Genomic DNA, 72,089 nt, shown 5'->3' on the forward strand with positions numbered 1-72,089 from the left:
GAATTGATTTAGTGAACTCAACCATTACTAGTGCAAAGAGATATGAACATAATGTTGATCCTTAATGCAAATATATAATGATAGGAAACTCTAGCAAACTAGTTACGGCTACAGCTTACAACTCTTACAAACTCCGACGCTAGTGCAAAGAGATATGAACATAATGTTGATCCTCCACTTGTTCTCACATTAGTTACAGCTTACAACTCTGACAAACTCTTAATCAACGACTAAATTAATATACTTTTAGAGAAAATCCTTTGATGTAGGATCTTTTAGAATTCAGTACTATACTATATATTTTTGATGAGTTCTTGAAGGGTGTTAATGGTTATTTTTGCGAAAAATTTTACACGTCCGCAAGGCAACTAAGCCCAATCACTTAATGGGCCCCATCCATGTATCTTATCTATTTTATTTTGTTTTATTGCATGGCCCAAGCCCATGCAAATAGTTGGGGGAAATTGAGGAAGCATGGTTTGGAGGGTTTGGGTTGGTTTCTATCAGACCTTTTACATGAGCCTAATCCATACGTGCCATCAAGTGGGCTAGGGACGCTCGAGGCACCCAGGGCTCATGAAGGAGGTCTAATACCCAAAATTTTCACCCTAGAAAAGACTCCATTCTCTAGCTGTTTGTACCTCTAATTTTCGGCTAGCTCCATTTTCCACACAAAAGCATAGATGAATCTAAAAACTGAATAGCCTAGCCCACTTAGCCACCCACATGTAGTTTCCAAGAGCCTGCAATGACCAGAAGTAGCAACCATCTAGAGCAAACAACTTTGTTTCTAAAATTATGTAAAAAGCAACCAAACCATTTCTTAGAGCATTAGTATTGGTAGTACTAAAAAGCCAGCCATATTGCTTTTTAGCACCACTAATACTAAAAAGCATGCTGCAATGGCGGAGAGAAAGTAAAAAAAGTTGGCTGTTGAGCTACAGTGCACAGCCATCTTTTTAGCTAGCTGTGCACTGTAATTAAGAAGGTTAAAAAAAAAAACAATATTTTATTAGAAGTTATATTATTTTATTGTGTTGGTGGTGGTAGTTGTTATTTATTGTAGTAGATATATTATTTTATTGTGTTGAAAGTTAAAATAAAACTGCTAATGTTGGTTGTTTTGTAATGTAATGTGGTAAAATAGATAAAGTAGCCTTTTGTGGTGCCAAATTGCTAAATTTATGGCTCTACCAATGTGGATGCTCTTAAGCATAAAGCAAAATACTTCAAATCATGGAAATAGCACCTGAGAGGTTCAAAGCCTTTCTCCCAAAAAAAAAAAAAAAAAAAACCGGTTACAAGCATCTTCCAAAACTTAGTATAAATACTCACCAATAGCCCACAAAAGAGAAGACCACGTTTTTCCCTTAGACCTGAAATTTTGACACAAAAGCCCAATTAGCTAGTAAGCACTTTTACAATTCCGAAGCCTGGGGGTGGAAGTACTGGTACAAGGGAACCTACCATTTTTCCCTCATGACCTCTTTCAATTTTCTCTTTTCCCTGTTTATGGGTCGAAGTTTCAGACCTGCATATTTTTTTTTTTCACTTTCTTGTATTTTAGTTTATTTTGATTTCTCTTTCCATAAAGCACCATTGGCCTTTGTATTTTAGTTTATTTTAGTTTATTTTAGTTTATTCTGATATTTATTCTTAATTGTTTTTCCTTTCTTCATTAGTTTTGTTTGTTTATTTGTATCATTGTTATTACTTTGTCAACAATCATTGAAAATATCTTTCTAATTGTGCAGGAGTCTAACTCAAATGGTTTTAGACAATTAAATCTTGAACAAAAACGATTTGATATTGGAAGATTTTTGAAAAGTATTCAATGTAGGAGATTACTGAAGCTTGGATTGATTATTGTTGTGAAAGTTACAAGGATTATTATTGTATTTGAATGAAATGGAAGATTAATCATGTTTGAATTGATAATTGGAGAAGTGAAAGTTTTTTTTTTTTTTAAAGAAAATGACAATAGGCCAATTTAGAATTTTGTGGTAGAAAATGATAGAATACAAACATTTTTCCACCCTTAATTTTGTTATGTTTTCTCAACCTCAAATAAGATATTGTATTCTTTGACATTTTTAGAGATATACCTAATCTTACTTTATGTGCAAGCTAAGTCTCTTACTTGTATTAAAAATTTATTAACTATAGTTAGTGTATGGTTAATGTAGGATTTAGCCTACTATATACCCATGTTAAATTCATTGTAACACAGGATTTGTACTACGCTCTCATATAATAAAGATATAACACTTAGGGGTTTCATTCGTGGACATAAGCCGTTAGGTTGAACCATATAATCTTTGATCTCTTGTGTCCATATTTTATGCTTCCCTCTTCTGCATCTATTTAAGCATATTTAACATGGTTTATATTAAAGCTAATATTAACGGACATTATTGCTCATCTAATTGTATAGAACTAATACTAATGAAAAGTGTTTTCTCTTCGAATAATGCTTGTAAGCAATTTTTTTGTGAGCTTGTTTTGTGGTGGTAATTGGGTAGATTTTTTTTATCATACCCACTATATAACGGGTTAGTGAAGCAAGTGTAATATTTGTAGTGCCAAATCATTCACTAGCCTTATTCTTTATGTATGACTACTGCTATGGTGTTTTCATTGCTATGGCAGTGTTGTTATTATAATTATTTTTAAATTTTAAGAAGAATGAGAAATTTTTTCCATTGAATCCATCAAAACAGGATAAATTGCAAGAGCTTATTCATTTACAACACAAACTAACTTTAATCCCTAGAGTCCATATTCAATACAATCTTATGTGTCAATTTGAGTTAGCGTGTTGGATTCGTGTCGTGTAGAGGTAGGAATATTCGACTAAATGTCTCATCTCAAACCCGTCTTATTTAAAAATTGTGTTATGGTTCTTCAACCCTAACCCGATTTGCTAATGAAGCAAGTTGGTGCGACTCAACTCAATTGACACACTTAATAAACGGGTCGTGTTGGGTTGACACGAATGTGACATAACCCATTTCAACCCACGTAATATTAAATATAATATTCGTATAAAATTAAGTTCTTTTTATCTTGAAAGTAATGCATACACTTCAAGTCTTTAACCCACACTCAAAATAGCATAGTTCAACAAAAAATATAGTATCCATCTAAAAATAAGTTATTTACACTTCAAAAGAAGTGCATACACTTCAATCTAAATTCAAAATAACATAGTTCAACAAAAATGGACTAAGTATCAATATTGAAAGAATTAGTGCAAACAATGGATTAATCATGACTCACCAAATGCTAAATATCAATATTGAAAGAGTTAGTGCAAACAATGGACTAATCATGACTAGGGTTTATAAAGTTTCAATTTATAATTATATTAATTGTAAGTTTGTGTAATTACTTACTTTTCTTTTTAAGTTTAAAATTTAGGTTGGATATAACAGGTATTTGACAAATTTAAAATAAAATGAATATTTATTTGCTATGCAAGTTAAATGTGTTGTGTTATATGGGTCATTTCAGGTTGACACAAATAAATTTGCATGTCAAACATGTCTATTACGGGTCATGCGGGTTGACCAGCTTATGACATGTTTCTTATTGTGTCACATTCGGGTTGACTTATTTATAATCCAAACTAGCTAACACCCAACCCTAGCTTGCAAAAACCCACGTTGTGTTTGTGGGTTGGGTCAAACATTGACACTCCTAATTTTATACAATGAGTGAGTCACTTTCCGATTATGGCTAAGGATATGGCCAGGCATAACATACTACCTTGTTAAAAGCATTTTATGGGCAACATATTCCATTGACAAGCTTTTTCCTATTTGTTTGGATAAATGAGAAATTTTACTATCAAAACAAACAAAATTTACAATGAAATTCAAACACTAAAACAAAATCAACCCCTAAAACACAAATCATTTGTAAATACTAATCTACAGACTTCCGCAAATACCACCAACCTTCTTTCTAAGCCAAAATCATTACAATTCCAAATTAAAACAACTATTCCAAACCACACAACTACATCACATCAAAACAAATGTTCAAAGCTCACAACCATTTAAAAATAAAATTTACCCCAAAATTTTGTAAAATCAAAATTAACCCCTCTCTTGAAAATTTCACGAAGGTCCTCCAACCTTTTGAATATCATGATAAGACCCCACAACCTTAGTAAAATTATGAAAACAGCCGAAACACTTCAATGTTTTACTCCAACAATATTTTTCTACGCTGCCGGTTCGAAATTTTACACATGTATACATCATTTTGGTATTTGTGGAACTTTCTGCAATGGAGCTATAATTGTATTTAATATAAATTGATAAAATAATGACAAATATTATACCCTGTAATATACATATAATTGTATCATATGTACTTTTGTGGACAGTTGGTATTTATTATTCCTGAAACCTATTGCTCTCGGATATAAGTAATCTATTGTGCTCCTTTTGAAGATAGTTAACATTTTGATTAATGAAAAAAAAGGTGAAAATGTACTTTTGGTCTCTACATTTTGGGTCAATTCCTATTTTAGTCTCAAAATTGATTTCTTTACTGATGTAGCCCCTAAAAATAGAAAATTGTTTTTAAAATGGTCATTGCCGTCAACCCACTAACGGAAACCTCTTACGTGGCAGACAAAGTCCTATACTTGTTGACATGGTGTTGACGTGAACATTAAATATTATTAAAAATAATTATTTGGCATTTTTAAATGCCATGTCAGCATTTTAAATTTTTTTTTTAAACGAAGCCACGTCAGAAAATATATATAAAAAAAGAAATTAAATAAAAAAAATTATTACTTATCATTATTATTTTTCATAAGAACATTACTTGTTCTTCGTGTTCTTCCCAGATCAAACCCAGCAAACAAGAACTCAAACCCAGCAACCAAGAACTCAAACCTAGATTACAAAAACACAGACCCAAAAACACAAACGAAAAAAAAGAAGAACCAAAGATCAAACACAAACATAGACCCAAATCACAAATAGAGATCAAACACAAACGAAACCCATATCACAACCCAAGCCAAAATCATCAGCGGACCCAACCACCGATCTGTGTTCACAACACTCACATGCAAAACTCCAAAATTTTCCCATTGTTTTCATAGTATCAAGACCCCATGGCCTCCATGATCAAAACCTCGAAGAACAGCCTCTTGATTTGCTTGTCGTTGGTCAATATTGGGTGTAAGGTTTTGAGCGGAGATGAGATTTTGAGATTAGAGAGTTTGGGGTCAAATCGGCGGTGCATGGCGGAGAAGAATCCAATTGGTCTCCAAATCGTTCATAAACCCAATCTCCTCCGTCAACCCTAGCGAGTTCACCAAAACCACCGAAGTGGTGGCACTCTTCTTCACCGAAAAAGGCAACCTCAACTCCTGAGATAGATCGGCACGGTTGAGATTAACACGAACCGACACAAAGAGTGGGGTTGGTTCGTCTTGGATTGCTGGGGTTTGATCATGGGATGGGTTTTGAGGGTCTTCAATTTAAAGGGTAAGGGTTTGTCGGATTAGGGATCATGAGATTGTGGGTTCTCTTGATCTTGATTTTGAGTGGTCATGCTGTTTGGTTCTTGAGACCGAGAGAGGTGTTCTCGTTAGGAATGGAGGGGAGAGCTCGGGTTTAGTGTGTGTGAGAGAGTGAGAGATGAGAACATGATGAGAGATTTTTTTTTTTTTTTTTTTCTGAATGAGAACACGATGAGAGCTTGAGCTTCAATCTTTACAACTTAAAAAAAGTAAATTTTTTTTGTTTGTTTTTCATTTTTTAATTAAAATTAAAATTGAGAAATCTAGCTTTTTATTAATTAAAATGCTGACATGATATTTAAAAATGCCAAATAATTTTTTTAATAACATTTTAATGGCCACGTCAGCGCTATGTCAGCAAGCAGGGCACTCGTCTGCCACGTAAGAGGTTTCCGTTAGGGGTTCACGACAGGGACCATTTTAAAAATGATTTTCTTTTTTTAGAGACTACATTAGTAATGAAATCAATTTTGGGACCAAAATGGAAATTGACCCAAAATGTAAGGATCAAAAGTGCATTTTCGTCAAAAAAAAAAAAAAAAAAGAAGCTAATTAATAGTTGAATGTCAATTTAATGGCAGGAGTCATAATTCTTGAACTTATTCCCATTTTAAATGGTTGACGTAGAGGGTTTCATGTCCTATAACAAAATCTGATCGCCCAAATATAATGAAACCCCATCGTAAGCAACTTAAAGTCCCACTTACTAATTAATCCCAAAGTACTCAGCCCTTTGATAAGGAAATTTAAGGACAAAGTTGGCGATCCACTTTCCATGGGTCAAACATATACTGTACTGTGACGTTTACGTGCGAAGATTTGCTGAAGATCCATCTCTTGTCCTACTGTTGTACTTGTTTATAGTCTTACTACAAGTCAATCAACAATGTCTTAAGTCAACTATTAATAACAACAATAATTGAGTGAATATTACTATAGAAATCCATACCATCACGTGTTTAGATTTATTTGGCGAAGGTGATAACTAATTAATGAAGCAGGCTCAACTTGATCTGTCTCCAAATTGTACTGGTTTTTCAAACACTTAGATTCTAATTCTATGTGAGAAAATTACTAAAATTTCAACTATAACGGAGAGAGGGATTTGCTCGAGCTCTAGTGGTTGTATACTACATTATATATATATAGATATATATATATTTGAGTTAGATTAACAAAACTTTAGTTCTAAAACTTTTAATATCCATTTTGAATTCTTAAAAAATTAATCAGAGTTGAGCAAACATATTCTTCTCTTTTAATTTTCAAATGATTGTTCATTTCCTTATTGAGCAAGAATTTCCTGAGGAGGTCAAAAAATTAAAATTATTCACAATTGCCATCAGAACAGATAATAGCAGGGAGGCAGGACAACGATAGAACTTTGATTGTATCATTGCATAACTTGGAACTCACTCTGTGAAGTGATATCGACTGTTTAGAATAAATTCCCCAAATTCCTGATCTCCTATATATATTGTATTGGGATTTTTTGCCGCAGAAGTCTTGTCAAAATAATAAATTTTACACTAAAAAAGAGAGCATTTTATAAAATATTTTATAATTAGCCTTACAATACTCTCATATAATAAATATATTGCACTTATTGGCTTCTTCTGTGGATATATGCCGCCAGAATGAACCATGTAATCTTTGTATTCTTGTGTCTCTATTTTATGCTTCCCTCTTTTACATCTATTCAAACATATTTTATATGGTTTATATCAAAGCTAATATTAACAGACATTATTGCTCATCTAATTGTATAGAACTAGTTTCCCAAAAAAAAAAAAAAATGTATAGAACTAATACTAATGAAAAGTGCTTTTCCTTCAAATAATGCTTGTAAGCAATTTTTTTGTATGCTTTTTTGTGGTGGATAATTGGGCAGGGTAAATTAATTTCTTTTACATGTATTTTTTGAATCATACCCGTTGTATAATGGGTTAGTGAAGCGTGTGTAATATTTGTGGTGCCAAATCATTAGCTAGCCTTATTATTTATGTATGACTTTATTGCTATGGTGTTTTCATTGCTATGACAGTGTTATTATTATAATTATTTTTAAAATTTTGAGATGAATGAGCACTTTATGTCATTGAATCCATCAAAATTGGATAAATTGCAAGAGATTATTCGTTTACAACACAATCTAACTTTAATCGCTATGGCCCATGTTCAATACAATCCTATGTGTCAATTCGGGTTAGCGTGTCGGACTTGTGTCGTGTCATGGTATGAATATTCGATTAAATGGCTCAACTTGAACCCGACCTATTTAAAAATCGTGTCATGACTCTTCAATCGTAACCCGACTTGTTAATGAAGTGGGTTAATGCAACTTGACATTGATATGCTTAATAAACTGGTCGTTTTGGGTTGACATGAATGTGACACAACCCATTTTAACCTGCTTAATATTAAATATAACATTTATATAGAAATAAGTTTTTTACATCATGAAAGTAATGCATACACTTCAAATCTTCAACCCACATTTAAAATAACATAGTTCAACAAAGATATAACTTCCATCTAGAAATAAGTTTTTTACACTCCAAAAGAAGTGCATACACTTTAACCAAAATTCAAAATAACATAGTTCAACAAAAATATAACATCTACAAAACTAGGCAAATGCTAAATATCAATTTTGAAGGAGTTGGTGCAGACGATAGACTGATAATGACTAGGGTTTATACATTTTCAATTTAAAATTATATCACTTGGAAGTTTTTGTAATTACTCACTTTTCTTTTTGAGTTTAAAATATAGGTTGGATATAATAGGTATTTGACGAATTTAAAATAAAATGAATATTTAATTGTTATTAGAGTTAAACGGGTTGTGTTAAATAATGGGTCATTTCAAGTTGACATAAATAAATTAATATGTCAAACGTGTTTATTGCAGGTCATGCGGGTTGATTCACTTATAACATGTTTCTTATTGTGTCACATTCGAGTCAACCCATTTATGACCCAAACCTGATAAGACCTAACACTAACCCACAAAAACCCGTATCATATTCACGAGTTGGGTCAATCATTGACACCCCTAATTTTATACAATGAGAGAGTCACTTTTTGATTATGGCTAAGGATACGGCCAGGCATAACAAACTACCTTGTTAAAAGCATTTTATGAGCAATAGATTCCATTCACAAGCTTTTTCCTATTTGTTTGGATAAAAGAGAAATTTTACTATCAAAACAAACAAAATTTACAATAAAATCCAAACACTAAAACAAAATCAACCCCTGAAACACAAATCATTTGCAAATACTAACCTACAGGCTTCCACAAATACCACCAACCTTCTTTATAAGCCAAAATCATTACAATTCCAAATTAAGACAACTATTCCAAACCACACAACTACATCACATCAAAACAAATGTTCAAAGCTCACAACAATCCCACAAATGAATATTACAATTGCAATCTTCAATTCAAAAGACATTAATCTTTACTATTAGATGGTAGTTGATTCCACAATATTCGCACATGTGCATTAGTTAGCAACCATTTCTTCAATACTGTTAATGTAAAAATAAATTCAAAAAGAAAGACAATGGTTAAATAGTTATTTGAAAGAAAAAAAATAACACATAGGAATAAAATCTTGATGAAAAAGAAAAAATTGCTTTGCACCTTTGACAAATATTGGTCATGTCTTCGTTTTCATCATTCTTTTGAAACACATGTCTATGGACCATGTAAGCACCTATACTCGTCGGCCATAAAAGTCTAAGATTAACAAGGGGCAGAGTCAGGAATTTTTGTTTAGGGGACTAAGTTTCGACACCAATATATTTATCAAGACGATCCCCTCCACACACACGCTTTTTTATTATACACACACTTTTTTATTTAATAAGTTATATATATACACACACCTAACAAAAAAAAAACTTAGTATTTTCAATCAAAATTATGTTTGGTGGTGATCTTTCATAAAATAAAATTCATTGTTACCATTTTCATAGTGAAATTCTTAAAAAGTTTCATTTTTAATACAAATTATCAAATTTTATACTAAAGTAAGTAAAAAATCTTTCAATTGAACTAATCAAATTTTCAAAAATATCAATGATCCAAAACTTGAAGTAATAAGTTATGCTCCAAACATATTTGAAACTATTTTACTTAAACCCATTATGTGGCAACTAAAGAGATTGTGTAGTTTTAGTAACAAGATTTTTTTTTAATAAGTCAATGACTTGTTAATCGCCACACAACGGGTTGAAAAAGATAAATCCAAATATATTTGGTGCCAAACTTTATCAAATATTTAACATATATAAGAGCACATTTTACAATAAAAAATAAAATTGTGAAAAATAAAGTTATGTCTCTATAACTATTAGACAAAATATTTTTTTTAATAGCATCATTGGACTAATTCAAATATTTTTGGGGGGGAGGGCAACTCTTATTTTTGTAGACTAAATTTTTAAAACATTAAAATAATTATATATATATATATATTTGTGGACAAGGAAACTAATCTAGATTTTTGAGAGAGAAAGACCTCTTGAGAGAGACAAAGTTCACTAAAACATAATACGAAACAATGAGTATGAGCTTTTGGATTTCAAATTTATTTCAAGTTTTTTCATTTTGTCTGTTTATGAATTTATTTGTGTTTTCCTGTTAATTCTTTTTAACTAGAGTTAACTCCTTATCTAGAAAAATGTTATATCTTAAATGGTAAGTTGTTACTTAATATTATTGGTGTGCAAAAAAATAATTCTAATGATAAGTTCAGATTATAATCAGTAATAAACTAACAACTAAAATTTATTATAAATATTTTGTAAAAATATTATGAATGACACTGCTCTTAAATCTAACATAGCTTTGGTTTGGTTTTGTTATTTAAGAAGTTGAGTAAGAGTTGTTTTAAACGCCTACTATTACTGGTTTGGACTACCTTGGAGGAACAGCTCAGCTGTCCGTAGGTCATAGTAATTCCTTTGACACAAAAGACCATCCAACTTCTCCACACCTTGTCAAACGTCAAACCCATATAGAACATAGATAAGAAACATTTCTAAAACCCAAATACAAGCACTCCAAAATTAAATTCCCAAAAAAAAAAAAAAAAGCCATTACAGAACCTCTTAACACATAATTAATTTTTGTAAACTAAATTTTCAAAGCATTAAAATAATTATATATATATATATATATTTTTTTTTTTTTAAATTTCAAAATTTTGGGGGGCCCACCCATCAACATAGCTCCGCCCCTAAATGCAATAGACGTGAAGGTTAATTTTTTAAGGGTTAGACTCGAATTTCCTGGGGTAAAGTTCAGCTTAAATCAGATGATCGAAATCTGCATGCCAAATAAATAATGATCTAACACTTGTTAAAGTAAGATTTTAATTCAACTGATAAATTCCATGCCACTTCCAAATTAAGCTGAACTTAATCAGACACCAATACAGTTTTACTTGACTCCAAATCAATATTTCTAAATACCAAAGCAGTATGCAATTCGATTCCCTCCCCCAAATAAAGCACCAAAATCTCTTCCCTTGGAAAAACTCTATCTTATCTTGCACTTACACGAAAAATCCACAGCCAATTTACAATTATGGAGATGGAACACTAATTTCAGTAAATAAATTCAAACCCATTTTCGATTTTAGTCAAAACATCAAACCAATGAAACTAAATAACAAACAGATGGAATTTCCTAAACACATTCAATTCCCTACCCCAATTTTCTGGTTACTAACCCATGTAAAGCACGAGACAATATAAAGAGTTAAATATATATTGATACTATTGATCAAATATAAAAAGCTAAATATTAATGCTAATGACACCCTTTAAGTTTAATTGAAATTCATTTTAGTCTTCCAACTTTACTTTTGTTCAATTGAGCCTTTTACGTTTGAAATTTATTCAATTTCAGTTTTTAGTCAAATTCCATCAAAACGTTACTGTTAAGTATTCAGTTAATTGATGAAAAATTATTTTTTGAAAAAAAAAAAAAATATCACATAAAAACTTTATAAAATATTTTTCTTAATTTGAAATTTTTTTCATTTAAGAAAAATGCTATTTTTAATGAAAAATTTTCAACTAAATTGGATGGAATGCCTAAATTGAACAAATTTAAAACTTAAAAAATTTAATTGAACAAATTTAAAACGTCAAACTTAGATGACATAATTTACATTTTACTTTCAAACTTATAGCTTACCAAAATCACATGGGAGAGGTGGATAAAACAAAAATGGTGAAACCAACTCAAGGTGGTATGTCTTGGATACTTTTATAAACTTATAATTTAGGTGTAAATGCACTTTTGGTCCCTATATTTTGGCCTCATTTCTATTTTGGTTCCTACATTTCTATTTTACCACTTTTAGTCCTTAAACCAATTAACACGTGTTATTTTCGTCTTTTCCGTCAGTCAATAGATGAAAATATCTGAGGTGGCTGACGGAGGAATTAAAATATTATAAAAAATTCACTATGGCACTTGTCACCCATGCCACATGGGTTTCCCGCCCCTTTAGAAATTTATTAATCAATTTTAACAAAAAAAAGAAAAAAAGAAAAAAAAGAAAAAACAGAATTAAAAACAATAAAATACAAAAATTTAGATTTAATTCATTTTCAACAAGAACACATAAGAACACGATCACAGATTAAAACATCAATACAAGAATATAAAAGCAAAAACCCAGAACCAAACACAAACTCAAATTTAAACATTAACACAAAATCACAAACACAAAAAACACAATAATAAACATAAACTATTTACTCTCAAAATAAATGCCACGTAAGATCCAGAAAATCATACAAACCCAAAAAATCAAACAAACCCAGAAAATCATACAAACCCATGAAGAAAACACAGGAGCACAAACCTAAAAAAATCATACAAACCCAAAAATCAAACACAGAAAAATCATAAAAGAATATTGTACAAAACAAAATCAATCTATATATATACAGTAACCAAATTATCCAAAAGAAAAAATAGATTTAAATCCGAAAATTAAATCAGTACAATCATTAACAAAATACCCACAAAATTGAACAAACTCAACTCAATCCCTCAACCATACCAACACAAAACAAAACATCTCAGCCTCTCTCTAAACCCACCAATGGACCCAGTTGATCCAGACCCAAAAAACCCAGATTTACTCACCACCTGCGACCCAAAAAAACCGAACCAACACCACCGATCTGACCTAGCCACCAAGATTTCCACCTCGACCAATTTGGCGTAACCATCAAACCTAACCAACCTAACCCTCTCCCTCCACCTCCACTGATCTGGCATAGCCATCAAACCTAACCAACTCGATCTGGGTGTGTGTTATTACACATGTTACATGCTCATAAAGTCTCACAACACTGTGCACACAAACACATAAACCTAGCACTTACCCTCTATTTTGCACAAACTTGTTCACGTGCCACTACATGTAGGTCCACGCACCACCATGGTCACGATTCTTGGCAAATCCGTGAGGCCTTTAACTCCACATCTCATTTTTGTGGATCATGCGCCGTTCAAGATGCTCTTAGCTTGTTGATCGGAGAGTAGCTTCTAGGTTTGGGAGTAAAGAGATTCGGGTTTAGAGAGAGTGTTTGTTGGTTTTGGGCTTAGGTCGAGAGTTTTGTGAGCTCATAAAAGGAAGCCATCCTCGTGGTGGTGTTGGCTGAGTTCCGTGGTGGAACAGGGAGGCTGTGCCTCGTTTTGGATCAAAGAGACAGAAGCCAAGGTCTAGAGAGAGATGGACTCAGATCAGGTTTTGGGTCTCAAGTGTTTTAAGTGTGTGAGATTTAGTTTGAGTGGTAGAGAGATTAGAGGTGGAGGAAGCTCCAGCCATGGTGGCCATGGAGCTTCGGCACAGAGGAGAGGAAAGAAAATGAAAATCATATAGCATTTTGTGTTCATCTTATATTCAAATCTGGGTTTGTGTTTTTGTTGAAGATGAAACCAGATCTAGATTTATGTATTTTTAAAATTTTAATTCCATTGTTTTTTTTTATTTAGTTAAAATTGATAAATTATTTTAAAAAATTAGATGCCGACGTGGCATTTTTAATATTATTTTATTTGTCACATGGCATTTTTTAATATTATTTTAATGGACACATCAGCATTTACTGTGTCAATAGTGTACTCCGTTTGTCATGTAGGATATTTCCGTTAAGTGAGTGACAGTAAGGACCAAAATGGAACACCTTTTTTTTTTTTTTTTTTTTTTTTTTTTTTTTTTTAATGTTAGTTTATATATATATATATATATATAGAGAGAGAGAGAGAGAGAGAGAGAGAGAGAGGTTCAAGTTATACCTGGTCCTGATACATAACTTTAAAGAGTTACACATTTTCTAAACTATTGAATTGAAGTAGATCCAATAGTCAAAAAAAGATACTCATTAATACTGATATTCTGATTAGTATCTTATTAATTATCCCTTATTTATGACATTCTATACATATTTCTAAACCCAAAAAAAGGTGTACGTTTCTCTCTCTCTCTCTCTCCCCACCACACGTTTCTCTTTGCTCTCTCTTTCTCCTCCATCGCTCTTCGATCTCCATTGCCATAGGGTTCCACCTCCACAACCAAGTTGCCAACAGCAAAAAAGAAAAAATGAAAAAAAAAAAAGAAAAAAAAAGAACTCAACTCATATTCATTTCATTCCTTACATTTGTTTTTCCTGACAACTGCATGTTATCCTATGCTTATCCACTATTCGTGTGATTTTTATATGAAAATCATTAATTAATTTATTGAGAAAATGCAGTGGCTATATGCTATGAAATTATTTGCTCAATTAATTAACAAAGGATTGTACTATAAATCAGAAGTCATTGCCTTTTTTTTTTTTTTTTTTGATAAATAAGAAAAACTTTATTAAAAGAAAGTACTACTTCATTTGAAAAAGATGAAGTCGTCTGAAAAACATATGTACAGGAAAACAACAAAAATGAAATTATGTTCAAGAGAATAGAGAGTCTATGAACAAAGGCACAAAGTCATTAGAAGTGAATCCCCAAGCAAGATGTATGGTGTGGAGATCAATTGTATCTTGAATTATATGTCATTACAGCTAATAAGGATGCGTCTGTTAGATCTTTTGCTTGAAGGCTTCCCCTTGATAGGACTTAGAAGGGCATGGCCATTGAACATAAGATTTTCTCTTGATGTTACGTGATTGGGAACTAGAGTCAGTTGATTCTCTGTTTGATGATTATGTTCGAAATTTCCAAATCAATGAGGGCTCAATTGAATGAAGCAGACATCAACTAGTTATAGTCAGTTTGATGTTTGCTCATTCTTCATTTATTTGGAATTAAGCTTCATTATGCCTTTTGTGAACTTCGCTAGGACTGAGTATATTATAATATTATTAATATGTACATGATTTAGTTCCTTTCCTTTAGTGGGTTTCAGCTATCTCAATTGGTAAAGTCTCTGATGGTTAAGTCTCTGATGATTGTATAAGAGATCTGAGGTTTAATCCCCACTTACACCAAAAACTGATTGGTGTCTTGGTTTGATGATAAAGAGCTATCATTAGGAGTGGACGCCATAGATTACTCTCTAAAAAAAAAAAGAAGTTCCTTTCCTTCAAAAAAATAAAATAAATAAATAAATAAATAAATAAAATTACAAGCTAGAAATGAAGGCAAGCCGACCTTTCATAGATCCTTGAAGGATTAAGTACAGGAAAGCGTTTGGTTTGTTTCTTGGTTTTGTGGATGTTCTTAGAGTCATCTTTTGGTTTGGATTTTTTATGTGTTTTATTATGTAGATGCTGATTTTTGCTTTTGCCCTCTCCTCCTAAGAACTTGTCTTGTCGTCTCAAGAATGGGATAGAAAAATTTCAGTATGAAGATAGATGGGCGGGACACCTTTCAAGATCTTAGATCATCCTATTTTTGGACAAAAGAAGACCTAATAATTGTTATAAATTAATTTCTAATTTTAATAGAGAAATTTCTAAATGATGGCTATTAGTATTCCAGGGTGATAAACTGTTAGTGTTCCTAAGTCAGTTATTTGTAACTAGAAGTCTATAAGGCTTTTTCAAGTATAAATAAGTGCTATTGTGAAGCTATTTGGCTAAGGAGATTACTTTCAGATTTGTAGCGAAAAATTAAAGAACCTATTGTTATTTGCTGTGACAATATGTCAGCCATTGCAATGACTAAGAATCCTATTTTTCATGCAAGGACAAAGCACATTGAGCTTAAGCACCATTTTATTCGAGACTTGGTTAGTGAAGGAGAAATCCAAATGAAATTCATCAGTCCCTATGATCACCGAGCAGATGTTCTCACCAAAGCAGCTACGGTTGACAAAATGGAGCGGTTCAAGAAGCAATTAAAGATTACAAATTAAGAGGGGGTGTTAGAAATTAATTTGTAATTTTAATAAAGAAATTTCTAGATGATGGCTGTTAGTATTCCATGGTGATAAATTGTTGGTGTTATTAAGTTAGTTCTTTGTATCTAGTAGTCTAGAAGGCTCTTTCAAGTATAAATAAGTGCTATTGTACTGTTTTATGAAGATAAAGAAAACCTATCTAGCATTGTGCAGGAGCAGCAACTCTACATCATAAAAAAACACCTTATGATCCATTGCATGCACCTTATGAATAAAACTTCCGCATATGCCAACAATAATGTCCTGGTAATGGAAATTTATCAGGTCTTCTTTTTTGGTGTCAGCAATCTAGCCGTGGAGGTGGAAGAGTGATGGAGAAAGAGAGAGAAGAGAGAAACATATAGCTTTTTTGGGTTTAAAGATATGTATGTAATGTCATAAATAAGGGATAATAAATGAGATATTAATCAGAATATCAGCATTAATAAGTATCTTTTTTGACCGTTGTATTTACTTAAATCCAATAGTTTAGAAAAAGTGTAACTTAAACCTATTTCATATATATATATATATATATATATTAGCAAGTCTTCTCATTGCATGTGGCGTGGACACTGAGCAGTTCCTCTATTGAGTTGTGATGCAAAGCCTTATCTGAAGTCTTTTTACTTTCCTTTTTAAGAGAGTTCATAAATATATCTTGCTTACTCCAGACCATATATGAAGTATATTTATGGACAATGTTTGTGCTTTTGTTTCTCTTCTTCTAAGAAAAACTAAGAAAGCTATGGTCTTGCCAGTGTTAATTGTTGAATTAATGTAAAGCCAGAACAAGCGATAACCAAGTTTACAAAATCACCAGACTAAAAATTACGAAATAATTGATTGTTGATATAGCAAATACAAAACAGTAATTAAAAAAAAAAAAAAGAAAAAAAAAAAGAAAAAAAAAAAAAAAAACAGAAAATAGTAAGCAAATCATTGCCTAAAATCCAAGGTAGCAAGCCGCAGAGTAATTAGGCAGCCTTCTCTTTCTGTAAGGGATTCTGGATAGAAGGAATGTGGGTTGGCCAACAAGGAAAACAAAGTTGAAGACGTTGAAGCCACTGTAAAACGTGCAATTCCTCGGAAAATCACAGACAATTTCCACTGTTTTTCTCCTCATGTTGAGTGAGGAAACTCTAGGTGGAAGCATCACATACACAATATCCCTGTCATACAGATGATAGGCTAGCACTGACAGAATTCCATTGAGCCGAGAATAATCAGAAACTATTTCGTTGAAATTAACCTTGTGCTCTAAAGACCATTTGCCTTCTGTATCATAGTCCTTGAGCTCCCAAACAAGTAACTTACTATCATCTTCTTCTACAATTTGGCATATTCTCAAGGCACCATTACACACACCAAGACGCTGAATTCCATGCTTCAGTGCCAATTCCACGGGTTTGTCAATCACTCGACAGCATTTGCTGGTGTACGGATCAAACCCAACTAGGTGTCCATTCGAACTCCACCATAAAAGCAAACCATGACAGGGAACACCAGCGTAGGCGTAGTTAGCCAACCGAAATCCCCGTGGACACGACACTACCGACTCACTCCATTTGCCTGTGTCGGAGGAGAATATATCTACCTTGAATTCTGTTGATTCACCCTCAAATTTAGGAATGCGCATCACCCTATAACTGGATTGCTGCTCTTTCTTACAGCGGAAGATGAATCCAATCCGAGCACTTTTACTACGACGTAGGGGAGGAAGCGCCATCGATTGCCTTGTAATTGGATTTAGCACGTAGTACACAGTCATCGAACGAGACCCCACATCATCATCGGCCACGAACACATTTTTGTAGCATAAAAGCAAGTCATGACACGAGGCTTGAGCAATGTCATCCGAAACAAAGCTGTTAGTATTATAATATTGATGTATTAAAGAGGCTAGAGATTTGAATTTGGGTTCCTCTGATGTCACAAGGACCATCTTATTCTTATTACCATGAATATTGTTGTAGCTGAAGAGCAAGGTAGAGGGTCGTTCCAAAATTGTAGAGGCGTGGAACCTGCTGTTAACAAAGTAAGCGAAAGAAGGAGAAGAGATTAGAGAGCACCATCTCTGTGAGACACACTTGCACTGAATTATTGATTTCTGAGGCAGCAGCATCAAGATTTCACTCAACAAACAGTCGGGAAGATTATCAATTGACGGACGTTGAAGAAGAGAGCGAGAGCATGGCCACCACAGATCACGTTTACGATTCAGAGAGCATCGCACAACATCCATGACTAATCACTCAGAAAGAGAACCGTAGAGCAACAGTGTTTCTGTGTCTGCGTAGGAGTTCGCAACTTACTATATGTTGCAAAAGGTACCAAAAACACTCTCACAAACCCCAAAGTTCAAAAACCTGAAAATCTCTAGAACCCTATTCTAAAAACAAAAGTTGCGACTGTGTTTGATCACATGTTTATGAAGCCGCACAACATGTATATATATATTAGCATAAGTAGGTTGGGTTTGTACCTTGAGAATATTACAGAGTCCTAGTAGGACTAGGAGTCTTAACTCTTATGTTGGCAAAGTAAACCAACAAGGACTAGTAGGACTTTTTCATGTTCTAATCTCATTTTAATTTTTTTATTTGTTTTTATTTATGGGAATTTTTTTATTTGTTTGATTAAACATGAAAATAATTCTCTATTTATTTCAATGTAAAATGTTCATCGAAAAAAAAAAACTTCCAACCTCTATGAATTACTATCAAGTATAACCTAGGTTCAACTCCTACTGGCTACTGCAACGCATTCATCCATTGTAGATTCAACTCCAACTTCGTCCATGCTAGCTCTTCAATCCTACTACACCAAATGAAGGAAAATATTTTTAAACTCATTTTTATGGATGTAACCAAACTTAGAAAGAAAATATTGTGCTTTAAAATATTTTACAGTAAAAGTATTTGCTTCGGAAATTTTTATTTTTATATTAAAACAGACACAACATAAATAAATAAAAATTACAATTTTCTATTATACTCAAAATATTTTTTTTAACTGTTTTTTTTGCAAATAATTCCACACCTATACAATCCAATTTCTACAGTTATAAGTAGCTTATTACCTCTTAATGTTTTACCGGAAAACTGAAAAAATAAAAAATTAATTGTAAAAATACAATAATTATCAAATTATTTAGGAGTCCACCCCATTTTCGAAATTTTTTAAATAATTAGCACATATTGGATTGTGACTCTATTTAAATGAAAGCAACTATTGACTTATAAAAATTATCAATTTAAAAAATAATTTTAGTATAAATTGTATTAGGGATATAAGGGCCATGAGCCCAATTATTTTCACCCTTCATAAAATTACTAATCTTTTTTGGGAGGTGGGTCCTAATGTGGTATATTAAATTAACTAAGAGTAGAATGTATACACCCAGGCGTCAAATTTTAACTTCAATTTGGATTATACCCTATTGAAAGAGAAATTCTAAGAATTTATAATAAGCCCATGGATGGGATTGGAGAGAAAACGAACTGTGGTTCCAGAATAGATATATTAGTATATATTCCAGTGCAGTGTTTCACATCCATCCAAGATTAACTCACGTTTAGCTCTAAAAGTTGAGGCATTGGCCATAAGAGAAATAGGCATCTTTTTCAATCACTACAAAAAAAAGGTTTTGTGGCCACATTTGTAAAACGCAGCCTTAGGTCCTAAAAGCGTGGCCATAGGACGGTTTGGTCTATAGCCACGTTTTTTCAAGCCGCTTTTTCAAATGTAGCCTAAACCCCGTGACTATATGCCTGAGGGGGTCTATGACTGCACTTTCCAAATGCGGCTTAAGACCAAGACCTATGGCCGCGTTCAAAACGCGGCCTAAAGTGATATACTATGGCTATGTTTGAAATGCGGCTATAGGCTTGGACCTATGGCCGCGTTTAAAACGCAGCCATAGTCTATCACCTTAGGCCGCGTTTTGAACGCGGCCATAGGTCCTGGTCTTAGGCCGCGTTTGGAAAGTGTGGCCATAGGTCCTGGTCTTAGGCCGCGTTTGGAAAGTGTGGCCATAGACCCCTTGTTAACAGCTTTTTAGACATATTTTAGCCGTGTTTTAAATGAGGCTATAGGCCATAACTATAGCCGCATTTAAAAATGCGGCTATAGCCTTTTTTTTTTTTTTTTTTTTTTTTCCCTAAGCCAGATGGCTTAAGAAGGACTATAAAATACCGTGGGTTAAAACTAAAAGGTTAGAAGCATGCACTCTTCTGTGATGGCTTCAAGATGGAGTTAGGAGGATTAAGTACCTCTTTCTCTGCAATGGAGGAAACTCTAGAAGTAGACACCACAGGCTGGCTCGCCTGCAATGGCTGCCCAAAAACCTGAAACAAAAGCACATTGATTATCATAAATTAATCAAATTTAAGAAAAAAAAAATATAAAGAGAAGTTGGACCATGGTCCCCCAACTTTGGAAATTGATTTGGCAGCAGAGAGGACTCTTTTGTAAAAGTTTAGGTCTTAAAATTTTTATTCAAACGGGTATTGTGATTGCTGATAGAAGCAATATGATGCAGAAGCATATGGATAAACCTGCTCTCCTACACCAAGAACGATTTTTCAGCCAATCAAAAAGAAAAATATGCTCTCTATGTATGATAGGCCACAATTTGAATGACCCTTTGTGATTAAACCAATTAATTACTTAGCCAAGTTATTAATTAATCAATTTATCATGCAATTGCGTGGAAGCACAAACAAATTACCAAAAACTAAATATGCAGTGGAAATTAAATAACATGGTGATTTGTTTACGAATGGGAAAAAACATCGTGGCAAAAACCTCACCGGGTGATTTTCAGGTCACCACTCCCGAAACTCCACTATTATCAAATCAAGCAGTTACAAGTAAAGGAATCCCAAGTACCTTACCAACCTACAGTTGAACCTTTACCCCAATACCCAATTAGACTTGATCTATAGTGACAATTTCCACCTTTGATGCACGGCTCCCAAGTATGTGACTAACCAATGCGCGGATCCCAGTACGCGACTTCAAAACACCAACTTAAGGAAGAGAGGTTGGCTGCAAAGTTCTTCAGTTCATCTTACATGATGAAGATTATGAAGATGCTTGATCACAAAACCCTTTGGTGTAAATACACAGCAACTTCTTCAGAGAAGATGAACTAGGTCAAGAACTTCGTCTTTGATCACAATTTGCTTGAACAGAGATTGCTCAATGCTTTTGCAACTTGTGTCACACTTGACGGCTTTTAAAACAATCTTTTTATATGTTTAGGGTTTGGAGAAAAGAAGGCCCAAAAGCATATTCACGGATCCTAAGAAAATCAGATTAGAAAATCTGAAATTATAAATCTCGACAGATAGCAGGTGTCGAGGTAGCTATCGAGCAAGTGTCGAGTGTTAATGAATTTGCACTTCAGCTTGCTTTTTCTTGGACAGACTTGATGATTTCAACACTTGACCTTGAAACCTTGTTTCTTGAAGTATTAAAAATACGTAGAACTACCCAATTAAAAGTAGAGTGCGTTTTGTCAAAGGATTTAGCCAATTTACATAAATAAGTGACATATGTTCTTAGCAAGTAAAAACACATATGTCCTAACAATCTATCCCTTTGGCAATCCGTGACAAAACCACAATAAACAAATGAACATATGAGAGAAGTCATCAATCACTAAACTCATATTCACTTGTTGAATACAATAAAATCTATCCTAACACAAACTCTTGAAAAACTTTGCAAGAAGAGAGTTTATGGCAAGTAGACTTTGACAACCTGTACTTCTGAAACACTTTAAACAAAACTTATCAAGGCATCTTATGTGAAACAGAAATAATAGATTGCATACAAGTATAAAGAATATGTGTATAAAGATAGAAAAGAAACATCACATGAAGATAGAGGTGAAAGAAACATACATCCATATATAAAGAAAATAAGTACAATGTATGTAAAACTGGTCAAAAGACCTCATATACAAGATCAATGTATCTATAAAGAATAGAAAAGAAAAGATACATCAAAACCTCACTACATCCCTCAAGAATATCAACACTCCCCCTATCAAAAATGTCCTATACTAACTCTCCCCCTAAGATAACTATTCTCATAACCCAAAACTACTCCCCTTTTTGTCACAAGTGACAAAGAGTAAAGTGTCATGTAGACATCTCATAAGTAGAGCTAGCATCTCCATCATCATCATCCGAAGCGTCATCATCATCACCATCCTCAGAGTCTGAAGCCGCTGGAGAAGGTGGTGAAGGAGTATCCTCTAGAGCAAAACCACCCATGGTCGCCTGCCATCGTGCAATACGACCAACATGAAGATTCACCTGATACAACTCGGAGGAGAGTGTATCGAGGCGAGCATCCATGTGCTGTAGTTGTGCCATGATGTCTCCAAGAGATACATTGCCCGAAGAGGAAGAAGGAGCAGATGTAGGTGGAGCAGATCTGGATGGAGCTGAACGGGAGGGACGAGTGGAATCTGTCTGTCTCGACCTAAACCGAGCCTCACTACGTTTTACGGTAGTGGCATCTATGGCATAGATGTGTGTGAAGTGGTTGGACATAGGAAAGGGAATAGAAAAATGGCATAAAATCCTCGTGATAGCGGAAGGAAAAATGAGCTTATTACGGGACGCCGAATCAAGATGAACATCTATGATAGAAAAAATAAAATGAGAGAAAAAATCTATAGTAAGATGCTCTAAGAGAGATAACAAAAATCGAGCACGAGGCTCTGTGATAGAGTTGTAGTGAGAGAGAGGATGGAGTACAAATGTCATCACCATGTTTAGGAATTTAGGACCTTTAACAAAAGGCCTACATGATGTGTACTAATGCTCACCCCAATCAGCAGGGCGCTGAAAAACGCAGAAATGAGCTCATCTTTGGACACAGTCCTCAGACGCTCACAAGAAGGATAGTCAGAAAACTCTATCCTAGGAACCCTAAGCACATCCGCAACGAGCTGCGATGTGACAGGGATGCGCGTACCTTGAACGCGAGTGAAAAAGAGAGGTACTGAACGATCTATCCCATGCATGTTGGAGTAAAACTCCTGAATCAGCACGAGAGGACAAGTGACCAGGACGTCACACAGTGACTCCTATCCCCTACTGTGAATGACAGAGGGAAGGTCAATGTCGGCAAAGTCCACCAAAATGACTTGGCGTTCTGAATGAACACCTTGTCGAGAAAAGTTCTCCGAAAATGCCTTGTGGGCATCTCTATCATGGAACCAAAGGTTAAGAGGAGCAGAATCAGAAGAAGAGGAAGCTTCAGAATGCAGAGGGTTCCGAGCCGGAGTGGATTTACGTTTGGGTGCTATAGACACTACTAGCGTAAAAGAAGGAGAAAGAGATAGAGAGGGAGACAATCAGAAAAGTCCCAACACAGTTCAAATATAGCAAAATATTATGAACAAGAAGTACGTATGCATGGGAATGCATGATCATGTGACATGCAAATTGAAAAACATCATGGGCTCAGCCCAATCCAATCCTACCAGCACACAAACATAGGGCACACATCTAAATGCATGTAAATATCATTCTAATGCACATGGAATGCAATGTATGACATTTTGAAAACATTTAAGTGAAAACCCAACCCAAAATTTCAAGAAAAACTCATTAATTTCGAAAAACCCCAAAAAATTTCAAAAATCCCAAAAACTAGGTTTTAAAACATGAAATGCATGAGAAAGGAAGTGAAAAATGAACATACCAAGTGATTGAAACCAAGGGAAGGCTGAAAATCAAGAGGGTTTGAAGATTTGAGTTAGAAAAGGGTGTTTGGAAGATGAATAGCCACGGACAGATCGAGAGAGATTGAGGGAATGAAGTCTGAATCACGACAAATCCTTATATAGACACTTCAGTAAATCTCGACAGCTGAGGTCAAGAGGTATCGAGGAAGCTGTTGAGGAGGTGTTAAGGAAAATGGCTGTCGACAGCTGTAGGTATCGATAGGTGTCGAGGAACAAGAACCAATTTCAAAGAACAGAAGCTCGATCGATCGACCAAGTATCGAGGAGGTATCGAGGAGACAGGAACTTTCTCCATCAATCCATCAGGTGTCGAAAAGGTGTCGAGATTGCGATAAGAAAAAAGCTTGAGAAGCTCGACAGATAACCAGGTGTCGAGACAAGTTAAAAAAGCAGTTTTTCGAGAAGAGAAAAACATAGACATGAATACAATCCAACATACACCTCAACCATTAATCCAATCAACATATAAAGCTCTCAAAATCATCTCTCAACAAGGAATTAAGCACATGGATCCTCAAAACACACACTAAATAAGTCTAATCAATTTTATTTTTCAAAAACAAGTCAAGACAGTTTAGTGAGCATATATTAGCACATGTAAACACTTGTGATGGCCAAATCACGTTGTACTTACATATGTATCAAAAGTAGCAAAGAATATTGTGTATTGTGTGTGAAAAACATCGCAAGATTGCATATGTGTATACAAGTTATGACGATCTGAGATATGAGAAAATAACTTTAACTCACACACAATCATAACTGTTTGATGGGGACTATCACCTTCAAGGTACATCCTATAACTCCCATATCTCCTAGAATACACACTTGCAACCATATTTAAAGCATTTTTAATCTTTTTGCTTTTTATTTTCTTTACATATTTTCTTTTATTTTTAGCATATCATACATGGGCATAAAAAGAGAGAAAAGAAATACCCAAGATGTTAAGCATTTGACATCGCACTTTTGCTATGCCAAAGCATACGAATGTCTTTGACACTGCACTTTTGCTATGCCGAAGCATACAAGTGTCATTTATGATTGGCGAGCAACAGTGATGAGATGGTTATTTATGCCTTTCTCTTAGGATTTTCTAGTCCTACCTGTCAAAAAGAGTGATAAGAGTGTTAAGTTTAAGAGATAATTTAATCTTACTCATCACAAATAAGAGCCACAAAACTCACTTGCTTAGTTATGCATAGAGATGCTCATTTAAGTTACAAAAGATACAAAGTTTAGAAACTTTGTTTCAATGCCCATCCAAGGTACACAAGTACCAAAGTACACATAACACACACTGTTTTTTTGTATTTTTTTGATTTTTCAATTTTTTTTTAATTTTTATATTAAAAACAAAAGTTAACAAAACTGAAAGTAAACACACAAAAACATGTTAAACAAAACAAAGCATAAAACTAAACTGATTAAAAAAAAATGCAAAATACACAAGCAATGCAACAAACAAGAAAAGCAAGAAGGAAAAAGAAAGTGATGAAATCACTTAGAGTCCTTTTTCTTCCACACCTTGGAAGAACCTTTCCTTTGATTGAACCCTTGAACAGGCGGTGAGGGAGAAGAATTGAAACCGTTCAAGTTCGAAAGAAACATGAGGGCTTTCAGAAGATCTCCAAGAGGAGTAAGAGAGGATTGAAGTGGATTTTGGCTTCCAGATGCTATCATACTGTTGCTCTGTTGAGTGGCTAGCCACTTATAGCAATTTGGTCGAGTATGACTACCAGCTCCATAATGATGACAGAGATGCTGCTTTTTTTGTTTAGGCTTTTGAGAGTTAGCCTTCTTAGCCCTAGGGTTTTTAGAATCTTTCTTATGATAGATTTACCCTTGTCTAAATTCTCACTAGCTAATTTAGTTTTAACATCAGTATTTTCAATTTCAGTGTTATCAGTAGGAGAAACAAAAATAGTATTACTAGTAGAAGCAGTATTAGAGAAAGAAAGACCATACCCTAAGCCTGTTCGATCCGAAACAGTTTTCTGATTGCTCAGCATCTCATCAAGTTTTGTACTTGAAGTCCTCTCCAATTGAGCTATAACTTGAAACAGTTTAGCTTCAAGCTTCTTGGTCTTCTCAGCCAAAAAGTTGTTCTCAAACCTCAGTGCTCCAATAGTTTGATTCGCCTCATCAAACTTTGTGGACAACTTTTCACGATCAAGTTCCACATCACTGAGCGTCTTGGTGGCCAGCCTATACAATTTCTCATGCTTCTCAGAGAGCTTGTAAAGTTTCTCATAGGCTGAATGAATATCATCTTGATCATCCATTTTCTCAAATTTGGACTCCACCAGTTCTTCTTCTTCATTCACTTCTTCAACAATCCCTTCAGTAGGATTGACTGTGGCAGTGAAGGAATTTAAGATTCTGTCATCCTCATTGTCGGAATCATCTTCAGGCTCAGTGTCACTCAAGGTTGCAGCAAGTGCTTACTCTTCCCAATGCTCTTGAGATATGTTGGGCATTCATGCTTCATGTGACCGAATCCATGAGAACCGAATCACTTTGGTCCATCCGAAACAGTGTACTGACCGCCATCCTTAGTGTCCTTCTTCCCTTTGTCTTAGCTCTTAAACTGAGAAGAACTGGATTGTATGCGGTCCTTGTCAAAGTTCCTCCCGTTGGCATTCTTTATAAACTTCTTAAACTGCCCTATAATGTAGGACTTCATCTTGGAATCTTCATCATCAGAAGACTCATCTGTATCACTGCTCTTTGCCTTCAAGACCATGCTCTTGCCTTTACCCGTTTTGCTAATCCTAGATAGTCCTAGCTCGTAGGTCTGCAAGTTTCCAACCAGCTCAGTCAAAGGAATTTTGTCAATATCCTTTGATTCTTCTATTGCCGTAATCTTGGCATGGAATCTCTCAGGTAGAGATCTGAGCACCTTCCTTACAACCTTGAATTTAGGGATGGTTTCTCCAAGATTAAAGGCTGAGTTCACTATATCTTTTAGCTTGGCATAAAACTCATTAAACGACTCATCCTCCTCCATCTTAATTTCTTCAAAGCTTGTAGTGAGCCTCTGAAACTTTGAATCTTTGACAGCCTTTGTTCCTTCATAGGTTGTCTGGAGGATGGTCCAAGCCTCCTTAGTAGTTTCAATTGAGGATATCTTCTTGAACTCCTTATTGGTGACTGCGCTAAATAGGGCATTTAAAGCTCTGCTGTTGAAGTTAGCCGCCTTGATCTTTGCGTCATCCTAATCGGCCGGTTCTTCTTTTGGCTTGGTCCAACCAATCTCTACAGCTTGCCACACCTTCTCATCTAAAGACTGCAAGAAAGCTCTCATGCCTACTTTCCAGTATACATAGTTAGTGCCATGAAATAAAGGAGGTATAATTAATGACTGCCCTCTATTCATGACAAGCAGGGGTCAATGGATCAACACAGCAAAGATTAAACCTAATCAGAGTGTGCCCGCTCTGATACCACTTGATAGGCCACAATCTGAATGACCCATTGTGATTAAACCAATTAATTACTTAGCCAAGTTATTAATTAATCAATTTATCATGCAATTGCGTGGAAGCACAAACAAATCACCAAAAACTAAATATGCAGCGAAAATTAAATAACACGGTGATTTATTTATGAATGGGGAAAAACCTCGCGGCAAAAACCCCACCGGGTGATTTTCAGGTCACCACTCCCGAAACTCCACTATTATCAAATCAAGCAGTTACAAGTAAAGGAATCCCAAGTACCTTACCAACCTACAGTTGAACCCTTACCCTAATATCCAATTGGACTTGATCTGTAGTGACAATTTCCACCTTTGATGCACGGCTCCCAAGTACGTGACTAACCAATGCGCGGATCCCAGTACGCGGCTTCAAAACACCAACTTAAGGAAGAGAGGTTGGCTGCAAAGTTCTTCAATTCATCCTACACGATAAAGATCAGGAAGATGCTTGGTCACAAAACCCTTTGGTGCAAATACACAGCAACTTCTTCAGAGAAGATGAATTAGGTCAAGAACTTCGTCTTTGATCACAATTTGCTTGAACAGAGATTGCTCAATGCTTTTGCAACTTGTGTCACACTTGACGGCTCTAAAACAATCCTTTAATATGTTTAGGGTTTGGAGAAAAGAAGGCCCAAAAGCATATTCACGGATCCCAAGAAAATCAGATCAGAAAATCTGAAATTATAAATCTTGACAGATAGCAGGTGTCGAGGTAGCTATCGAGCAGGTGTCGAGCTTTAATGAATTTGCACTTCAGCTTGCTTTTTCTTGGACAGACTTGATGACTTCAACACTTGACCTTGAAACCTTGTTTCTTGAAGTATTAAAAACACGTAGAACTACCCAATTACAAGTAGAGTGCGTTTTGTCAAAGGATTTAGCCAATTTACATAAATAAGTGACATATGTTCTTAGCAAGTGAAAACACACATGTCCTAACAATGTAGATATATGTTCCTTAAGAATAAAATCCAGTGATATAAGGCGTATCTGATTCGTCGAGGAGAGTTTTTTCTTTTTATATATATTTTTTATAAGTAATAATGAATTTCATTAAAAGAACTCTGAAATGGTTTCCAAAAGAATTATAATCTAAGATTTACAAGATCCAAGCAAACTACTAAAGAATTTACAAGATATCCCACCATTCAAATAAAGAATGCAAAAATCATTTTGAATTATACCAAGTTACAAACTAAAAACTAAGTAGCTCCAAACAGAAAAAACTAAAATATGAGAAATATAAAACACGACTTTTACAAAAAGAAACAGAACCAACAGAACAACAATATATATATATATATATATATATATAAACAATGAACCATGAACCACGATTCTTACACATACAGTAACAAAAACAGAGTCAGCAAAAAAACTAGAAATGACTTTTTCCAAAACCAATTTTTTTTTTACAAAGACAACTTCCAATTTCAACAACAGAGTAGGTAGAACAATAAGTAGCTTCAAGTTTCATAACAACACAACCATGGCAGCAAAAACACAAACAATCATATGAACCACAGGGAAACAAATATACAAATATTAAGGACAAGAACGAAAATGAAAGGAGAGAGACAGAAGTGTGTGAGAGTATGGTATACAAAGAGGAATATGAAACCCTAAGCCTAATACAAGGAAAATGATGATAGTGGAGATGAAAAGCTTACCCCAAAAGCACGGCGAGTGCCAAAGCTCCACCAGTTGAAGCAACGAGCTCAGCCGTTCGATTCAACTTCTTCTCTTCAACCACCACTGTCGGTTGGTTCAGCGACCCATTTGTCTCTTCAATCACAAACCCATCTGGTGAAGAGGAAGACGAAGAAGTTTGGGCTTATGGGTTCGGCTTTGATGGTGGTTGTGGTGGCGATGGGTTTATGTGAAAGTTATAGAGGAAGAGGGTCAGCGCGATGGAGGTGGAGATGGAGGGCTTGTGGGTTCGACATCGAGGCTGTTCTTGATGGCGATGTAGAGGCCGAAGATGGAGGCAGCGGAGATGGTGAAGTGGTCAGGGAAGGAGCTCAGCGGCTATAGGTCAGCGATGGAAGATCTAGATCAGCTCAGACCTGATCTGATGGGAGGTAGAGGGTCAGCGCGCATTTGGTGAACAAAAGGGATGAAATGATTTTCGTGTTAGATTTTATACCAAGCATAAAACCGCGTTTTTAACCTACGGCTATAGGCAAAATCTGAAGCCACGTTTAAGAAACGCAGCCCCATCCCAAACTAAAGCCACGTTTTAAACACGCGGCTTCAGACTAAATTTAAAGCTGCGTTTTTAAAACGCAGCTTCAGACTAAATTTAAAGCCGCGTCTATAAAATGCGGCTTTAGGCAAGCTAGAGCCGCGTTTTTTAAATGCGGCCATAACTCCACATTAAAAAACGTGGCTATAGCTCAATAAAATGCGGCTTTAGACGTGTTCTATGGCTGCATGTTTAAAACGCGGCCTTTGGCCTTTNTGTTATCATGATTGATTTTCATCCTTGAGTTTGTCTACTAATCTATCTTGTGTTGAGCATTTCATACCCATTGAGATATGTCTTATAGACATGTGCTTAAATTTCAGGGTCTTTGTGACTCATACTATTTGTGAGTGTCTTTGGTTCACAATGTTTACTTAGTGCATATTAGTTTATGTGTTTGGTTGTGTACCCTAGGTTGTTCCTATTGTGTTTCTGTGCACACTGTCAAACTGTGTTATGCTTACATAGTTGGTGATAAAACTATATTGTGGGGTTGTTTTTTAACTGAATATAGACTGATTGTTTGGTATTATTCTCTGTTCTTTTCAGTGCTACTAACCTGTTACTAATTTTTGAGTTTCCATCTATTGTGCTCTATTTCTTTTTGTGGGCTTTGCTGTTGTGATTTTGCAGATGACTCCTGCAAAGAAGAAGCCTACTGCCAAAAAGGGTGACAAAAGGTTAAAGATGGACAATACAAAGTTCAAGTATCCTCAACATTTTGAGAGATGCACTCGGTTCTACTTGAAGGCACCCATCATCCAAGAAAGATTTGTGGATTTGGTTGATTTGAAGGACATTTTCATCCCCAGTTGTTTTCAAGACAGAGGTTGGGATAAGCTACTAAGTGATCTGCCTAAAGTATGTGAACCTCTGATTAGAAAATTCTATGCTAATGCTATTTTAAGAGAGGATGAGATCAACTATTGGATATGAGCACATGAATTCAACATAGATCTAGATGATATTAATCAGGTGCTGGGTTTTGAGGATTTGAACCATGATTTCACACACTAAAAGAACAGAATTCTTTCTATAGAAATTGTACAATCTCATATTGGTGGAGTTAGAGAGGGGAGATGCCTCAACACTACTGCTTTTCCAGCTGACATGAGATGTCTTATAGTGATCATGATATACAACTTGTACCCAGTGAAGAAGATGACAACCATCAATAATGCTAGAGGCATTTTCCTAATGGAGCTCAAGGAGAGAACTTACATTGATATAAGTGCTCGCATCTTTTTCATTATTGCTGATGAGACATGAACCACTTCAAGGGCAAAGCTGATTTTCCCTAGCCTACTTATGAGGCTTTTTAGAGCAAAGGGTGTGGAGATCCCTCAAGACATCAGTCTCATGCCTACTCTCTCAGCCATTAATACTATAACCATTACACGGATAAGGGTTCGTTTTTCGGGTGTTGAAGAGAAGGGTGCTCAAGAAGAAAGAGAACCAATGGAGACTGAGACTGAGGCTGAAGGACAACCCTCAAGCTCAAGCGGTCGTGGCAAGAGGAGTAGAGCTTCATCTTCATCTGTTGTACCTTTAGATGCATTTCAGATCATCCTTGAGCGGATTGATGGGCTCAGAGATGTTCAGAATGAGCAATCTGACAAGCTGGCTACTCTCCAAGATCAGATGAACTTACTTTCAGCACCCAAAGTTTGATAGTTTCACCACCCAGCAATAGCCCTTTAGCCATTCCAATCAAAAAGGGGGAGAATTTTGGAGGGTAACTTGGGTAGCTCTTTAAGGGGAGTGCCATTTTTAAGGGGAGCATACCAAAAACTTAATTTCAGTAGTGTTTACTTTACGTTATTTATATGTTTTGGTGTTATGTTTTGAAGTGGCGTTATGTTTTGGATTATTGTTATTATGGGTTTGCTAAATGAACTTGGTTTAAACTCTTGGATATGGTTTTAATACTTTGTTTAAAGTTGTTGGTACTTTGGTATATATAAGTTGTTATTTAGTATTTTGTCTTTGTACCCATGCTTTGTACCTTTGTACTTGTTGCTAAATGTTATGCATTTTCTTTAAGTACATCATTCTTATGCTCTTGTTGGATTTTATATCCTTGATGCAATTACTTTGAGTTTTTGTATCGGTTGAGTGTTGAACATACAAATGATACTTTGCATTGAGCTTATTAGCTTGTATGTCCGAATATTTATTCCTTGTGTGAATGAGCATTGTGGTCACTATTTGTAGTGATTGTTCATTTTTTGTCAAACCATGCTTTATTGCTTTAATATATAGTGCTTAATCGCATTGTGCTTGCTCCATATGCATTACAAGTTTTCTGCATACAATAATCATGTTGTGTTGTTGTGTTTCAGGAAATACTTGTACTTATGGATCAAGAGCTTCACAGATTCTAGAGTTAGGTACGAGTGAGTTATGTTCAACTATTCCCAACTCACATGTTAAGTCTAGAGTTTGTTTTAGGATTTTGTCACGAAATAACCAAAGGGGGAGATTGTAAGGTTGAATTTTATCAACCATTTTGTTGGCTTTATTCCGTGCCAATTTGCTTGTAATTTAGTATTTAGAAACCCTGTATTTAGGTGGTAATCATGTAAGGGTAATGTGTGAGAGAGTGTGAAGAAAAGCCCAAAAGTGTGCAACTCAGCAGAGCCTCGCGGCTGACTCACAGCTTGCAAGTCGCCAAAGGAGGCACACATGTGAAGCATGCAGAGGAGCTAAAAAGTCACACTGGCTGGAGGACTATAGGACAAAACTTCCAGTTTGGCAATTCTGTTAGCTCGCGACTTAAACTCGCGACTCAGTCAAGCCGCGAGGCCAAGTCACCAGACCACTCTGTTTGGGAAAAATTGACTTTTCGCATTCCAAACACACATTAGTATAAATACCCTTTATACCCACAAAATGTAGAGAGCTTCCAGCAGAGAGAATTTTGAGAGAGAAACCCTAGAGAAAAACAAGATTGATTCATCTACAATTTTCATCTTTTGATTCTCCAAAATTCCTCTACTCTCATCCTCTCCATTAATACATCCTTGAAAGGTACATTAGCCAAATCCTTTTCTCACCATACCCATATCTGTGATAAGGCTTTTTGGTGCTTGGGAAGTAGTTAGGAAGGGACCAATTGATATTGGTTAATGCTATGGGCTATAACGGAATCCAATAAGTTAAAGAAAACAAAGGTTGGAGCAAGAAGTTTGGAGGGCTTAGGTACATTTGGTAGATTAGGCTTAGAGAGTCTTCTGTTGTTCATATATCCCAACTTCATTCTTTAGTGGATTATTAACCGCTTGGAGAGCGGCGGAGAGGTTTTATACTGAGGACTTCGGTTTCCTCTTCGATAACACATCGTTGTGTTGTCTTTGTATTTACATCTCTCTTTCCTTAATCTTTGCCATTTAATTTCTGCTGTAGTTGTAGTTTTATTTGATTTAGATTGTCTTATCAATTCTGTTTTAGCTTATTCTCATTTTCCGCACTACATTGTTTGATAATAAACTTAAATTGATAATTTGTAATTTGGGAGTCTAAACGTTCAAAAATGTTTTACACACATTTTAAACATTCAAAGAGTATCTTGGCAATCAACAGAATTAATAACCCTTTTCTACCATTTGAATTTTGACATCATGAAAATATAGAATTTTGAAAGCATCTTCCAGCCAATTATATAAAGCAAAGAGACCAAAAGCAGAACAAAGAAAATAAGATGCTAATGTTTCCTAGACTTTGCAGAACATATGGAGAACAAATGACACTGCCCGATTTTGGAGGAGGGGTGAAATATTCCCATTCCGTTAACCTATTTGAAAGCTCAAATTAGCGTAAAAACACTAAAATTTGTTCAGATCCTAATTTTAAAATTACGGTTAGATTACTTTTACTCTAACTTAACAAAGTGCGGAACAAGAGTAAATATGCGCAATAAACTGGTAACATTACTCTAAGCCATATCCAACCACAATGAACAATAAATGACAAGCGTAAAGAGTAGGGAAGAGAAATGCAAACACATGATAAGACCAAGACATATTATTGAAGAGGAAATCGAAGAACTCGGTGAAAAACCTCTCTGCGACCCTCTAAGTCAAAATCAATTCACTAGTGAATAAAGTTGGAGTACACGAATAATAAAATACCCTCCAAACCTAGTCTACCCCATGTACTTGAGCCATCCAAGTTCCTCCAAGTCAAAATCAATCCACTAGTGAATAAAGTTGGAGTACACGAATAACAAAAGACCCTCCAAACCTAGTCTACCCCATGTACTTGAGTCATCCAAGTTCCTGCTACCAACGGACTTCTCGAAGTCATGTCTTCACTAGTTTTCCAAATCCCGCAATTCAACATGACTGCATCTGCCACTTAATGGCTCCTTCCAATGCTTCCTAAAGGCACCAAAACTTAACTCAACACTCAGATTAGGCATGATAAGTGTTTGGGTTAAAAATCTCTCAAGGATGTAAAGATGGAAAGGTAGGAGTAGAGGAAAACCAAGAGAGAATGTGTAGATAATTGTGGGTATAACAATCTCTAACTCTTAAGTGTTTTTGCTAGGATTTTTTCTCTGAAAAGCACTCCTTACATTTCGTGGATAATGAGAGTATATATAGTGTAGGTAAAGAATTTGGTAAAGCACTTTATCTTTTTGCCAAACAGAATGTTTCGCGGATACCTCGCGAAATGGTCTTTCTCGCAAAGTACTCGCGAATTTGACAATCTAGCATGACTCTTTAGCTTCTAGTCATATTCTTCACATGTGGCTTTTCGCAGGTTACTCTTCTCGCGAGCTAGTCACAAACTACACTAAATCTTCTTTGAAACTTGATTCTTCACCAATCTCTCACACTCATTCCTTACAATTAAAGCCACATAAATACAGGGAAATGATTGAAGAAATTACAATCAAATTTAGCGTGAAATTAAAGCCAACAAAGGCTAGTTAGAAATCACAACTTTACACTGTTAATGTTTCCTAGACTTTGCATTTTAAACTTGAGAAAGAGGATCAGATGGAAGAAACCAAGCTAGAAATTGCCCCCACCCCCCCTTAAAAAAAAATAATAATAATAAAGAGGCATAAACCGTAATATAATAGCCATAACCATGAGTTCTCTAAAAAGATGAAATCATTGATAATTAAGCTGCATAAGAACTTAATAAAAAGAATACCTGCATGAATGTGTTTCTAAATACAAAACTTCTCCCTTCTTCAATCATGCAGATGTATAAAGGGGCTTTTTCAGACCCTTGTCAGCAACAATGCTTATACTGTACTTAATCCTGAAGAAATTCACAATATATAGACTGTGAGTTGAGCGTTAAAGGCTTACAAAACAAACAACAAAAGAAGCTGCAGCAAGAACAATAGAAGCTAATAAATGAAGTCCTGTATCTACAAGCAGTCGTTATGAGTGCAAAAATAGAAATTAAGTTCAAGTCTTGAGCTTTGATCCTCTGTTATGAGACATTGCTATTTGTGACCAATTAAAAGATGATTGCATTAACAAAAAATCATAGCAAATAAGCTACAGTTAGTTACCTCAAAGCAGATAAACCATAATCACCAACAAAGTATATAAAGCAATGCACACTATATGAACGTCAACAAGCACCTATTGAGAAAAGTAAACATTTTTATTTATAGCTTAAAAATTATATGTTCTAATTCAACTCAGATCAAGACAATGACAGCTTGATTGAAGATCCACAATTATCATTTTGAAATGTGTCAGCCTACTATGAAGCCTCTTTCCCGACTGAATAAAGGATACAGAGTTCACGAAAGACCCAAAGAATTCATTAATAAATAAGTATCAATATGGAGGGTGGGATATGGTTTATAAACATATGAAGATGGTCATATAAATATAATTTGACCAGACAGTCACCCACATTTTCTTTTATGGAAATAGATTCCCTACCAAAAAAAAAAAAGGCTACTACTCCAAATATGCCACACACACAAACGCGCAAAAGCACAAGCACACAAACTAAATTTTAGAATAGATACTTTCAACTGGATATAAATGCATCTCAAAGTATTAACTTAATTTTAGTGTCATGCTCAAAAAGAGATATGAGAGAGACAGTGGCGACGCCACCTTTAGGCCAGGGTGTTCCCAGGAACACCCTGGCCTGAAATTTTTTTTTTTTATACATAATAATTAAATTTTTTTTATTTGTTTACCCTTAAAAAAAAAATTAGGAACACCCTAAACATACAAATACAACATAGTTTTTAACAATAAAAAATGATTTGTATTTTAACATTTAGGCTACTATCATCTAATTAAACACTCTTTTATTTAGAATAGATCTTTAAAGTACAATTAAATTACTTATTTTATACCGTTGTAAAAAAAATGATAAATAAAACAAAAAAGATTATAACATTGCTATTATTTTTGTATGTTAATTTTGATTATTTATAGTTTCTTTCCCTTTACCATCTAACATAAGATATGAAACTCATTTTTTAATTTTTAATAATTGTTTGGATATATTTGATGAGTTATTATTTATTTTATAATTTTAAATAATTAATTAAATTATTTATGACATCATCGGTTCGACATCGGTCTGACTCCAATTGGACCAAAAAACCAAAAATCACTACCTTTTTCAGTTCCGTCATCGTTTCGGTTTTTAAACCATATGCTTACAAATAATTAATGACATGCCATAAATAATTAATGCCATGCACACAGGCAGATATGCCATAAATAATTTTATTTTATAATTAATAAAACAACAATATAACAAATTATAGTTTATAAAAGACAAACAAATTAATGAAATAACTAAACAATAATAATTAATAATTTTATTAATATTTCAAAAACTATAGTTATTGTTTATTTTTTACTAGAATATTTGATAAAAAAATAACGTAGAAGACAATTGTAAACTTTATGTATTGCATGTTTTTTTTATTGTTTTGTTGTTGTTAATATACAAAATTTTCTTTTTATTAAATTGGTAATTTATACTTGTTAGGAACACCCTGAAAAAAAATTCTGGAGTCGCATTGGAGAGAGAGAGAGAGAGAGAGAGAGAGAGAGAGTATACCAGGGCTAATTGCAGAGGTTGTACTGTATCGTAACTTCTCATACAAATCTCTGTTGCCGCAATGCATTCTGAAGAATGAAAGCATGACAATAATCAGGAAATTCATATCCAATAATTTTCCTAATAATCAGGAAAATTCTTATCCAATATTTTGTATTTTGAATTGAACAAATTGCATCCCAAGAGTAGCACAATCAACTTGGGACCACACTTCATATCGCAGAGGTCACTAGTTCAAATTTCCCGTCCCTCTCTCCTTGAACCAAAACTTATCCCAACAAATGAACAAATTGCAATTATGCAAAGTTAAGATTTCTACTGTTTGGTGATGCTTCCATGCCTTATTGCTTCTCTTTTTACCATACAGACAGCACAGTATAACTCTAGAGAGTTCTAGAAATCATCTATATCTATATATATTTGAAGCTAAAACATAGCATTTATTGTTGTTACGATTCTATTAAGACATATCAGCAGCCACATCATCTACTTACTTACAATCTCTCTCTCTCTTTTAACTCTTTTTCTTTTATTAATTTTTTAGTGAAGGATCAAAATTTCCTTTCCTCATCCTTAATCATCACATGAGCATACACTTCCAGTTGCCTGTGTAATGGTCTGTGAAGGAAGGAAATATAGTTATTCTCAGCTTATTCTGCAATCTTGTGCTTAATTCTTAGCTATCAGAATCTGTTGCAATAATTTGGCAATGGCTATTAGAATACTGGTTGTGTCAGAAGCCCTTGCTCTCGGCCAGTCTCTACGAAGAGCTGCCTTTACTCTGACAAGAGCATTCAACTCTTCAAGCGCTCATTGTTGGAGTATGTTTAATACTTCTCTTTTACTCAACTATTAGTGACTATGTTCTCTGTGTGAATTTTTTTTTTTTTTTTTTTTTTTGAATGGTCAGATACATTTCAACATGCAGGTAAACACTCAAATTTAATATTTTTGAAGTACTTCAATATATAATCTAATTCATATTCTCAACAAGTGCAGCATTTTTCAATTATGCACTCCATTGGATAGAATTATTCTTGGTTTTCTTGGCCATTGTTTGAAACATGCCTGACTAATGGTTGTTTATTTCTATCTGGTCTTCACGTACTTATTTGTGAAGCAAGCTATAGACTTAAACCTTGGCAGCAGAATCAGCTAAAGACGTTGATTGAAAATTCCCATTAACATCCCAAGCTCTAGAGATGTACGTCCTTTTTCGATTGTATAGAAATTCTGGAGTCTCAAAATTCTAGCATCAAATATTATTTGATCAGTTTCTGATCTTCTGATAATAATTTTATCGTTGGCAACTTCTCTCAGCTTTCATTTCATATTGAGTAAGTCTAATAATATATCCTGAACTGTGTTGTACTATTATCTAATTTTTAGGCTGTGCTAAGCCTGGGATGGAGTTGGCTTATGTGGTAGGATGAGAGACAATTTAAAACTTGTAGTAACACGTTATTGGTAAAAATATATTGCCGTAGCCTAGACTAGTTAGTCAGAATAAGCTCAATTGAATCTGCTTTTATCCTAAACTACTATTCTGAGATGCCAAATCATATGCATTTAGTACATAATTTGCGTGACTTGTATTGATTCATGGCCAAACAAAAAATAAATGAACTATGAGGCAAACATACAAAGTATGGAGAGGAAGGTCAGACACACATTTGTATAAAATAAGTAGTCACATACGAATGCGACTTTAAGTTTATTCTTCTGTTCTCCAGACATAAGAACTAAAGACATCATTTTTTTTTTTTTTTAAGATTATGGAACACGTTTGGAGTTTGTAGGGCAAGTTCATGTTATGTCGGAGATATCTTGATCTCTTACATCAATATATCTCCTTTATAGAAGTTCCTACCAACTTACGAACAAATCTTGAATCATATTGTAGGAGAAAGGGAAGGGAAGTACACTGATAGTGTTTCTGCTGAGCTGTCACTCACCTGATTGACTATATAACTTACAACCCTCCGCCTTCCTGATCTTCTGTCATTTTCCAAGCCCTACCACCAATGGTTGAGACTGTCATACCAGTCAATATAGTACTCAACTATGTTTTAATTTAACAGTGTTGAGTGCGAATTTTTATGTGGGATTGATGTGGCAATCATGGATGCTTAATTATTTTCAATGACCAAGATTGACAGAATTCTAGGGCGGCTTATCTAGAGAATCTGGATTCCGCTTAATGAGGCCTATCTCCTTAAATTTCAGTCTTTCAGTCTCTCAATCTTCTTTTTCTTTCCTAATATTCAGATGGAACTGATAGAACTTGTTTTCGGCTTGATTTTATCATCATTAGAATTCTTATGTAATTATCTTCAGCTTACCATTACAAAGCCATTTTGCGGGAATTGAGCTACCAGTTGCATATCCAAGTTTCATTTGTGGCAATCTGGATGGTCGTGACAAACGTTTATAGTTTAAGCAATTGATATTTTAGTTAAACTCTGAAGCTATTACTAAATTTTCTATAGGCTGGTGATAACATCTTGTTAAAGGAGATGATGAAAACTAAACTATTGTGCGGAAGAACAAGAGGGCGAAGCTTGAAATTACTGATGTGACATGTTAAGTTGGATCATGATAAACTGATGAACCAATACTTTCCTCCAGATATACAGAGCTTTGCAAAGATAGCCATGAAACTAGGTGCTTCTCCTATGTTTTCTGTCATTATTACTCTGGCATGGATGAGCTGTAGTTCAATCATCATAAGCTAATTAATAAGTTTTTTTTTTAGATTAAGTTTTTTATTGGATATAATTAACATGACTTATCTTAAGAAAAAAATTTCTGATTCTGCCACTAACTTGTCCATGATCTATACTGTTTTTCTTGGGGTGCACAATCTGCAAATTTTTTAATCAAGTATTTTGGAGAACCAAAAGACATTGGGGAGAAGCAACTTTAAGTAGCTTTTGATCCAATTAAGGTTTTGACATTTGAGCTCAGAAGTGGGTGGGCATTATAAGAGCTTCTAGATAAAGCCAACTGTGGCTATAAGCACATTTTGCCAACATTAGCTGCCATTGCACAAGGTAAGATTGCTACTATCTGCTAGTGCTAGCTTTCAATTGTAAATATTTATAGGACTACAACTGAGTTGGTCCAATCACAGTCTCTTTATGAAAAGCAGAAAATCTCAACTCCAAAGTTTGAATCCAGACAACAATAAAATTATACAAAAAATAATTTAAACAAGAAAGAAAGAAGAAGAAAATAACATGTACAAACGAAAATTACAACCGCCACCATACATACAAACACAAAATGCCTGGCAAAAAGAAAATTACAACCATGTAAGACACTTGTGTGTCCCTAAAAAAAGAATATATCCTACCAATGATTGATTTTTTTTTTCTTTTAATTTTCCCAAACATCAATGATTGAATCAAACTAGAAATATTGCAAAGCCAACACTGCCCTCAAAAACAGAAAACAATTTTTTTACACAAATGTGGACAACCCGTTTTATCACCATCCAAAATCAGAATGACAATCAGAGGCCAACCTTCTCATACCTTTATCTTTTGGATGATGGACATGGCGAAAAAGTGACAAAACTTACGTATAGTTTCTTAGATAAAGTATATTGAAATTTTCAATTATATTCAAACATGTCTATATTGACCAATACATGTCTATATTCAAATGCGTCTATATTCAAACACATCTATATTGATCTACACTGTGTATTGAAAAAGTGACAAAACTTATATATAGTTTCTTAGATATAGTATATTGAAATTTTCAATTATATTCAAACACATCTATATTGATCAATACACAATGTAGATCAATATAGATGTGTTTGAATATATATGCGTTTGAATATAGACATGTATTGGTCAATATAGACGTGTTTGAATATAATTGAAAATTTTAAATCCCTCTAGAGTCTAGACCACCTGAGTAGCACCAGTTGATAGCTTGGGGTGCAATGTTTCATCCGAATAATTGCCATGCTTAGTAGCATCATACTTCTCTCCATCACCCCACAATGCATATGCTTCCTCACCATGAACAGCATCATCCCCTATAAGTAATAAATCATCGGGCATACGCAAAGGGATCACCAATTTTATCACAAGGCAGATGATAGTTGTGACAACAAGGTTCCATCCAATGATGAATAAGCCACCTACAATCTGTTTGCCGACTTGTATTCCTCCGTTTCCTCCATAGACTCCTCCCCTAGAGTTTGTAACAGGCAGAAAGAGGTTGCATAGTTCAGGCTCAGCAAAGAGACCAGTAAGAATTCCACCAAGTAATCCAGCCACAGCATGGGTGTGGAACACACCTAGTGTGTCATCAACCTTTTGGAGTAGTTTTGACTTCTTACAAAATTCCCATCACTATAGCTGCCCATCCTTGAACAAGACCTAAGATTAATTGAAGATAATTCAATTAAGTATAATTGCATGGTGTACCCCCTCATTGATAATTGAGTAATCATAAGTAAATTAATATGGTTAATTTGAACATCATGTATTTGAATTGGACCTATTTATTTGACATTTTATGCATAAGGTGCGACTAATTGCTTTTGCTAAAACTATGCAACGCATGTAAGATAATAATAAAAGCATCCTCATTTTTTGTTGGCTTTTTCCCCTAATAATGTAGCATTACATAGATGAATTAAATGAAAATCATGTAATGTGGTGTTAGTTGATTCACTTGACTAATAAAGTTTATTGTTGTCAATTGAATATTCCTGCTTCCATTGACTAAAGTGAGGTTTAACGTAAGGGATAAACTATCTCCATAATAATAATAATAATAACAATTAGAGAGAACTTAATTAAGCCAACTGATATCATGCCAATATTCCATAAGCTGGCAAGAATTCTAGATTCCATTTCCCAAAATTATTTTAAACTTGTATTTTACTCAAAAGAATCATGAAATATAATAACATTAAGGCTTAATTAATCCTATTTCATTTTGAATAGAAATAGTTTTTGAGTATAACGTGTACAAAGGGATTATGTAATAGAAATAGTTTTTAAAGTCTACATGTGTAAGAGGATTATGTAAAACACAAGCGTGAATAATTATAATTTAGAAATGAACAAAGTTTAACTACAAAATTAGTTGTAGCCTAAAACTACAACATTACTTAATAAAATAAATATTACTACATATTTTGAAAATCTAGCAGTTGCTTTGCATATTTTTTACGCTTTTGATATATATGTCAAATTTTGTGTCAATCAGATATTATTTACTATATGATCTATAAACTTATATTTTATGCATAATTTTAAATTACAAAAACTTGCAATTTAAATAATTTATTGATGACATAGCTATTGATCTTTAATTTTCTAGAAATTTTGCAAGCATTAAGAATATAAGAAAAAGATATAATCCAATGGTGAATTTGTCAATTTTTTCCTCCAATAAAAAAGATATTAAATAATGTTGTAGCGTAAGGCTACAACCAATTTTGTAATTAAACTTTATTCTTTAAAAATATAACAAAAAAATATGCAAAATTATATTTTATTAGTCCATGATTTGGTATGAAGTGGACTTTAGCCATGCTGGTTCTGAAAGATAGTACTTTTCTTTTGGACTTTAATAGTTTTTCTGTTAAAAATTGATGGATAGGTTTTGCATTCGCAGTGAACATGTATATACATATTAATTTTTGTTTTTCATGATTTTTCTTGCATCAAGCAAAGATACAATTAAAAATGAAAGAAAAGAAAGATAATTTACTCAAGTTAAGGCTCAAAAGGAACTAACATGCAGCTTGCATGTGCTAAGAAGGCACACTAGCTGAAAGAAAATCATATGAAGGAGAAATTGATACGTTAGGTGTGTGTGTGTGTATATATATATAATTAATAACTGTAAATAAATATAAAAAAGCATGAAGAAGCGTGCATAAGAACGAATTATAAACTTAGATAATAATTCAAGTCTAGTAAACTACGCAAGGCTTCCATGTTCAAGAGTCCAAATTAAATAAGTCTTCAACTTTTCAAGGATTTGCACGTGAAATTGAGGACCAAAGCAAAAAAAAAAAAAAAAAAAAAAGGAAAAAGAAAAAAAGAATGAACAAAGTTCTAAACTTTGACAGCTAAGAATTTTGAAACTCAACACCCCTTCTGATGTTTCATCCGAAAACCCAGTTTAAAATCCAACTCATTAAGGAAAAAAATCTAAACTTTGACAAAGATAGATATGTGGGGCCCAGAGGTTAACAAGAAAGGAAAAAGTTTAACCTGTACTTTTGCTGATGGTGGTGCTAACAAGAGCTCCAATGGCCCTTGAAGTGGCCTCTGACAAAGATTTGAGGTCAATGCCCATTTTTAAAGGCTTTATTCAAAGAATATCTCATACCTCTCTCTCTCTCTCTCTCTCTTTCTCTCTCTCGGTGTGTGTATGTATGTGCATCTGTTTACTTTCTTCTTTTCTGATCTATGAATCTGTCCTCTTTTCAGATCTATGATTCTTTCTTTCTCTCTATCTCTGTCTCTCTTGGTGTGTGTATGTATGTGTATCTGTTTCAGCTTTATTGATGTTAAGTGTGGAAGCTTCAAGTATGGTTGAAATGGGTCCCTATTTTGGTTTGAAATCCAGTAGATCTGGCTTTTATTTTTTTTTATTTCCTGTTTGGTTACTGAGAAAATGAAGGAAAAAGGGTCTTTTTTGGTTTGAAACCCAATAGAAAATGAGGCAACGCTGTGGGTGAAAAAAAAAAGAAAGAAGGAAAAAAAAAAAGAATGAATTTTTAATTTTAACACCGTTAGTTTGGTTTGTTAAATTGTACAGATGTCAAAATTTTAAGTAGGGTACCTAAAGTACTGTACCTAAGGAACTGTACCTAAGTTTTGCCCTAATAATAATAATTAGAGAGAACTTAATTAAGCCAACTGATATCATGCCAATATTCCATAAGCTGGCAAGAATTCTAGATTCCATTTCCCAAAATTATTTTAAACTTGTATTTTACTCAAAAGAATCATGAAATATAATAACATTAAGGCTTAATTAATCCTATTTCATTTTGAATAGAAATAGTTTTTGTGTATAACGTGTACAAAGGGATTATGTAATAGAAATAGTTTTTAAAGTCTACATGTGTAAGAGGATTATGTAAAACACAAGCGTGAATAATTATAATTTAGAAATGAACAAAGTTTAGCTACAAAATTGGTTGTAGCCTAAAACTACAACTTTACTTAATAAAATAAATATTACTACATATTTTGAAAATCTAGCAGTTGATTTGCATATTTTTTACGCTTTTGATACATATGTCAAATTTTGTATCAATCAGATATTATTTACTATATGATCTATAAACTTATATTTTATACATAACTTTAAACTACAAAAACTTGCAATTTAAATAATTTATTGATGACATAGCTATTGTTCTTTAATTTTCTAGAAATTTTGCAAGCATTAAGAATATAAGAAGAAGATATAATCCAATGGTGAATTTGTCAATTTTTACCTCCAATAAAAAAGATATTGAATAATGTTGTAGCGTAAGGCTACAACCAATTTTGTAGTTAAACTTTATTCTTTAAAAATATAACAAAAAAATATGCAAAATTATATTTTATTAGTCCATGATTTGGTATGAAGTGGACTTTAGCCATGCTGGTTCTGAAAGGTAGTACTTTTCTTTTGGACTTTAATAGTTTTTCTGTTAAAAATTGATGGATAGGTTTTGCATTCGCAGTGAACATGTATATACATATTAATTTTTGTTTTTCATGATTTTTCTTGCATCGAGCAAAGATACAATTAAAAATGAAAGAAAAGAAAGATAATTTACTCAAGTTAAGGCTCAAAAGGAACTAACATGCAGCTTGCATGTGCTAAGAAGGCACACTAGCTGAAAGAAAATCATATGAAGGAGAAATTGATACGTTAGGTGTGTGTGTGTGTGTATATATAATTAATAACTGTAAATAAATATAAAAAAGCATGAAGAAGCGTGCATAAGAACGAATTATAAACTTAGATAATAATTCAAGTCTAGTAAACTACGCAAGGCTTCCATGTTCAAGAGTCCAAATTAAATAAGTCTTCAACTTTTCAAGGATTTGCACGTGAAATTGAGGACCAAAGAAAAAAAAAATCATCTGAGACAGGTACCAATTAATTGACTGGCCCTTACAAAGCTAGATAGACAGATAATAAATAAAAAAATTGACTTCAAACTAGTTTTGAGTTATTATCTTCCTATTAATTATGTGATAATTGAAGATATTATTCTCGAATGTTTTTAGTTAGTTACATAATTTTTTTAATGAATCATGTGATGTTAAATACATATGAATAATCTTATAAATCATCATTACGTAAACAATTAGAAACTAATTGAGATAGTTGATAATATCACCTGCACCAGGTGTGATGCAAACAAGGCCAGTGATCATGCCCTGGACGGCTCCAATGACTGAGGGTTTATTGAAGAAAATGACATCCAGCGATGTCCACATCAGGAGGCTAGTAGCAGCACAAATGTTGGTGTTTAGAACAGCCATGGAAGAATCTATATTGGCTGCATATGGATCTCCACCATTGAATCCTGCCCATCCCATCCACAGTAACCCTGCTCCTGCCAATGTCAACAATACATTGTTTGGAGGAAATCTCTCTCTGTCTCTTTTCAATCTTGGTCCCACCTGCATCATCATTGAAAAAATCAGTCTAAGGTAGTAATTAATTTCATACCAAAATTTACAACTGTTGAGAGTGGTAGTTTGTAATTGATTTGTAATAAAAATAACGTTTGTGATGATTCACGCATGTGAAACTAATATGTTATAAATCACAATCGGGTACATAAATAAATTGTGAGAAAAGTTTGTTCATAAGGTTGTTGTCATTAAATTAAAATTATCACCCACTCACTAGTCACCATGCATCTTGATCCCTTCACGCCTTCAAATTCTTAATATTTATTTACGTGTATGTCTTATTATATATTACAAGTCAAACACATGACGATCATGGGGGGATGGATATTCAAAACCAAATGGAATATAAAAGAGCAACTTTCATCAATTAATATAATACAAGATTCATTGAACATAATTAATCATATACTAATAATGTTCTATTTTACTAAGTACTAAGTCAAGGGTGAACTAAAACATTTAATCGCAAAGCAACCGGAATTATTAATATTGAACAAGTAAACAGCAAAAAGATTGTAATAGTCCCGCAACACTTGCTTTTTCAACCAAGAAAATTGCAAACTCTCTCTCTCTCTCTCTCTCTCTCTCTCTCTCTCTCTCTCTCTTAGCTTATTGAGGTTTCTAAAAAATTGCAAAAAATATACTCTTGTAAGAATTGAATTAGTCAAGCTCATACCGAAAAAACAAGTCTAGCTTATGAAGTAGCAATTAAGCTACCAAAGAAAGTACAGCACATCAATGTTCATAACAATTTTATAATTATAAATTCATCTTTCTTTCTCAAAAAAAAAAAAAAAAATTCATCTTTTGAATGATTTTTAAATTTAAGAAGTGGATGGATAAGAAAACGCTACAAGACGACAAAGGCCTTCTTAAGTAATAATTGATTCGTATACAAATAATATATTGGTATGCATTAATAATGTCTCAAATAAAGTGGCAAAACGTTGACCTTCTTTTTTTTCACCTTAAGTGTATGAAAAATGAGTACAGAATAAGACCCGTTCGATAGCAGTAATGACTGGTTTTAATTTTCAAAATAAGATAAAAACTATGGTTGAATTTTTTTTTTTTAAAAAAAGAGAGTTTCAACGTATGGTATTTCCACTTGATAATAGCTTTTCTGTTATCAGACCAAGACATCAGTCAATTTTTTGTGTAAACAGAGATTGAATCTCAAATTTCTTATATAACCATCAGAAACTTTACCAATTGAGTAAACTGAAATCTACTTTAATATGTATTTTGTTTAAGTACTCATAATGCAAACAAATATGTTTGATACTATGTTTTTAAAAAGAGTAAATAGTGAAATAATTAGAGACTCCGATTAACTCAATTAGTAAACTTCTTTATCTTTAAATAAGAATTTAAGTTTGAATTTAGTTTATACTAAAAATTAATTAATATTTTGATATAATAATAACAGTTATTAATTAATATCTTGTTAGAGAGAGAGAGAGAGAGAGAGAGAGAGAGAGCTGACCCAGTAAGCAGCTGTGAATCCACCAATCCCAGAAGAAAGATGAATGACATAACCACCAGAATAGTCCATGACACCCCAATGGAACAAGAACCCACCACCCCACAAACTGAATGCTCCAACAGTGTAAGAGAAAGTAAGCCAAAGTGGCACAAACATCATCCATGCCTTAATATTCATCCTCCCCAACAAAGATCCAGCTAAAAGTATCAAAGTGATTGCAGCAAACACACACTGAAACCACACCATCGTTGCCATGGGGTAGTATGGCTGAGCCATAGCCGTCTCTAACCCACCAGTACTATTAAACTGCGTAGTTTCAGGTAGTGCAGCCCATTTCAAAAGGAACTTTTGGCCTAAAGCTGGTCCAGCTTTGCCCCAGAAGGGAAGGAGCTTATCACCAAAGGACATCTTGTATGCCCATGTAACCCAACAAATTACCACAGCTGCAAAAGCATATAAAGCCATGAAAGCTGAGTTTACAGCCCATTTTTTCTTGACAATACTACCATAGAGTATAACAAGCCCTGGCACACTTTGTAGACCAACCAGAGTGGCTGATATCATTTGCCATGCGTTGTCTCCTTTGTTCAACCAATCTGGCACTGCTAGAGATGTGCCGGATTGGTAAGCTATTGGTATTGGTGGAGTACCCATGTCTAGCTGTGGCTCTTTAGCTACAACCAAAGCAAGCAAAGCCAACCAATCTCTCTCTCTCTCTCTCTCTGTTTGAATGTTGTGTGTAAAGGAGTTGCAAAGAAAGACTATAGAGAGAGAGAGACAGAGGCAGAGAGAGGAGTTATAAAGAAAGAAGACTAGCGTGAGCTTTTAAAAGTCAAGGCTATGGCATAGAGTACTACAGACTATAGATTTTGACATTTACCCTTTCAACAATGGACTTAGCACTGGTACTTTGATGGTGACACGTTGCAATGAGGCACGGATCAATCTTTGCCTTTGATTAATTAACTAATTATATATTAAATAAATGTTAATAATAAGTTTAATAATAATATAATGTTTGTTTGTAATTCAATTAATACTTTTTAGTTTTTCTAATGATTATGTCAAAGTTCAAATCTCCTATCTTTCATTATTGTAACTATTGAATTATTAAAAATAATAATAATAACATTGTGATTTATATATTCCTCCCTCTCCTAACAATTGAATTATTGAAAAAAAAAATTATGTCAATGGATGCGATAAATCTAATTGTGATAAACTAATGTTGTGATAACATTACTCAAATGTTAAAATTATACTTATTGACATTTATTTAAAAAGTTCTATAAAAAATTATTTATTTAAAAGTATTTTTTAGAACTATTTAAAAGTTAATGATGTTAAGTAAAATCTAAACAACTCGTTTAATAATCAACAATTGGGGCCATTGGGTCTGAACCATGATGATCCCTTTTTGCGTACTTTTATGATTGTAATTTGCAAATGGTTCATTTTAATAGTTATTAACATATTATTGTAGACCATGAAATAAAGGAAGGAGCATATTATATATGGTGTAGAAGATTGAAATTAAAGACGGTTTTTGTCGTATTGGCTAGCTTGACTCATTTAAACACTAAACTAAAGGGACAAGTGTAAGTAAGAAAGAGACACCAATATCTCGTGAGTTCATATTTGGAGTTGAATCCCAACTCATATGCAAAGAACTGAATATTCTCACTTTCGAATCCTTCAACTATTCACGGTGGACACAACGTGTAGGCCATGACTTGCATTTACTTTATTTCCTTTTTTCTAATAAATATAAAGTATACTCGCATTCAATTTTTCTCCTTAGATTCTTTCCAAGGTTTTCTTAATTAAATGATCAAGTTGTTTGGAATGATATGAATTTTGCAGAAAAGTTACAAATTAGTCATCACATCTTTCATGATTATTGTTACAATAAAGGTGGAATCAATAGATCCATACATTAATACTTGGCATTATCAAGTATTATCACATCAATTTGTTGCATCCATTAACACATTTAGCAAGGGTCTTGTTAAAAGATGCTCTTAAAGTCATTGTTAATAAATTATAATAGAAAAGTTATGACACTACTTTTATAGAAGATATAAAAATATGTGAACAATATTCATTATTTTATTATTCTTTAATAAAATGTTTTTAAAAATAGTTCTTATGCCAATGTCCTAAAGGCATTGATTAACATTTCCATATATATATATATATATATCATGTGCCCAGTTATAGATATTCATTTGTCACATGGGGTCAATGCATTACTTTAAAGCAATTATTAATAAATATAATAAAAAAGTTATGACACTACTTTTATGAAAGATATAAAAAGACGTGAACAATATTTATTATTTTATTATTCTTCTAATAAAATGCTTTTAAAAATAGTTCTTATGCCAATTTCCTAAAGGCATTGATTAACATTTTCCTATATATATATATTTCATGTGCTCAGTTATAGATATTCATTGTACATGGGGTCAATGCATTACTTTAAACTTTAAAGCATAATAAATTAATACACTATAATAATAAAAATTATGACACTACTTTTATAGGAAATATAAAAAGATGTCAACAATATTCATTATTTTATCATTCTTCTAATAAAATGTTTTTAAAAATAGTTCTTATGCCAATGTCCTAAAGGCATTGATTAACATTTCCACATATATATATATATCTCATGTGCTCAGTTATAGATATTCATCTGTCACGTGGGGTCAATGCATTACTTTAAACTTTAAAGCATGTTTTGGCAGTTCTAGAAAATTTGTTTTATACAGGTCATATCATATAAAATATCATAGCACAATTTAGCAAAAAAATATATATCATTAGTACAAATTAACCAATAACTTTTTTGTGATATAAAAAAATAATATTGGTCATTCACAAACCATGACCTTTATCTCTTTCCACATGTATATATATAAAATGTAAAATAAAGAAAAGAATCACTTTTGTAATTTTATTTATTTCTTATTTAATGAAATAAATTAATTGACATTTTCTTTGATGGAGGTTCTAAGCGTCCATAAGGGTGTGTGCATTCAACCTAATAACCTGATAGATATGATCCAATCCAACCAATCCATTGTTAAAGCTAGTTTTCATGAATGATAGGTTAATTGTAATTTTAAATAATTTTTTATTTACTATTTTAAATTTCAATTAAGTTTTGCATTGATAAAATTTTCAATCCAAGTAACATGACCTAACATTCCTAACATATGTTATTAATAGTTTAAACATGTAGGACACGAAAAGATCCAGACCAAGAATGACCCAGACTATAGCTCAATAAGCTCACTATAATATACTTGTTAGAGAATGAGTAAGATATTGATCGCTTAACAAGTTAACGTTAATCACAATGAGAAAAGAGCCAATGAGATGACTTAGACCACAAATGATGAAGACAAAAGGATCCTAGATCAGGCCTGAGGAATGTCTGTTTTATATATATATATATATATAGTTCTTTCGTCTTTGAACAAATATTTTAGTTTTTCTTACAAAGCTCTTTTTTCTCATCCTTCTCTCTTTTTCTCAGATCCCTTTTATAAGAATCTTCATTTTTCTTTTATATTTACACATAGATTATCTTATTCCTACACTTGGAGGGTAAGATCGCATTCCAGGACTTCTTCTCATTTAGAACGTATTAGTAAGCTTTTACATTGCAAACTGAGCTTGCCCCATTGTTCATGGTCATTTTCTTATTAATGTGGCCAGAAAATAATTGCTTGCATTTAATGCAGAGGGATAGTTTCTACACCCTTCTCTTTTCATCCCCCTCGTAACCCGTGCCGAGTCTACTTTCTTCCCTTTATGATATTTTAACTTCAAGCGCTTCTCATGATTACTCTCATCCTTAAGGTAGCTGGTGCTCGTCTGTGGTTAACCAATGCTCATCCCTAAGATCGGAGATGCATCCTCAGTAATAACCTTGGCGTCCATTTAAATGGATTAAGGCACACAAAACATATACGTATTTTAAATTTATTAGTTTGCTTTATTTTTGAATTTGACAATTTGTTTAAATTTTTTTAGTTTGATTTATCATGGTATTTTGAGACTTAGCTTTGAAGAAATAGCCAAAACTAAGATTGGCAAAAGCTAAAGTTGTATTATGGGCATTAAGATTGGCCAGAGAGATTGGAATTTGAACCTATATGTGTTGAGAGCGACTTTAAAGTTTTTATTGATGCTCTTGTATCCCTTGTCAAGATATCCCCTGGAGAATAAAGTGCATCTATTATGATATATCTCATTTGCGATCACAATTCCTAAAATGTTCTGATTCTTGGGTTCTTAAAGAACAATGTATATGACTCTTTTGATTTGACATGTGATGTGACCCCTCCTTTTTTGTATCTATGTCAAGGAGGATATATCGGCCCTCTTTGTAATTTTTTATTTCGTTAATAAAATCTTTCCATTCCATAAAAAATATAAGCATTTAAATGGGAAACCTCAAAAGGTTGTCTTTCAAGCTTCTATTAAGGGAATTAACTAAACCCCTTTTTATTACTAAATATCATAAAATGCCAATTAAGCTCTTGGCTTACTAGAAGCAATTTGGAGTATATTATCTTTGTATTTTTTTCCCTCTACATCATTAATGTGACCGGGACCAAAGACCCTTATAGCTGCCACTAAGAGCACTTATTGGTGAGAATCCTTTGGGCTTGTCGGCTTGACCTCCCACATGTGTCTCACGCTGTTTCCGCAAAAAGAGAAGGATTGGTTAGTTTTTATATTCATTAACACATGCAACTAAGATAAGTTTTTCTCCTCATTTATTAGTTATTACTAAATGTCTTTACTAAATAGCTTTATATGATATTGCTAAATACATTTATTTGGCTTGGATTTTTGCTAAATTGATATTTACTTGGGCGTTGATGAATGTAATCATTTAATGTCAATAAATATATTTGCTTGGCCCAAAGATTTCTTTACCTCTATTTATTACTCTCTCCGTCCTTTTTTTTTTTTTTTGGTCTGTTTTAAGGGAATATCATTTATTGTCTTATCTATCTTTTAAAAATGTATAAGTTTCCAAAACTATCCTTAAAAAAATTTATCAAAAAATTGAATTAGTAAATTAATAGGGGTATAATAGGAACATTAATAAATTAATGACTTTTATTTTTAGAAACAGGACAATATTTTGAGACATCTTAAAATGGAATAGATGACAAAAAAATAAGACGGAGGTAGTATTATTATTTTCTTCTTAAAAAAAAGCCTAATTATTTTCATCAAAGAATACCTATTTTTCTCATTATTTTGCAATTTCACTTACTCATTACATTATTTTATTATCTAAGAGAAAATACGACAGTAGAGGCCAACAAATGAACCAGCAGCATGAGTTGCAAACTCGACTACCCTAAAGATTTTGGTTCTAACTGTTAGCTTATCAAATTGCAACACTGTCATGGGAAAAAACCCCAACATGATGTCATTACAAAAGTAAGTAACTAAGGCAGTTTTGTTGCCTTAAGAATTCGATTAAAGAAAACTCTGGAGACAACTATTTCCCACTCAAATCACAACATGCTTAGTGTTAACTTGTTATTGGTTCACCCAAATCTATTTTTTCACAAATACCAAAGGTGGTCCCACATGCAAGTGATGATATTCAACCATAAGTTGACATCTAAGTATGTTGCTAATTTGAGTGTGAAAATAGTCATATTTGTAGACAATAATAACATCTTTAAAATATCATTTATATTTAAATATTCCTATGGAACTCACCACTCTGATACAATTTTGAAAGAGATGGTAAGGAGTGGATCGATGTTGCTGAAACCTTTGAGTTTTGATCTTGAACTTGTGCAGCGTGCATCAATCAATTAAATGGTATTTCTCGGATCATCGCGTCAANGAAGTACTACAGACTATAGATTTTGACATTTACCCTTTCAACAATGGACTTAGCACTGGTACTTTGATGGTGACACGTTGCAATGAGGCACGGATCAATCTTTGCCTTTGATTAATTAACTAATTATATATTAAATAAATGTTAATAATAAGTTTAATAATAATATAATGTTTGTTTGTAATTCAATTAATACTTTTTAGTTTTTCTAATGATTATGTCAAAGTTCAAATCTCCTATCTTTCATTATTGTAACTATTGAATTATTAAAAATAATAATAATAACATTGTGATTTATATATTCCTCCCTCTCCTAACAATTGAATTATTGAAAAAAAAAATTATGTCAATGGATGCGATAAATCTAATTGTGATAAACTAATGTTGTGATAACATTACTCAAATGTTAAAATTATACTTATTGACATTTATTTAAAAAGTTCTATAAAAAATTATTTATTTAAAAGTATTTTTTAGAACTATTTAAAAGTTAATGATGTTAAGTAAAATCTAAACAACTCGTTTAATAATCAACAATTGGGGCATTGGGTCTGAACCATGATGATCCCTTTTTGCGTACTTTTATGATTGTAATTTGCAAATGGTTCATTTTAATAGTTATTAACATATTATTGTAGACCATGAAATAAAGGAAGGAGCATATTATATATGGTGTAGAAGATTGAAATTAAAGACGGTTTTTGTCGTATTGGCTAGCTTGACTCATTTAAACACTAAACTAAAGGGACAAGTGTAAGTAAGAAAGAGACACCAATATCTCGTGAGTTCATATTTGGAGTTGAATCCCAACTCATATGCAAAGAACTGAATATTCTCACTTTCGAATCCTTCAACTATTCACGGTGGACACAACGTGTAGGCCATGACTTGCATTTACTTTATTTCCTTTTTTCTAATAAATATAAAGTATACTCGCATTCAATTTTTCTCCTTAGATTCTTTCCAAGGTTTTCTTAATTAAATGATCAAGTTGTTTGGAATGATATGAATTTTGCAGAAAAGTTACAAATTAGTCATCACATCTTTCATGATTATTGTTACAATAAAGGTGGAATCAATAGATCCATACATTAATACTTGGCATTATCAAGTATTATCACATCAATTTGTTGCATCCATTAACACATTTAGCAAGGGTCTTGTTAAAAGATGCTCTTAAAGTCATTGTTAATAAATTATAATAGAAAAGTTATGACACTACTTTTATAGAAGATATAAAAATGTGAACAATATTCATTATTTTATTATTCTTTTAATAAAATGTTTTTAAAAATAGTTCTTATGCCAATGTCCTAAAGGCATTGATTAACATTTCCATATATATATATATATATATCTCATGTGCCCAGTTATAGATATTCATTTGTCACATGGGGTCAATGCATTACTTTAAAGCAATTTTAATAAATTATAATAAAAAAGTTATGACACTACTTTTATGAAAGATATAAAAAGACGTGAACAATATTTATTATTTTATTATTCTTCTAATAAAATGCTTTTAAAAATAGTTCTTATGCCAATTTCTAAAGGCATTGATTAACATTTTCCTATATATATATATATTCATGTGCTCAGTTATAGATATTCATTGTACATGGGGTCAATGCATTACTTTAAACTTTAAAGCATAATAAATTAATACACTATAATAATAAAAATTATGACATTATTTTAGGAAATATAAAAAGATGTCAACAATATTCATTATTTTATCATTCTTCTAATAAAATGTTTTTAAAAATAGTTCTTATGCCAATGTCCTAAAGGCATTGATTAACATTTCCACATATATATATATATCTCATGTGCTCAGTTATAGATATTCATCTGTCACGTGGGGTCAATGCATTACTTTAAACTTTAAAGCATGTTTTGGCAGTTCTAGAAAATTTGTTTTATACAGGTCATATCATATAAAATATCATAGCACAATTTAGCAAAAAAATATATATCATTAGTACAAATTAACCAATAACTTTTTTGTGATATAAAAAATAATATTGGTCATTCACAAACCATGACCTTTATCTCTTTCCACATGTATATATATAAAATGTAAAATATAGAAAAGAATCACTTTTGTAATTTTATTTATTTCTTATTTAATGAAATAAATTAATTGACATTTTCTTTGATGGAGGTTCTAAGCGTCCATAAGGGTGTGTGCATTCAACCTAATAACCTGATAGATATGATCCAATCCAACCAATCCATTGTTTAAAGCTAGTTTTCATGAATGATAGGTTAATTGTAATTTTAAATAATTTTTTATTTACTATTTTAAATTTCAATTAAGTTTTGCATTGATAAAATTTTCAATCCAAGTAACATGACCTAACATTCCTAACATATGTTATTAATAGTTTAAACATGTAGGACACGAAAAGATCCAGACCAAGAATGACCCAGACTATAGCTCAATAAGCTCACTATAATATACTTGTTAGAGAATGAGTAAGATATTGATCGCTTAACAAGTTAACGTTAATCACAATGAGAAAAGACGCCAATGAGATGACTTAGACCACAAATGATGAAGACAAAAGGATCCTAGATCAGGCCTGAGGAATGTCTTTTTATATATATATATATATATAGTTCTTTCGTCTTTGAACAAATATTAGTTTTTCTTACAAAGCTCTTTTTTCTCATCCTTCTCTCTTTTTCTCAGATCCCTTTTATAAGAATCTTCATTTTTCTTTTATATTTACACATAGATTATCTTATTCCTACACTTGGAGGGTAAGATCGCATTCCAGGACTTCTTCTCATTTAGAACGTATTAGTAAGCTTTTACATTGCAAACTGAGCTTGCCCCATTGTTCATGGTCATTTTCTTATTAATGTGGCCAGAAAAATAATTGCTTGCATTTAATGCAGAGGGATAGTTTCTACACCCTTCTCTTTTCATCCCCCTCGTAACCCGTGCCGAGTCTACTTTCTTCCCTTTATGATATTTTAACTTCAAGCGCTTCTCATGATTACTCTCATCCTTAAGGTCAGCTGGTGCTCGTCTGTGGTTAACCAATGCTCATCCCTAAGATCGGAGATGCATCCTCAGTAATAACCTTGGCGTCCATTTAAATGGTATTAAGGCACACAAAACATATACGTATTTTAAATTTATTAGTTTGCTTTATTTTTGAATTTGACAATTTGTTTAAATTTTTTTAGTTTGATTTATCATGGTATTTTGAGACTTAGCTTTGAAGAAATAGCCAAAACTAAGATTGGCAAAAGCTAAAGTTGTATTATGGGCATTAAGATTGGCCAGAGAGATTGGAATTTGAACCTATATGTGTTGAGAGCGACTTTAAAGTTTTTATTGATGCTCTTGTATCCCTTGTCAAGATATCCCCTGGAGAATAAAGTGCATCTATTATGATATATCACTTTGCGATCACAATTCCTAAAATGTTCTGATTCTTGGGTTCTTAAAGAACAATGTATATGACTCTTTTGATTTGACATGTGATGTGACCCCTCCTTTTTGTATCTATGTCAAGGAGGATATATCGGCCCTCTTTGTAATTTTTTATTTCGTTAATAAAATCTTTCCATTCCATAAAAAATATAAGCATTTAAATGGGAAACCTCAAAAGGTTGTCTTTCAAGCTTCTATTAAGGGAATTAACTAAACCCCTTTTTATTACTAAATATCATAAAATGCCAATTAAGCTCTTGGCTTACTAGAAGCAATTTGGAGTATATTATCTTTGTATTTTTTTCCCTCTACATCATTAATGTGACCGGGACCAAAGACCCTTATAGCTGCCACTAAGAGCACTTATTGGTGAGAATCCTTTGGGCTTGTCGGCTTGACCTCCCACATGTGTCTCACGCTGTTTCCGCAAAAAGAGAAGGATTGGTTAGTTTTTATATTCATTAACACATGCAACTAAGATAAGTTTTTCTCCTCATTTATTAGTTATTACTAAATGTCTTTACTAAATAGCTTTATATGATATTGCTAAATACATTTATTTGGCTTGGATTTTTGCTAAATTGATATTTACTTGGGCGTTGATGAATGTAATCATTTAATGTCAATAAATATATTTGCTTGGCCCAAAGATTTCTTTACCTCTATTTATTACTCTCTCCGTCCTTTTTTTTTTTTTTTGGTCCTGTTTTAAGGGAATATCATTTATTGTCTTATCTATCTTTTAAAAATGTATAAGTTTCCAAAACTATCCTTAAAAAAATTTATCAAAAAATTGAATTAGTAAATTAATAGGGGTATAATAGGAACATTAATAAATTAATGACTTTTATTTTTAGAAACAGGACAATATTTTGAGACATCTTAAAATGGAATAGATGACAAAAAAATAAGACGGAGGTAGTATTATTATTTTCTTCTTAAAAAAAAGCCTAATTATTTTCATCAAAGAATACCTATTTTTCTCATTATTTTGCAATTTCACTTACTCATTACATTATTTTATTATCTAAGAGAAAATACGACAGTAGAGGCCAACAAATGAACCAGCAGCATGAGTTGCAAACTCGACTACCCTAAAGATTTTGGTTCTAACTGTTAGCTTATCAAATTGCAACACGTGTCATGGGAAAAAACGACCCCAACATGATGTCATTACAAAAGTAAGTAACTAAGGCAGTTTTGTTGCCTTAAGAATTCGATTAAAGAAAACTCTAGAGACAACTATTTCCCACTCAAATCACAACATGCTTAGTGTTAACTTGTTATTGGTTCACCCAAATCTATTTTTTCACAAATACCAAAGGTGGTCCCACATGCAAGTGATGATATTCAACCATAAGTTGACATCTAAGTATGTTGCTAATTTGAGTGTGAAAATAGTCATATTTGTAGACAATAATAACATCTTTAAAATATCATTTATATTTAAATATTCCTATGGAACTCACCACTCTGATACAATTTTGAAAGAGATGGTAAGGAGTGGATCGATGTTGCTGAAACCTTTGAGTTTTGATCTTGAACTTGTGCAGCGTGCATCAATCAATTAAATGGTATTTCTCGGATCATCGCGTCAAGTTATCCATATATAATCTGTGCTTTGTTTGTTCCAGTGCTGGCTACAAAATGAATATTTGACCCTCATGTATGAACTTAACATGAGCTTTTCATTCTTGTTATAATCACTTTCATGTTTATTTCCTCACTCTCATGGTTGAGCATTCGCATAACAGTGGAGTGGTTAGAGCAATCCATGGATTTCTATCCTCTCTCTCTCTCTCTCTCTCTCTCTCTCTCTCTCAATATGTGTGTGTGAGAGAGAGAGAGTACCTGGCTGAATATAGGAAGGGTGAATTTTGACTCAATAAAAATAATAATAAATAACTAAAAAGTTGCTAATCAAAAGCACTAAACTGAGTTTGGCTCAACAAAAACCATGCTCAATAAAGCACTAATCAACATTTTAGAATTCTATATTAACCTACAATTCTACAGCAATCATCAATGAGCAAATCTTCATGGAAAAATAAAAAATGTAATAATTTTGAAATAAATTAAATATTATTTTTTTAAATGCAATTAAACAATTATAATTTACAAGGACCATAATACAAGGGTTAGCTCATGCCAATAGCCTGCATACCAAGGACCGGACTTTGTTGTACAAAGAAATGGTGTAGCTAAGCACTAGGGGAAGAGAAAGTTGAGAGTGAGACAGGTAAAGGAGAAGAAATCACTTTCTAGGAAGCTATTGTTACAGGAATTTCACAAGATGGTGCTCCAAAGACTGGATTTTGACATGCCGAAAAGGTGATGAAAAGGGTAAACTAACTCTGCCAAAAATGACTGCATCTCTTAACTTTTGGCCTGCACAAGCATATATATGGAATCTCAAGCAAAATGGCGGAGATGTGTCGCCCAGATTCAAAATTTATGTCCAAAGAATACTCTGTTACTTGAAAAAATCTTGCTTGAGAATTGGTATGAAACACAGGGATGATCCTTCATACCGAACCAAAGAGATGAGATGTGACGATAGAAAGTGCTAGTATTGCATGCATATTTTGTTACTTGAAATAATCTTGCCGCAAAATTGTGATGAAACTGGGGGGTGATCCATCTTCTTCCTTCTGCTTCCAGGGTTCTCCATTGCCTTGGATGAACCACGAAACTTTAGGAGATATTGGTGCATACAAATCTGCATGTTTAAAACTATCAGACAAAGACAGATCTTGGGGAAAATTTTCTTAAAAAGAATTTTCACAAAATTTTCATGAAGGAATGACGTGGAGATTTCTTATTAAGATGTGTTGCATATGATCCCAACCCAATATATTTGGTGTATGAAACATGCTGCCACGTTAGTCTGTAAGATGTTTTATTTGTTTGGTTCTGCTCTTTTGGAAAGACACATACAAGTGCACAGAAATTGAAGTATGATGATATTAAATAAAGGAAAATTCTTAAGTACGCCCAGAGGATAGTAAAATTGTAATCCCTTCTCTCATATACATATATGGTGGACCCCACCATAAATGTAAGAAGAGCGAATACCATTCTCCATGTTCCAAGAGTACCTAAGAATTACTCTTAAATAAAAAAAATTGAGACATAAATAAAGTTTCTTTTGATCTTAATATAAAAATATAGTTAAAATAAGCCTGTAATCTTGTGACTTATTCCTTTATGACACTGGGAAAACCACATCCTTTACATGGTAAAAGGTGCTGCAAAGCATTCCCTCTTTCAATGGCCCCTAGATTTCTTTCCACTGAGAAATATATTTGTTACATGATAGTCCTTAGCCAAAATCCTAATAATACCTAATTAATCAAATTTGCTAAATAGAGTTGTCACAATATTTCTTACCAAAATAGAAAATAGTTGTCACAGGATTTTTTTTAGTTTTGGCTCTCCTTAGTATACTCCTTGTGTACTAGGGTTCACCCCTTTAAAGTGTTTTTCTTTTTCTTTTTTTGAATTTTGAATTTTGAATTTTATTACTTAAGAAAATATAAAACAATTATGGGCAGAAAATAATAGATGGAAGTGAATGCAACCAGCATGGTTCTCTCTTGAGAGAGAGAGAGAGAGAGAGAGAGAGAGAGAGAATCTTTCTCAAAGTAGACAGTCTTTATGAAACGAAGGAAGAAAGTGATTTATCAACCAACATCCAAATCCCTAATCACGTGTTCAAATCTTTTCCTTGTGCCTATGACACTTTAAGGGCTTGTTTAAAGGTACAACCTTTGCAACTTCACGGTATAAACACAGATTGTCAAATTCCTAAGAGGTGGTAACTTCTTAACTCCAAGAGTCTCTAGTCAGCCTAATATTTAAACACACAAGTTATTACAGGGTCCAGAGGCTTCAAATCTCATATATCTATTGTTGATTTGTTTCCAAAACTCCTTCAGAATTTTTACCCTCTCACAATCATCTAATTACTATTGTTCTTAGATAATAACCAAATACCTTTTAGACAAGTGAAACTTCTAAACATCATACAAGGTTTACTAACTGAAATGCATATACACATACCTGAAGCGGTAGGGGGATCTGGCTCTCTTGTACTATGCAATACAGCTGTCCCCGATAACACAGTTATGAACCCACAAAGCTCTGATGCTATGCTGCTTACACTTTGACCAGAATAGTCCTATAAATATACAAAAAATATATTGAATTTTAAATTTTAGAAAATTGTAGATATATTGTATTCTGTGTGGGTGTGTGTGTGTGTGAAAATCTGCATGAGATACCTTAAACATTATTGCACTGGCAAGTATTGTAAAAGATGTAAACATGGCGTAATAAATAGGAGAAACAACTGTAGTGTTGAAAGTATCCAATGCCTGCAACAAAACTAAAAAATAAGTAACCAGATAAAAAACAACATGACTTTAAATCAAATAGGCAAATTGATTGCAGAGTCTCAACACACACAGATACAAAAACACATAAAAAATGAAAAATCAAAAGAAGAACAAACTGAAAAAAAATACCAGAAATTTAACTAATCTTCACAGGCATGTCTGCACTCTAATTCTGGCAATGGAATCTAAACCAGCAATTTCCTCTGCATATTAATATAACCATCCTTGTAGCTAGGTTTTATCCTTGCAGTTCTCTATTATAATATAGTGAAATGAACTCCTACCAAAGCCTTTAACCAGCAAAGTCAACAGATATCTTCTCAACAGTGTTTCACTACGTATGTAAGAATTGATAACTTTGTCTAATGAAAACCAATTACAGGTGTAAATGAGTCCTCTTTTGCATAAAACAACATGAACTATTATAATGAGAAAATGAATAAATTACATGGTAGAACTAAAATTTGATTTGCTAGGACCAGGGGTAATGACCTCTTTCTAATTATTATTATTATTATTATTTTTAATTTTATATATAACTTTGCATTTTTGGACACCTAGGTTTGTGTTAGACTGCCTACACCAATCTCTTAGTTTATTCTAGATTTACTTCAATTGGAAAGGCAAACTCTATTTGAGGAGAGGGGGGAGAAGAAAGGAAGTGGGCAGAGCAAAAGAAAAAATAAAAAGAATGATAAGAAGTAAAGAACATAAAAATAAAGCTGAAAAGAATTGATTCCAGAAAGCTGAAGAAGAAAAGGGTAGAAACAAAGGGACCTAAGTAGCCATCTGCTAAGGAGCTAAGAACCCAACACCCCGAAAAAAGCCAAGAAAAAAATTTCCCCACATTAAAGCAACCCTTGTTAGCTAAAGGTTCATACTGCCAGCTCAGCCGAAACCACCAGGCAAGATTCTAACTTTATGGTCTAAGATCTCTAATATATATCTCCAAGGCCCCCTAGTGCACGCACTAATGAAAAAAGAAATCCAATGTTCAAATCTCCTATCAAGTTGGTATAAACTTAGAGATACCCTCTTCAAGGCCATATCAAGAGGCTCAACATGGGAAGTTCTACCAATTATTAATTTATTGTTGGCTGCTCTTGTTAAACAAAACGTTGCACTTACGATCTTTTAAAAAATGGACCTGAACCATATCTGACTGGAGTTACTGGAGTTATCTAGCATATTCAATGTTCAATATAATATAAGACACAAGAAATTAAGCAACAAAAACAAAGATACAAATTGTTTAAGTACATTGGTCATAACAATGTTGCATTGTGATGTATAATTATGCAGAAATCATTTCTACATTTTAAGATTAGCATATGATAAACTACTGACCATGTTTAGATAATTTAATTGAGTAATGATACAGGTGATTGCAACCGTTCCAAAAATCCATGTCTGAAGATATTTGAGCTGGTTTGTGCCCTCTAACGTGAGTTTAATTGCAATGCCAATGGCTTTTACACTCATGACCTGCAAAATGCAAAAACTCAGTAACATATAGGAAATCATGAATGTCACTTAAGGTATGGAATGTCATAACTGATAGAGCATGTAGCACGAACATAAAACAATAACAGTAATATGTTACAGTCCATTTGGAAGGAGGGAAAAGAATTGAAATGAACGGAATAAAGAGAATCCTAAGAGATCTTCCATCTATTCCCTTGTTTGTGTTGTTTAGTAAGAAAGAATAGAATGGCTAAGAGAGAATGCCCATTTCATTCCATTCTCGCCTAAGCATACCTCCCAAAAATAGGAGTAGCACTTATTCCTTTAAAGAAATGGGAGTAAAATACAAAGTTTATCCCTATGTTTAAAAAGACAAATAAAAAGTGAAAGGCACGCTTCCACCCCCCCCACAATTCCATTCTTTCTTTTATAAAGTCCCAAACACACTTGAAAAAATACACCACATTTCATTCTATTTCATTCCAATCCCATAAATCTACCCATTCCATTCCATTCTTTAATTATCTCCCAAACATAGTGTTACTGAGCAGTAAGCTATAGGGCCAGAATAACTCACAGTCAACGATCCGATTATGGAGCATATTCCTATATAAACCATTATGTTGGTTTGGCCACAGCGGGGGGAAAAATATAAGATCAGTACCAATGCTACAGCTACGGCGGAGGCTGTATACAAAAGAAATGCTGGACACAAGAAGACATCAAACCAATCAGGAGATAAGCTAGACATGGGACATTAGCACTCAATTTCAGCAAAATATGAGATAGGCATTCAGTAATTAACAACCTAGCACCATACCTGGTTGGGTTGCTAATTCCCAGATTTCTTCTACAGAGGTAAGAGATTGCTCTTCAGGTGCATGGAGTACAATCACTGTGGATCCTACTATACATAGAAGACACCCCAAGATCCCCATTTTCTGCAGTTTCTCCTTCAACAAGAAATGCGCTAAAACAGCACTACTCCAATTCCATACATACACAGTTCAACTTCATTACAAACATAAAACATCTATAATAGATTAAAGATCCCAAAAAATTGGTAAACAAAAACACATCACTAGAAATCAAATTTACCTAACAATAATACTCAGTGCACCAAGTGGCGTCACCAGCACAGCAGGAGCATATATGTACGCTACAAAATTTGCTATCTCCCCAACAATCACTGTCAATTTTACAAAAAATCTGGTATCAACAATCTGGCCGTGGAGACCAACAGACTAAATAGAAAATCAAAAGTTGAACCAATTATGAGAAAACAAAGGGCCCAAAAAGACAAAAGCCACAAATGGTTCATTTAGAAGGAAGTATTTGAAGAGGACTTGGATTTTAGTTTTTAGCTAGTGACTTTTTTTTTTTTAGAAAGTTTTAGCTAGTGACTTGAATATAGTATAAAGGGAAATTTTTTTCTATTAATGAAATTTATGGATGAATTTAATTTTTTTATTAACATGTAGATTTGAATAATTATGTGTAAGATGTAATTTGAAATCCACAACATCACAAGTGTATTTGTTCGAGCAAGAAAGCTCAAATCAATCATGTGCTGTTAAATTCATATCAAACTGTTAATATTAACAGTTTCCCTTCAAATCCCTTAATTTTAAACCCTTGAATCCAAATGCAATCTTATTTAGTGTTTAGATACAGGGATTTGTGGGCGATAGGATTTGTATATGGGCTTTCAAGTTTCAAATCCAAATCTCTCGCTTGGCCCAAAAATAAAAAATGGATTTGGATTTAGGGCAAATCCAGCCTTGATTTAGAACCTCCAAATCCTCTTATTTCAAATAACAAAAACTTGGAATTTTAAATCAGATAAGTGAGGATTTGATGACATTCACAACCTCTCTTTGCCTTTGATGATGCCTAGCCATCTCTTCACCTTGACACTTCTTAAAGGTTCACTCCCCCCCCCCCCCATCCTCATATTTCAGTTTGGGAATGTGGTTTTGGATCTCAAATCAAAAAGATTTGAAATTCACTGATTTGAAACCATGGATTTAAAATCCCTAGCTGGGATGATTTATATAGTCACAGCAACGACAATCAAGACTTAGTCACAAAATTTGGGTCTGCTAAAACGAAAGGGGTTTTAGAATACCACATTCACTATTCTGTTTTCCTTCTCTCTCTACTATCCTTTGGACACGTGACCTTGAAGGCAGCAACACATCACACTAAGCCGCCAACCATTATGCTACATGGAAGGCTTATTTATGTGGTCACAAGTATTTGGAATTTATAATTTTAGATTCTTTGTTTGGATGCTTCAAAGGCTAGTAAATGTGAATTTAAAATTCTCTTAAAAAAAAAAAAAAAGTCCACAGGGAAAAAACAGATTAAAGGAAACAACTTGTCTATGTAACAATGAAAAAAAGAGCAACTATATTTCTGTACTTAAGGATGAACTTATTGCCTACACAAATTTTGGATTGAAAAATATTTATAATATCTCAATGCCTTTCTAACATTTTAAACTTTAGTTATGAATATATAAATGTAAATTTCCTACAATAGGATGAAAAATTATCAAGCACAAAAGATTTTTACAGAGAACCAAACATAGATGCAGTCACTGGGACACCTAATTCAGAAAATAATCTGTTACTTGACAAACAAGAAGTATACAATTTATACACATGCACAAACTATCTTTCAAGAAAAATCTCAATCGATTCCAAAAACTTCATTTCAAAAGGAAAAGATTATCTGGTAATGATAGCGAATAGACCAAAACATATCTCATTTCACAATTCCTACAAACTTAGCATCTTCTAAAAAAGCTATGGTGTGTGTGTGTGAGAGAGTTAGAAGATAAAGTTTTCTCTAGTGGAAGAGTTAGAGACTAAGTTTTGTCTAGTGTGTTAGTGTGAGAGCGCCTTTACATGTATTGGGGCTTTGAGTTAGTTTATGTTTGTAAAGCTTGTGATAGTTTGAGTGTGATTGTAATCTTTTGCATTGATAGTGAATCTTTTAGGGACCAAAATCGAATAGATCCCATATTTGAGGGACTAAAATGCAAATCATTTTTCTAATTTATTTGGATTATCATTCTTATTTTCTATTATAGAAGACTTATATCATCTATGTTGATCATTCTCAAACACATATCATAATTATCGGTGAATTGTTACTTTTTTATTTTATGAAAAATGAAAATTTTCAATTTTGTTTCTGATCCAAAAGGCCTCCGATTGATCTCTGTAAGATCTTGATTTTAACAACCTCGTTAGGGTTTTAGGCCAGGGAGGGAGAGAGAGGGGAGAGAGNTTAGAGCTTTATTGATATGCAGATTTGATATGATTAGGTGTAATATGTCATTTCAAATCCAGAACATTAATTATCACAGGTGTTGTTTAATTGAGCAAAACCTCTGGAGCTCGAATTATCAGGTGGTGTTAAATTTTATATCAAGAAATTGCTTTTCAAATCCCCTGATTTTAAATCCTCATATTTCAGTTTGGGAATGTGGTTTTGGATCTCAAATCAAAAAGATTTGAAATTCACTGATTTGAAACCCATGGATTTAAAATCCCTAGCTGGGATGATTTATATAGTCACAGCAACGACAATCAAGACTTAGTCACAAAATTTTGGGTCTGCTAAAACGAAAGGGGTTTTAGAATACCACATTCACTATTCTGTTTTCCTTCTCTCTCTACTATCCTTTGGACACGTGACCTTGAAGGCAGCAACACATCACACTAAGCCGCCAACCATTATGCTACATGGAAGGCTTATTTATGTGGTCACAAGTATTTGGAATTTATAATTTTAGATTCTTTGTTTGGATGCTTTAAAGGCTAGTAAATGTGAATTTAAAATTCTCTTAAAAAAAAAAAAAAGTCCACAGGGAAAAAACAGATTAAAGGAAACAACTTGTCTATGTAACAATGAAAAAAAGAGCAACTATATTTCTGTACTTAAGGATGAACTTATTGCCTACACAAATTTTGGATTGAAAAATATTTATAATATCTCAATGCCTTTCTAACATTTTAAACTTTAGTTATGAATATATAATGTAATTTCCTACAATAGGATGAAAAATTATCAAGCACAAAAGATTTTTACAGAGAACCAAACATAGATGCAGTCACTGGGACACCTAATTCAGAAAATAATCTGTTACTTGACAAACAAGAAGTATACAATTTATACACATGCACAAACTATCTTTCAAGAAAAATCTCAATCATTCCAAAAACTTCATTTCAAAAGGAAAAGATTATCTGGTAATGATAGCGGAATAGACCAAAACATATCTCATTTCACAATTTGACGTAGGACAACCAGAACAAAAACTAAACAATAGAAAAATAAAGGGATATGACCTAGGAGTCAGCACCTAGGCCTTGCTTGGAGTCAGCACCAAGCGGGGAAACCACTAGGAGTCAGCACCTAGGGTAGACCTAGGAGTCAGCACCAGACCAAAGAAAGACCAAACGGCCATTGTTTTCATTCATAAAAAATATAGCTATCTCCTCAAGGAGTACAATAGGTTGTTTATATAGGATTGCTAAACCTAGTTCTAATTGCTAGGAAACCTAATTGCCTTATTACAAAAAAATACTTGCTAATTGGCTAGGAAACCCTAATTGCCTTATTACAAAAATAACCTTACTTTTAAATTAAAATACTAAAAGCCCAATAAACTAATAGACCTAAAACATAAAAATACAATGGGCTTGCAAACATAAATAATACTAAATAATAATCTTCTTGTGTCTCCGCATCATTCTCCTCTGGTGGAGAAAACTCGACCTCGAGTTCTAAAGTGTTGAAGAATTAGGATGCTGACAAGTAACAGTGCTTCAAATCTAGAATCACCTTAGGAGCATAGGGAAAAGAAAACCGTGAACTCCACCACATCAAACTCATTTGGAATAACAAAATCGATGTTGGAATTTGTATAATCTCGTCTTGAACCTTATGAACCATAGGAAGCACTGTAGTTTTAACCTCTTCGACTTCACCAAGATGTAGATCTTCAAGACTGTGGAGGGTTGATTAGAAGCACATTCAACAACTTCAACTTTCACATCATGTGCACCCCTAACATAATACTCTCTTTAGGCACCATCTCTTCACCTTGCTGCTCTTCAATAGATTCATTTCCTTGCACGCATGTTAAAGCAACACTTGTCGAGACATGTACGTCTGTGTCAACATTAGGCTTTGGTGTTGCTGGAGGATTCTTCAAATCTGCATATCAATAAAGCTCTAATCAACATAAAAATTTAAAATTTAAAACAAAAAAAAAAAAAAAAAAATCCATATTCCATGCAATTGCAAGTCATTTAAACTAAAAATTGAAATTCGTGTCATTCTCTTTAAATACCTCTTTCCGAAAACGAAATAATTATATTCCAAAGTCCTCAATTCTCTACTATGAGCAAAAAAAAAAATGGCCTAATTGAGCAAACCCAAAAAATAAAAACCAAATTGAGCTAAATTCAATTACTGGGTAGTAGGAACTACAATGCAGAAGCAGAAACAAAAGAGTAGCTTACTTGTAATCATTCCTACCCACCATAGAGGCTCTAACAGATACCCATATCCTCCAACACCTAATCAAACATAGACAAATTAAAAAATTAGATTGCATGTATATTATACATATATAAAAATAAAATACATAAATAAATAAAAAAAGATAGTGATGATTGAAACTGACTAGCACGAGGGCCATTGGCACTGGCTCGACGAAGACCCTTTTTCTTGATGATGAAGCTGGATCCAATAAAGGCGCTTGACACCATAGCCAGAATGAACCCTGTCAAATTGCTGGAGTACATCTATATCTATCTATATATGTATATGCAATATTTTGTCTAGAATTATATGTTCGGACACAAGAACAAGCGATGGGTGTCAATTTTGCAGGAGATTGTTAGGTGAAGTGAGCATCAGGAAACAGGGGCAACCCTAATGAAAGAGAGAGTAGATGTGGAGTAATAGAAAAAAAAAAGCCAAGTTGTAATATTTTTCAATTGGGTTGACAGTGGCCTCTCTGTTTTCCCTCTGTTTTGTTTTGGAATGCTATTTTGCTGTCTTGATGGGTTGGGTTCTTTCGGGATTGGGTTTTCTCTGTTTTTTTTGTCTCTCTAAATTTTTGTATACATGGTAATTAAAGTGAATGTAGAAAAGGTCGTTTTTGGAAGGTGGGGGAACCCTAAATTTTTTGCCACCTGCCAGTCCTCTGTCTGTGTTGTCACTCGGGACTAACAGACACCACGTTTGTCATAACCTTTGTTTCTTTTACCCCAAGACACGGCTGGTTCTCAATTTTATAGGGAGATGATCCCATTGTCTCTATAATATTCCAATGGATCAATGTAATTATTTTTAGTCACATCAATTTTTTTAACTATTAAAATTATTCAAAATAACCTAGTTTAGTCTCATGTTATTTTTAGTTCATAGAACATTAGCATTAGGCTGCGTTTGAATCGGGTGAAAAGCATTTCCGGAAATGCTTTTCACCATTTCCGGATGTTTGGTTGCGCACGGAAAATGCATTTTCCGGAAATTAATTTCCGTTGACCAGTGGTCAAGGCTGAAAATGATTTCACCTTTCATTTTCACTTCAAATCTAATTTTCCGGAAAAGAGAAACAGAGCACGAAGAGAGAGAGAGAAAGAGGAAGGAAGAAACGGTGAGCCCAGGCGCACTCCACCTGAAGCACGTCCTCGCCGGTCAGATCGCCATCCTCGTCGCCGTCGCCTCCTTCGTCCTTGATCTCGTCGCCTACTTCGTCTCCGATCTCGTCGCCTCCTTCGTCACCGATCGCGCAGCCCTCTCAATCGCGCCAAGATCGCGATCACGGCACCAAGTTCGTGCCTGCGAGATCGCGCCGAGATCACGCCGTCCTCCTCTGGGTCAGATCATCATCTCCGATCTCGTCGTCATCTCGATCGCGCCGCCCTCTCAATCTCGTCGTCCTCCTCTGATTTTTTTTTTTTTTTCCGTTGCGGTGGTGTGTATGGTGGATTGTCCGTGGGTTTTGTGTTGTTTTGTGTGTTTTTTTTTTGATGAACTGATTGTCTGTTGTTGTTGTTGTTGTTGTGGTTGTTGTGTTGTTGTTCTGGAATTTGCTGCTGCTGCTGTTGTTGTTGTTGCCGGAATTTGTTGCCGAAATTGTGAAAAAATGGTAGGAAAATAGCATTTTCCTAATAGAACCAAATACATAAAAATATTTTCCACAATAATTTTCTAATACAACCAAACACTCTAAAAATATTTTCTTTTCTGGAAAATAGCATTTCCGGAAAATAAGTATTTTCCGGAAAATATTTTACGGCAACCAAACGGACCCTAATGTTTCTAGAAAAAAAAAACTACTAGAAAAACTTAATTTTACGCGTCTAAAAAGTGTTCTATCTATTTTAACATATCATTTAACAATACATATTATATCACATTTCCTATTTTAACATATAACCTAATCAAATAATATAAACAACCCACCTCTCTCTCTCTCTCTCTATCTCTCTCTCTCGCAAACCCACCACCACCAGAAACCACCTGCCACCGAAACTCACCATCACCACTAACCACTGCCGCACTAAAACATAAAAACTAATCACACAAAAACAAAACAAAAAACCCGAAACTCAACCACTACCACTAAAACCTAAATCAACCCATATTGCAACCCACCAACCCAAAATCGCAATTCACAGAACAACTATTGATCCACTGCCACCCAAAATCGAGAGAGAGAGAGAGAGAGAAGAGGGAAGCAGAAAAGAGAAAAAGGTAAATAAAATAAGGGCTTTTAAGTTTAAGAACTAGCTACTACTTAGGCTACGTTTGGTTGGAATGAAAATAAAGAGAGATTTTGGATGGAAGGGGTGTTGGTTAAAGTGATTTTGGAGGAGAAAAAATTGTGTGGCCCAGCTTTTTTTCTCCCCGAGCTCACCATTTTTCAACCCGCCCCCCCCCCCCCCCCCAAAATGGAGAGAAAATGGGAAGGAGAAGGGGTTTGATGGAAATTACCCATCTACCCATGAAATTAACTAGATCCAAACAATCAAATTATCCATGGGTGTTTCTAGTGTGGATCATTCTTAGTGTAGGGCTTAGGCCCTAAGCCAAAATGTTGAATAGTAGGAGATGGTTATAATATCTCTTATTCTCACAAGTACAAGTAGGAAATAAGTAAAAAATGACTTGAAGAGTTCTCCACCTTCTCTAAAGTTTGGTTTTATATATAAAAGGTTTGAATCAAGAAAAACATTGAAGAAATTATATGAAGATGGCAATGCTTTTTCGCCTAATAAAGGAAAATGTATTACTACTGAGTTACAATGCTCTTGACAAATGTAATATGATAATATCTATATTCAAAATGCATTTGAAAAAATATTCATCAAATCTATGCATTTTTTTTCTTCTAAACTCTATGATATTATGATGATGATAAGACCAATGCAAGATATATTACACACACCAAGTTTAGACATGGATAATGTAAACAAAATTTGTGAAAGAAGAATCGGATGCATGATGCCAACAAAGGGTGTGGTGGGTGAGGCGACAAAGGGATGAGGTGCAAGGTTAGTGAGGGGAGAGAAGGGAAAAGTCTGGTGAGGGGCAACAAGGGATAAGGCAAGCACATGGTAGTGAAGAAAAAGGGTTTTGATAGGTCGGTTTCACAGGTTCTTCTTGTGCAAAACTGAAGTATGACAAAAAAATGTTAGGTTTTAGGCTGCAAAACCCTATTATGATAAAATGTCTTAGAAAAACTATCCATAATGGATTAGTTAGGCCCAAACTAGACAAGTTGGGTTGGGTTATTAGTTTTCTACTCACCCCTTAATATAACTTAATGGTCATAAGACTTGTTTAGATTACTCGTGACTTAAGTTTGAAAGAGATTTCTCCAGTTTATGAAGCATAGATTTGTGGAGGGTTGTACCACATTGTGTCTTGTGGTGTGTTTGGTAAGAACAGAACTCCAGTTTTTTTGAGGGAAAGGAACAATCTATTCCAAAAATTAAATCTTTCTTTCTTCACACCTTGCTAGATTGGAGATCAATTTTTAATCTTTTTCCTTATTCTAATTTGTTAGATATGCTTGGTCTTTGTAATTTCAAAGTTTGATCTTTATACTACTACCCATTTACACCCCCAGTGTACCTGGAATTTTGATTAATACAATTTCGTTATTTATCAAAAAAATTAAAGAAAGAGATTTCTCCAGTTTGAAGGAGATTCTTCCTTAATAAATCATAAAGAAAGCTCATCCTTTAATTAATTATGTTAGAACTCTCAAGTCTTGCTCGTATTATAAAAATGAAAAAAATAAAATAAAATAACAACAATTACACGACAATTACAAACTAACCTATATCCTAACAGTGCATAATTGATTTCCAAATTAGAAGAAAACCCTCGCTTTTTTGGTGTTATTTTTCCTTATAAAGTTTATTTGGAAACTTGAAGTATGTACACTGTAATAGGAATAAGCATTACTAGTAAAACAAGAAGTTGGAATGACATAACCATTCCTATTCATTTGTTTGGTGATAACAATGTAATAGAAGACTGAATCTATGTTAAGATAGTGAAATGTCATTATATTTTTGTCAAACTTCCTAAAATACCATTTTTAAAAAGATATATTTTTTACAATATGGCTTAATATCTATCCTATATAAATTGAAAAAATATATGATTAATTGATTAGTATTATTTTATAAATTAATCTTAATAAATATAAAAAATTGATAACATCATCTCACAATAATATAGTTATTTTTATCGCAACATATAGATACCAATATATAAATACATACATTATAAAAACCAAATACAATTTATCATTTTCAAAATTTTAATACCATCTCCTCAAAAAATATTTTACAAAATCGTAACAAATAACATGCTAGCATAGTGGGTTCTTTTGACTCTTTTCACATCATTGAGCTTTGAATGTAGAAAAAAAAATTGTGAATTGATTCATGAGAGAGAGAGAGAGAGAGAGAGAGAGGGGCAGGTTGGAGATCTTTTAGGAATTTTTACTTTTGTATTTATTATGTAGGTTAAGGAATAGTTATTACAACCATTTTGACAAGGAATAATTATTCTTTATTTTAAAATAGCTATTCCTAAGTGTAAACACCTTTGTACCCCATTAATAAATTTTGGTCCCC

General features: G+C 33.5%; 3 protein-coding genes and 1 long non-coding RNA gene across 4 annotated transcripts; all 4 read right to left on the bottom strand.

The window, feature by feature from the left end:
* Nucleotides 1-8,811: 8,811 nt before the first annotated feature.
* On the bottom strand, nt 8,812-10,652 carry LOC136071599 (uncharacterized). The gene is made up of 2 exons (XR_010632909.1): nt 9,203-10,652; nt 8,812-9,087 (listed from the first exon to the last, which is right to left on the bottom strand). It is a non-coding gene; the product is annotated as an uncharacterized LOC136071599 (long non-coding RNA).
* A 6,265-nt stretch (nt 10,653-16,917) lies between these two features.
* LOC136071595 (F-box protein At5g07610-like) lies at nt 16,918-18,216 on the bottom strand. The gene has a single exon (XM_065783105.1). The coding sequence runs from the start codon at nt 18,214-18,216 to the stop codon at nt 16,918-16,920; it is 1,299 nt and encodes a 432-aa protein (XP_065639177.1).
* Nucleotides 18,217-39,725: 21,509 nt separating this feature from the next.
* Nucleotides 39,726-47,489, bottom strand: LOC112026190 (ammonium transporter 3 member 1). Its single transcript, XM_065783143.1, is given in 4 exon segments — nt 39,726-40,889; nt 40,891-40,930; nt 44,920-45,205; nt 46,707-47,489. Coding segments are annotated over 4 exon segments (1,422 nt in total). The 5' UTR covers nt 47,361-47,489; the 3' UTR covers nt 39,726-40,447.
* Nucleotides 47,490-58,083: 10,594 nt separating this feature from the next.
* On the bottom strand, nt 58,084-68,063 carry LOC112026184 (probable magnesium transporter NIPA6). Its single transcript, XM_024058868.2, has 9 exons — nt 67,607-68,063; nt 67,443-67,499; nt 63,001-63,091; nt 62,723-62,883; nt 62,480-62,607; nt 61,786-61,923; nt 60,325-60,417; nt 60,104-60,221; nt 58,084-58,760 (listed from the first exon to the last, which is right to left on the bottom strand). Exons 1-9 carry the CDS (start codon nt 67,725-67,727, stop codon nt 58,630-58,632), a joined length of 1,038 nt encoding a protein of 345 aa, XP_023914636.2. The 5' UTR covers nt 67,728-68,063; the 3' UTR covers nt 58,084-58,629.
* Nucleotides 68,064-72,089: the final 4,026 nt, after the last annotated feature.

Source organism: Quercus suber, unplaced genomic scaffold (genome assembly GCF_002906115.3).
Source record: "Quercus suber isolate HL8 unplaced genomic scaffold, Cork oak 2.0 scaffold_329, whole genome shotgun sequence".
In the NCBI taxonomy this organism is placed as follows: Eukaryota; Viridiplantae; Streptophyta; class Magnoliopsida; order Fagales; family Fagaceae; genus Quercus; species Quercus suber.

Coding starts and splice junctions, on each gene's coding strand:
- LOC136071595 (XM_065783105.1), bottom strand. CDS start 18,216: ATGGATGTTGTGCGATGCTCTCTGAATCGTAAACGTGATCTGTGGTGG.
- LOC112026184 (XM_024058868.2), bottom strand. CDS start 67,727: ATGTACTCCAGCAATTTGACAGGGTTCATTCTGGCTATGGTGTCAAGC. Junction 60,222..60,324: donor CCAGTGCAATAATGTTTAAG/GTATCTCATGCA, acceptor GTATATTTATAG/GACTATTCTGGTCAAAGTGT. Junction 58,761..60,103: donor AGATCCCCCTACCGCTTCAG/GTATGTGTATAT, acceptor TTAAACATGCAG/ATTTGTATGCACCAATATCT.